This window comes from Mytilus trossulus, chromosome 13, assembly GCF_036588685.1.
Source record: "Mytilus trossulus isolate FHL-02 chromosome 13, PNRI_Mtr1.1.1.hap1, whole genome shotgun sequence".
Lineage (NCBI taxonomy): Eukaryota > Metazoa > Mollusca > Bivalvia > Mytilida > Mytilidae > Mytilus > Mytilus trossulus.
The window spans coordinates 3,885,588-3,957,676 of NC_086385.1; the positions used below are offsets into that span (position 1 = coordinate 3,885,588).

General features: G+C 33.0%; 1 protein-coding gene across 1 annotated transcript; it reads left to right on the forward strand.

Annotated features, from left to right (window-relative positions):
* Positions 1 to 27,906: 27,906 nt before the first annotated feature.
* On the forward strand, positions 27,907 to 34,806 carry LOC134695345 (ankyrin repeat domain-containing protein 50-like). Its single transcript, XM_063556568.1, has 3 exons — positions 27,907 to 27,928; positions 28,279 to 28,338; positions 31,748 to 34,806. The coding sequence occupies exons 1-3, from the start codon at positions 27,907 to 27,909 to the stop codon at positions 34,804 to 34,806; spliced, it is 3,141 nt and encodes a 1,046-aa protein (XP_063412638.1).
* Positions 34,807 to 72,089: the final 37,283 nt, after the last annotated feature.

Here is a 72,089-nt window from a genome sequence, read left to right on the forward strand (position 1 = left end):
CTGGTAGATTAACTAAAATATTTGCTTCGTTTTTTTATTAATCAATCGATAAATTGAAGATCTGAATGGAATAAAAACATAAATAAAGAAATTATTTGTTTAACGCCATTATCTTTGACTATCCTACAGGTATACTAGCCAGGAGACTGTACAATGGCGGATCCAGGTTTTGTTCTGTAGATAAGAACTCCCGTTTGTTTGACGAAATTATTTTTCGATTGGGACACATGGTTTGAATCCCCAGTGACCAGTGGTTGTCGTTTTTGTATATATGTTTCTATAAGTGCTGTACATCAATCAGGCCGATAGTTTTCTTGTTTGGATTGTTTGAATTCATATTTGTAATTTTGGGAAATGATATAAACGTTTATGCGGTTAGGTTTTTGCTCGTTGTCGAAGGCTGTACGGTGATCTAATTCATTGGCAAGTACACCACATCTTCTTACATTTATTCGTTAAATCATGTCGATCTTCATCAAGCCTAAATAAATAAATGATTTTGAAAATGTACTTATTGTAACTATACAACTTTTAATTCCAAATAATTATGTTTATCTAACATAGAATTATTATCAGCGGAGACATATATACACCAATTCTAAATTGGTTTAAAAAACAGACACATTATTATTGTCACATGAATATGTAATAGTGTGTTTTTATGTAAAAAAAATCTGTGAATATCTACCACCACTGTTACGGCCTTAAGAGATCAGCTGTTCTCGCGAGCTTTGAATAAACAAATCCAAACCAAAACAAGTACATAAAATGCATATTTTTAATCACAATCTTAATATAGAAACACTTAAATTGTGATACACATTTTTATGAATAATTCAATTTTATTAGATCTTTGTCAATCAGGCATGTACAGCAGCATCAAGGGATTGTAAATATACAATTCCTAATATACAATTCCTTGGCAGTATGACTTTGTATTCTTCTATATGGTGACCTTATTTGAACTAAAAGAAAAAGAAGAAGAAGAAGTTTGGAATTATCGCTATCTGTTCGACGGTCTAAAGATTACAGTGTGTTATCCATCTAGGTGTTCTCGTTGAGGTCTGCGTTCTAAATCTAAAGCATTTCATTGGTCAGTAGATATGCAATCTTTCAATCCAAGATGTTCTCAATGTAGTCCGCGTTCATGTTTCAATAGGATAAACTAAATTGTAAGTTTTCGATCCGAGTTAACAAAGTAGATTTTTTTTATCCGAAAAAGACGGATTTTCTACATGTTCTACAATAAATTTGTACAACGATTGAATATTGCTAAATGCATCAAATTGTCCAGGTCTAGATCGAACTTGCTTTGCTTCGTCGAAAGTACGAATATAGAAAAATCACAGATTTATATTAAAACTAGAACGTTCAAGAACAGTTAAAGAAATCATCACAATTTGTTTATTGTTAGTTATTTTGTACAAATATAACTATAATGCGAACCCGAAGTTGTAATACAATTAACAGTACCAATTTTCTTGCACCAGATGTGCATTTCGACAAAACATGTCTCTTCAAAATAGCACGTGAAATCGCAACTAAGCGTGAATTCTTTGGAAAAGCGACGGAATAAACTATTGTCAATTTCAAGTTCTGTTTCGACATCATTGTAATATATGTCACTGGACGTTAAAATTCAATCCTTAATTTCGTCTTCGTCAAATAGTGCTGTTGGTTTCTTTTTATTATCATTACATACTAGTATACATGAATGCACCCCAAGTTATTCCCATGTAAAGTCATTTACTAGATATTTAGTTCAAAGTAAATTTTAAAGAGAAATTTAAGTCGTATTAGTTCGATAATGCTTCAAAATAAATATAAACTGAGGATACATGTATAACTGCCATATTCCGAATTCCCGACATTCATTTATGTAAATGAAGAAAAGATAACTATGATCGGTATCTGTGTTAATCTACGGCTCAATCAAGCTTCATACAGAATATGAATTTTCTTGAATATGATTGCCAATGGAATAAACCATGCAGGAGATTAAACTAGCCCAATTGATTTGTGTGTGAACTATAACAACTGAAATCGTAATTATGCTGTAGTGTACGCTGGTGGTTTCTGTAATATGAAGGCGTATGGCAACCATTCTACCATACTTAGTTCAAAATTTTAAAGTACACCACAACCCTTTTCTTTGTCCATAATACGCTCAGAAGCATACATCTTACTATTGTGCATGGATTGGTAGTAAATGCAACTTTTTAACTGTAGTCCATTTGATATCAAAGTATCATACTACTACTGAGGCTATCGTGCAATACCCCCACTCCGCATTCATAATAGTTTAAACATACATAGTTAAAATTTTAGATCCTTCCTTTATGGTTTAGTTCAACCTGCAACACATTTTATTTGATGTTATCAATGGTAAACATGTAAAATGAAACAATAACTTACTGTAATTCTAATATATAAATATGTTGTATGGTCATACAAACCGAAATCACTACTAGACTAAGTGTTGACACGCTCAAATTAACAAAATTGTGTTTCAAAAAACCAATGCACAAAATTGATATCATAGGATTTAGTTAAACATTTAAACCAGTTCAAGGAATGTATTACTTGACAAGAACAATTAAAATGTAGGACAAATTCGGCTTACAACACGAACTTTGTTCAAATAATAGTACCAAACATGTGACAAAATGACGGGTATATAACAGAAGTATCGCAATCACTGATGGATTGGTGGATAGCTACTGTTTGTTCAACGTTCAGTGACAAGTATCTCATGTGCATATTACAATACCAAATTAAACTAACTTGAGCAGACGACAAAAGCGAAATTGTGACAAATTTTATTTCCTAGTGTTATTTAGGAAGTCAAACATGTGTATGGAAAGTAAATTTTACTATTTTTTATTGAACAAGATAAGAAGATTACTATTATTTATTGAACAAAACAAGAAGTTCAAAACCGGTAAAAGAAATTAAACCCGGTGAATGACACTCCTTATTGCTGAATTTGGGTTTGGCTGACCTTTATTTCTATTACGTTTTAAAACAATTATTCAAATCAAATATGCAATTATTTTACTACTTTTTTTTTTGGGGGGGGGGGAAGTCATTGACCCCAAAAAAAAATAACAACAATACAGGCCTATAGTATTTTGAAGCAATTTTTGAAGTATTCAAATAAAATGAAACGTCTTATATTTTTTACAAATACAAGGAAAAAGCAAGTCTGTCCAAAAAGGATTGATATTTCAGAAAAATGTATAGTGTGCTCTTTGTAAACGTAAACCAGAATGCATATAGTTGTCTATTATAACAGTTACAAACCATGTCTAGAAATAAAAATCAGCAGTTTACCATCCATGCAATAATATTTTGTCGACAGTGATCGAGATAACTTTATCAGATAATTCAAATTATCGGACACTTAATTTTTTCAGAACATTTTATTGTTAATATCCGAGCCATAAAATACATACATTATATCTGGCATAGTCTCAGATTATATTCTCTGGTAATATGCATCCTTCATTTAAAGTCTTGTTTTTCTTAAACACTTTACATCGTATATCAGGGGCACTGCCGAAAATAATCTTTCAAAAAGCAAATTCAAGTTGTAACCTTTAGAACTTGTATGTCTGATAATTTGCTCACATGGCAAGAAATTTTACAATAAACATTGGTCACGCACGATAGATTTTGATGTAAGACATGTGCCGTTACAATAGCCAGTTTGCACGCATCAGCGCACACATGTTTGTCGAATAGGCCAGTTGATTGGAGGAAAGTTACCGAAAACCACGCCTACCTTTAACTAATATCCAATCAAACGCCTTTAACATAAACATAAATAATACATGGGTAAAATTACAGAGATTTTGTTGCGTATTCAATATTTGAAAAAAAATAAACTCTTTATAATTCAAACTTAAAATTATAGAATATGCTCGTAATGCATTTTCGCAATTTACAATACATTTGATGTTATACATAATTTCACCTACCTAGTGAGGAAAAATTACAAATAAAAATTGCAAATTACAACCAGGTTCAATGTTCAGTGTTAAGTATTTCATATATGCGCAGGTCCTGAGGCAGAAAATCGAATTATTCATTCACTTATATGATCTTCAAAAATAACGATTGCGGGATGATGGACAGGAAGACTTCAAACGTAGGAGTGTGAACTATAGCTGTCAGTAACTTTAAAAGTACTCTTAGCTAGTGTTTTTTTGTTGTTCTGGTAAGGGACGACATCGAAAGTTCAATGAAGAATACAAAACTGAATTCACATAGGTTTTTTACTGACCTCCACACACCCCCCTCTTAACTTAATTTGGTAAAAATTGATTGACCAATAGGGATATATGTAAAATCGATTTTAGATTAACAAAACTTGCAGCAAAGTTGATCCCCCCCCCAAACTATTTGATTTAAGTTTTTTTTATCCTACATCGATCTTTTGATGTCATCCCTAAACAAGTGAATCTTTCATTGTTGAAGACCCTTTAGGGAATATAAAGATGAACAGGAATAAAAACGCTGACCATTAATTATTTGTATTTTTGTTAAGCATCGACTTTGTGTGCGATTACTGGTTCCGTATACGTTTACTCCATATTTCTTTATTTTCTATAAAAGCGTCTGTCTTGACAGTAAGTTGACATTACGCCACGAGTTATCGTTCCTGACGTTATCGAATAACGTTCACACATACAAGCCAATGCAGCAGGTTCTGCAATCACAAAGTGATTAAATAATCTGATAAAAAAAAATTACTACATGTAACCAAACTTATTTAATGCCAGCTACAAGTAAACAGACGGATTTGAACAGAAATTATTTTTTTTGTGCGTATGCTATAATGGTTCATTTTCAAAATTTATTATCATTATGAAGAACACGTTTGAGCAATATATTTCTGGACAAATACGACTTCAATACGATAAACAAATTTTGCAACCAATATAAAAAATGATGTGGTAGGATTGGTGGGAGATATCCGTTTGCGCCAAAAATGCGTCCTTTTGCGCCACAACTTTTTTTCTCAAATGTTACGTTTGCGCCACATGTTTTAAAATAAGATGGTATGATTTGCGCCAAAAATAAAACATACGATTGTGCCAGTTAAAAGAAAAATTACTTCCCTACCCCTTTATTCGGACTTGGGTCCGGCATTGTAGCATGTTTTTCTTACTGCTGCTGCTGCATGGGTACTTCCAAATTTAAAGTAATTAGTAGCTTTTAACTTCTATTCATTGTACAAAAACCGGGTTGGTGATGAGACAACTATTCACAAGTGACAAAATGACACAGAAATTAATAACTTTAAGTTACCCATACGGCCTTCAACAGTGAGTAATTTTTACAAAGCACTCTCTTTTTCTGTCAAAATTATATCTTTAACTTTAAATTGAAAAATGCAGGAAATTATTCGTAAATAATGTACTAAACACTGTAGAACATTCATTATAGAAAGTGGACAAATAAAAATCATGATTTATAGGGTGTTTTTTTTCGGAATTTACTCATGTTTTAGTGAAGCCATTTGTAACGCATCTTTGTTGGAATTAAAATAAAAACAAAAAAGTTATAAATATATATATTCATTTTGTCTTCATGTCTTTCACATAAACATTTTACCAAGCTGACCACACTCTTACTTATTAGTTAGGCGCACATCAACATTAAAACCTATGGCAAATAACTATGTCGGGAAATAAATGAAACAAAAGCAAAATTATTTGTCCTTTTAATCATTTTAACTTTTAAATAAGAACAACACATTTTATTAAAATAATCAAGTATTAATCTTTTCGATACAATTGTTAATTGCTTAGATTAAAGAATATATGATTGTTTAATCAGTTGTTATATTATTTGGCACGTGTCAATCGGTTCATTGATTTTCGGTATATCAAAGAAAAATGGGCACGTGCCTAGAAAATGTTGAATATCTTTTTTATTTATGATTATTTTTCTATAAAATTTGAAATTTACGCATTAAAAATCAATCTTTAACATAATATCTAAAAATAACACGTATAACAGTACTCTTTCTAGTCCTTAGTGGCATTGTATAGTCCTTAGTGCACCGTTAAGGAGTCCTTAGCAGTGTTTAGACGTACCGCCGTAAAACAACCATCAAAAACCGAGCAATTATAAAACTTTTTACTGAATCATATTTTTAAAGTACTCTATTTCTGCATGGATGAAGCAACGACACCACCATTGCCTTAAATGATGGAGTAAAAAACTCAGTAATTCAAATGAATCACACGTGAAATTTTTCATGTTCTTTTCACTTGAACTTTGCAAAAATATGAAGGTATTTTTAATGATTTCAATTAAATTTTAGAAAAAAGATATTATTTTAATAATGTAATTTTTAAAAATTACGTGCATTTTGCGTGTACCAAATTCCGGTGATTTATGCATGAACTATTATCAGAAGATTCACGTGGAACCAACCAGTATAAGCAAGTTTAAAGTATTTCAAATGACAATTAACACTTAGACTATAGCCATACAGTAGGACAGTAAATGAACAAAAGACAAGTAAATCAGAAACATGCATGGATCACGCAAAAACATGCAGGGGCGACACTGAAGTAATGGGAGTTTGCTTCTTGCAAGAAATTGGCCGTGAAAACAATTTGATATGAAGACAAGCCTTTGTTTCAACTTTGTTTTAAAATTTCCAACATAAGGCTGTTACGGCCCAAATCAATGTTCTTAAGCATCACATATTTTTCTTTCATCTTATTGTTAGCTTTCTTAAATAAATATTTACATATTATAAACTATATTTTTTATTACTTCTTTTTTGTTCAATTTCAGTTTAAAATTCTTTTTTTTTACCATATTGGACTTCTTATTGTGTATTGAATTGAAACACGAACGCGGACCTCGATGAGAACACCTGGATTGAAAGTTTGCAAATGTTCCAACCAATGAAATTCGTTTTACTATGTAACGCGAACTTCAACGAAAGCACCTAGATGAAATATTGTGTATTGAATTGAAAAATGAACGCGGACCTCGATGAGAACACCTAGATTGAAAGTTTGCAAACGTTCCGACCAATGACATTCATTTTGATATGTAACGCGAACTTCAACGAAAGCACCTCGATAAATTATTTTTTTGTACGACAATTAGTTTTTAACTTGGACATTACCGCTAAAATATAGTTAATAAAAATTATATCAGAGCAACAGTGCATAATTGTTTCTTTTCCATTCTTGTTTATTTTAATAATGTTTATGTTGATTTCAATTTGGTAGGTAGACTTATATTATATGCCCTAAACGAAAATAAAATGCATTAGACGTAAGAGAATGTCGACTTAGAGCAAGTCAAGGTCGTAAAACTTAAATCAACCAACCCATCGTTATCGCAGACTAAAATTTATCTCATATATACCGAATATATTTTTATTTATAGCAAGACTTTTTGTACGTCACGGTGAATGACAGCACAATAATCCCTTTACAGAATCGGAACCACAATTCACAATTACCGTAATGTGCTGCTTGTCCGCAATTAACGCCCGTTTCGCGTCAGTGACCGATATTACAATTTGACACAGTTTTAAATGTTTTTGGGGCTGTTCCTTTATTTGCAATGTTGTACAAGACTTAACTGTTTATTAAATTGAACAAATGTTAACATTATGTTCATTCATTTTATTATTTAACACAACATTGTTTTTATTACAAGCTATTTCATATATCAATATACAGCTAGGGAATATTTGTTGTTGACCGAAACTATAAGATACATCGATTTAAACTATGTGAAAAATAAATAATTTTTGTAAGATACTTTAATTTCCGTGTCTATATTTAATTAACGAGTACACTATAGTAAGACAGAAAAAGAGAAACGGAAATATACAGGAATACCTAAAGTTTGTAAGTCATTGCAATGGACCATACGTTACTTACATTCACAAGTTTTCATAGCACTCAGCAAGTTTTGAAACGAATATGTGAGATAAAGATCTACTGCATTCGGGCAAATTAAAAATATGTTAAACATCTAACTATTACATTTAAACAGATTCACAAGTTTTGAATTTTTTAAACCGTGCACCAATATTTTATTGTTTTTATTCAAATTCCTTATATGTTACGTGTATTGATCATTCATTTGTTTAAATTGTGAAGTATATTACTTTAATAAGAATACACGCATATATATATATAAGTCGATAAAGTTTGAAACAAATAAACGAAAGATACATCGATGTTGTTTTGCTTGAGTGATTTACCTGTTAAAAGCTCGGGTCGCAACACGGTTTAAAACGAATTGATACCAGTTTGAAATAGTTTAACGGGGGCGTGGCCTATTTGTTTGACGTAACTTACCGCCAACTTGAATTCAATTGAACGACCGCAAGCGAAGCTATTTGACTGGCATTAAAATGATTTGATATGCATTGAAATAAATTAAAAATGATTTTTTATTTTTGTCAATCTTTATCAAATGACGATTAATTTCATTTAAACAGCGTTAACACGTTTTTGTCCGATCAAGTTAAATTGGGGTTACTAGTGATCTGTTTTAGGCACAACTTTTAGAAATGTTTGTCCTCAATACTCTTCAACTTCGTACTCTCCTTGACCTTTTATTTTTAACTTTTTGGGATTCGAGTGTCTGTTGTAGACGAAATGCACGTGTGGCGTATACAAAACATGTAATCCGTTTATCTATGATGAGTTTATCTACAATCACTAGGTCGATGCTACTGCTGGTGGAGTTTGAATTCACCGAGGGTATCACCATCCTAGTAGTCAGCACTTCATTGATATGGTCATATTTATAAATTACTCTTAACAACACTTTGAATTTTTGAAATACTATGGCTTTTCTACACAATGAAAAGATTATATTATCTGTTTTAGGCACAACTTTTAGAAATTTTGTCCTCAATGCTCTTCAACTTCGTACTCTCCTTGACCTTTTTTTTTTTCATTTTTTGGGATTCGAGTGTCAAAAAAGAGTCTGTTGTAGACGAAGTGCACGTGTGGCGTATACACAACATGTAATCCTTTTATCTATGATGAGTTTATCTACAATCACTGGGTCGATGCTACTGCTGGTGGAGTTTGAATTCACCGAGGGTATTACCAGCCTAGTAGTCAGCACTTCATTGATATGGTCATATTTATAAATTACTCTTAACAACACTTTGAATTTTTGAAATACTATGGCTTTTCTACACAATGAAAAGATTATATTATCTGTTTTAGGCACAACTTTTAGAAATTTTTGTCCTCAATGCTCTTCAACTTCGTACTCTCCTTGACCTTTTATTTTTAACTTTTTGGGATTCGAGTGTCAAAAAAGTGTCTGTTTAAGACGAAACGCGCGTCTGGCGTACGTGTATATACAAAATTGTATCCTGTTATCTATTATGAATTTATTAACAACTACTTAGTCGATGCCACTGCTGGTGCATTTTTAATTTACCGAGGGTATCACCAGCCTATAAGTGAGCACTTATGTGCTGACATGAATTATCATTGATATGGTAATATTTATAATTGACTGTTAACAACATTTTGAATTTTTGAAATACTAAGGCTTTTCTACCTCAGGAATATATTACCTTAGCTGTACACAACTTTTGGGATTTTTTTAGATTCGATCGTCACCGAGGAGTCCTTTGTAGACAAAACGCGCATCTGGCGTATGTACAAAATTGAATCCTGTTATCTACGACGAATTAATTGACATGACACGACTCATTGCAATCCATTGATGCATTACATATTTGCTGTCATATTTAAACATATATATAACTAACAAATACAAGTTCAAAATCAGGATTAACCATAACCGTTGCTTGCATTTCCTATCATGATTTTCTTGATAGAGGGTTACTGCTCACAAGGAAGCTATTAAACCAAGAGTTCCAAATGGTGAAGTTGAAATCATCCCTTTGTAAATTTTACGGACGCCATCACGAGTTGGTTGACCGTTATGGAATAACCGTTTCACAAATGATATCGGATATGTTCCTTACGTCGTAACTACAATCCCCTTCCCTTTCATGAATTTGACCTACCGAATTAGACTATTTACCGGATTTGTAATCACATAAGCAACACGACGGGTGCCGCATGTGGAGCAGGATCTGCTTACCCTTCCGGAGCACCTGAGATCACCCCTAGTTTTTGGTGGGGTTCGTGTTGTTTATTCTTTAGTTTTCTATGTTGTGTCATGTGTACTATTGTTTTTCTGTTTGTCTTTTTTAATTTTTAGCCATGGCGTTGTCAGTTTGTTTTAGATTTACGAGTTTGACTGTCCCTTTGGTGTCTTTCGTCCCTCTTTTGCAATATCAACACATTAGCTATATGCAAAAATGACCCAAATATATCTGTGTACGTCTTTTTTATACTGCAAAAAATGTTAAAAATTTGTCCATACAAACCAAATGCTTGGGGAAAAAAAACAATTGAAAAAATTATACAGGGAAAAAATGCATACTTGACATTTTTCTATTATTATTAAGAAAATTCTGCCAATTTAATTGAAATTGATGTTATAAGTCCTGTACGATCGTATGATCTTGTCGTCCAAGATCTTAATAAGTAGTCAAAACCAGACTTTGTGGTTTACCAACTGCACAGAAACTATGACCAATGATAATTTTAAAATGACATTGATTACATTAGACTTTGGTGTTTTATATCTTAAATTTAAATAGATCTAAATACAACACAATTTTATTACGACATGAATGTTCAAGGTACAATATTATTTCGATTGATAGTCAATTAACAAGGTGCGTTAGGTGCTTTTTAAATTTCTCATTGGTTTCGTCTTTTGATGATTTATGATGAAAAAATTCACAACACAAGTTATAAATTTTAAATATTTTATATAAACTGATTTAAAAAATTTCTTCAGATACTGATGTATGCATTTCTGTACAGATTTGGTTCGACTCCTGTTTTTATATTTCATTCAAATTTTCTACTTCACTATTATAATTTAGAATTGATATCAATAAATACAAACATGCAATGGTACAACGTAGTAAATTTGTAACACTTTAACGCATTGACGTTCTACCTAAATCAAATTCGATCTAATAACAACCCTTATAAGTTTAAATGACCGAATGTCTTATTCTTTAAATTACTACTTTTCAATCTTTTGTTAATTCTATTCTAAGGAGGGTAACATAGTAGCTAACTGTTATTTATAATAAATAGAAATGTGAAACTTAACCTTAGCATTTCAATGCAAACAAAGCAAATCGGTTCAATGATTCGAACTGATTTACTGTTAGTAAAAGATCTATAATTATTAAAAAAAGTAAGATCGTCATTCCTTCGAGTTTAAATGGAATCCGTGTTTTTAAAAAAATCATGTTTTTTTTTCAATTGATATATAACTTATTTATAAAGCACTGCAGTACACATTTGGGTAGCAGCTATGTGGCATTGTTTGCCTTGCTCATTTGCACAGTCTGATATATGATACATTATAACATTAATTGAAATAGAGCGATTTTTTTTAAATCTCTTGATATTTTCAATGTGTATGATTATATGTGGTCTCTACAGCATATTGTGATCAAGGCCGAACTAAATAAAGTTTTTTTCTTGATTCATTATCTATTAAAACATAAAAAATGTATGTGTAAGTCATGCAATGTTTATTTTTGTTGTATGAACAAAATATATAGGAGTTTTTGTTGTGTTTTTCCATTCAAAAGTAGTTCAATTTTAGATTTAAACTTTACAAACAATGGTTTGTTTGGCAAAGCACAATCACTTTTCCTTCTTATTATAAGCAGGGACTCCATCACTATTAAAATAAACGTTGGGCGTCGGCAACGATCGAATGATTTCATTGTTAATTTCTTTTCAAAATCAGTCCAAATATATGTGTTGTTCATTATTTGTACAGAAACAGGAACACTATGTCTATCAAATGACTGAATGTCTTATTCTTCAAAATACTGAATGTTTTATTCTTCAAATTACTGAATGTCTTATTCTTTAAATGACTGAATGCCTTATTCTTCAAATTACTGAATGTTTTATTCTTCAGATGACTGAATGTCTTATTTTCAAATGACTGAATGTCTTATTCTTCAAATTACTTCTTCTGTGTATTCTATTTAATGACAGATAACATACCGACCTTCTGATGTTCATGATACGTATACGTTTGATACTCGACCTATATCGGTTCAAAGATGTCAATGATATATTGATACTAATAGATCTTTATTCTTAATATTTTAAAAGAGTTTAAATGTATTTCGTTTTTTTTTCATTGAACGATATATCATATGTACTCGTTCAGTGTTTATTTACTTGTTTTGTTAATATGTCTTTTGATTAAGGCATTGCTCATAATTTAGTGTGTCTTTCTCTAATGAAAAAACAAAGGAGATGGGGTATCCATCCATGACACAAAATATGTTCATGCACAGAAATAAAACTATCAAAACGCAAAGAAATAGCTTTCTATGTTGTGATGTTACACTATTTTTTTGGGTAAGGGGAAGGATTTTACCTTTTAAAAAACGTTTGCACAAACTGCGTTTATTTATTCAGGAACCTGATGTTAAGTGGTTACTGTTTGTTGATGTCGTTCATGAGTGTTTCTCGTTTTGTATATATATTAAACCGTTAGTTTTCCCATTTGTATGGTTTTACACTAGTCATGTTTGGGTTCCATTATAGGTTGCCTCTCGTTGTGAGTCAAGGCCCTATGTTGAAGGCTGTAATTTGACCTATAATGGTTTTTTTTACAAACTGTGACTTAGATGGAGAGTTTCAATGGCACTCATACGACAATTTAATATATCTATTAATTGATTAAGAGAAGAAAATGTTATTGGTGAGCTGAAATCCATCCATCAGTAAAAAGATGGGCGAAAAATAATAGAAGTACTGAAAAATATATAGAGATGGTATTTTGTTTTTAAAGAAAAAGTTGATCACTTTTAATTGTTTGTAATCAGACCATGAGGTACCAACATAACTGATCTAAAATGCCACGTCATAATATTCAAGAAAATAAGTGCATATTGGCACTTCATCATATTAACACCTTCAATATGTTCTGACAATAAATCTTGAAATTTTGAATGGGCTCTATTTGATGTAAAAAAAATCTTAGGTATGAAAAAACTCAATTGGTATGCCAGAACGTACATCTATAAAAACAAATTGATGTCTTTATTGTTGTCGACAGAAGTTAATGTAACATTGTGTTTGTGAAATCCATGTTTGCACGAAATTCCGAAGACGCTGTAGTAAATTAAAAAAATATTTAAACATGAATTTCTGGAGACATTTACTTCCATAACCATCATTTCGTGACCAGATTCAAATCAGAATTTTAATTCCAGCTGATTCGGTGCCTTGCTATATGAATAATTCAAACGACTCATTTCATACTTTCTATATTCTGCTTCTGATTCAGAAACGGAGGACAGTTAGATAGTGAGGATTTGCCCATTTTCTTATTCTTTATTGATACAATGTCTATTATTGTGCTTTTACCATATCTATACAAATGCGTATGATTAAACACAGAATATTCATATTCTTAACTCAGTTAAGAAATTTCCAACGTGATTACACTTGGTTTTGAAGATAGCTTAACCTCCCATTTGGCTTAAAGTTGTTCATATTTTTTATTAGAATTGGAGAAGCTACAGACATACTATGCATTCTTAATTGGGAAAACATATATTTACATCCTTTGTCATGTGTTTAAAATCTAACACAATTAAGAAAGTTAACAAGCAGTGACAAACAAAAAAGTGGTACAATAGATATGTAACCCAATAGTATGATGAAGATCCGACAGCCACCAAACTTCCCATTGAATGATTTAGAATTAAAAGGCGTTAAATAATTATATAAGCTATATTTCAAATTATTTGTTTTCAGGTAATTTTAGATTTATGAATATTGAACAACATGGTGTCAAAAGAGGAGGACAACTTTCTTCGTATTGTGTATCTACACTACCGAGTGGCCACTGGAGCACTTACAAATTTCTTTGATAAGTTACATCCAAGTTTATCCGCTGATTTAAATATACCAGGAAACAAGGCTATATTGCAAGATCTGTATATTCCCCCTCCTAGGAAGAAACGAGTTCTCTATCGAGGTCAATGGGATACACTGTATCCTCCTCCAGGTTAGTTTCTAGGAGAAAACGAGTTCTCTATCGAGGTCAATGGGATACTCTGTATCCTCCTCCAGGTAAGTTTATAGGAAGACACGAGTTCTCTATCGAGGTCAATGGGATACTCTGTATCCTCCACCAGGTTAGTTTCTAGGAAGACACGAGTTCTCTATCGAGGTCAATGGAATACTCTGTATCCTCCACCAGGTAAGTTTCTAGGAGAAAACGAGTTCGCTATCGAGGTCAATGGGATACTCTGTATCCTCCTCCAGGTAAGTTTCTAGGAAGACACGAGTTCTCTATCGAGGACAATGGGATACTCTGTATCATCCACCAGGTTAGTTTCTAGGAGAAAACGAGTTCTCTATCGAGGTCAATGGGATACTCTGTATCCTCTACCAGGTGAGTTTCTAGGAAGACACGAGTTCTCTATCAAGGTCAATGGGATACTCTGTATCCTCCTCCAGGTAAGTTTCTAGGAAGACACGAGTTCTCTATCGAGGACAATGGAATACACTGTATCCTCCACAGGTTAGTTTCTAGGAAGAAACGAGTTCTCTATCGAGGTCAATGGGATACTCTGTATTCTTCTCCAGGTAAGTTCCTAGGAAGAAACCAGTTCTCTATCGAGGACAATGGAATACTCTGTATCCTCCACCAGGTAAGTTTCTAGGAAGACACGAGTTCTCTATCAAGGTCAATGGAATACTCTGTATCCTCCACCAGGTTATTTTCTAGGAAGAAAACGAGTTCTCTACCGAGGTCAATGGAATACTCTGTATCCTCCACCAGGTTAGTTTCTAGGAAGACACGAGTTCTCTACCGAGGACAATGGAATACTCTGTATTCTCCACCAGGTAAGTTTCTAGGAAGAAACGAGTTCTCTATCAAGGTCAATGGAATACTCTGTATCCTCCACCAGGTTAGTTCCTAGGAAGAAACGAGTTCTCTATCAAGGTCAATGGAATACTCTGTATCCTCCTCCAGGTTAGTTTCTATGTGAAAACGGGTTATATCTTAATGTCTATGGAATGTTATGTGCAGTATCCTACACCAGGCCAATTTCTAAGAGATAACGAATTCATTAATCAAGGACAATAACATATTTTGTTTCCTCCACCATGCCAGACAAGTTTCAATCAATAGGTTTCAAGCAGGGAATGCATATTTCTTTTTCGGTGTTTTGGTATGTAATAGTTTACAAGACAAGTAAATAATTGGAGTGACGAGTCTTCCAAAGAACAAACACCTTGCAAGAGACAGCAAATGTAAAGTGCGAATCTTCAAGCTTTTGATTTTAATACAAAGCACAAACTAGTTCTCGCACTAATAACAAAACATACGGTTTAGCATTTAAACTTGACTTAACAGACAAAAACAGTTAACAAACATGAACAAATGTTTATTATATTTCTGTTACAATCAATTATATATTGCTTATTAAAAAATATCTAAGCGCACTACTACTATCGGTATTATCAGATTTGAAGTATCAATAAGCTAATATTAACAGTGTAATAGTTCTATTTGATATTGGATGACATTTCGTTAGTTTGTATGGTCACTACAAGAAGTGTCTTGTACGTTTTAAGGACGTCGCTGATATGCATGTAAAAGATACAAAGAAACTATCTCTAACAATAGAATATGAGGTCTTAGTATTTTTTTAATTAACAGTGTTTGAACTCAGACAGGTTTACCAGGTGCAATAGCCAAAACGTTACGATTTCTATCGAGATCACTTGTTCATCAGTCAACAGCAAATATATGTATAAAAAAATAAACCTTAAAGAAAAGGCTTCAGAATGATGCAATTACGGTACCATCAACTGTTGATGAATGACTAGAAGTATTCAATGTTGTGATTGCACCGTAAAACAGGCTGAAGATACTCAAGAAACATTCAAACTTTTATGTCATAAAACAAACTGGCAACGCCATGTAAAAAGCGAAAAGACAAACAACAATTACAAAACACTTACATATCTGTCCATAGTCATTTACATATATGTGTTATTACAGTCTCACTGACGGTTAAAGCAGCACATTTAGACTCGACTAGGGTGCCAGTTCCTGAATATTGCTCATGCATAAATGAAATATAGCTACTGTTTAAATGTTATACATTTCTTTCACAGGGACAACAACAGTTACCTCAGCAGATTTAGACTTGACATTAATCGTTTGTCTTCTACGTAGCATACCTCCATTGTTGACAGCACCTCCAACTGGATTTGACAATTTACCTCCTCATCATGACCAAAGCGACGGAGCAAACATTGCACGCTTGAAATATTATAAAAACTTTCTTGTGTCACATTCAAAGGATGGTAAATTACCTACTGCAGACTTTGAGAGAATCTGGAGTGAATTAGAACAGGTATTACTATTTAACTCCTGTGAAAAAATAAGCTGAGAGCATCTGTTGCACGCGAGAAACAGGATTATTTTTTATATACATATGCACATGCATGGCTTTACAATCTGTCGATAACTGTATATTGGCATTGCACAAGGTCGTGTTTTTGATCGATGTATTTGTGCTTTGTATCCTTCTGATAAGTTAAGACCCTTTCCAACTGTCATATTCCTGACCTGGTACAATCATTTCATTATGCAAAAAGCCCCAAAAATAATTAGATAAACAGGAAAACCAACGATCTAATTCATAAAAAAAACCGAGAAACGAGAATGACCTATGCAGCACACAAAATACAACCACAGAACATCAGGCTTCTGACTTAGGACAAGTGCATCAAAATGCAGCGGGTTTAAACGTCTTCACAGTTACCAGCTTTCAAACTTGATGTTTAGTTTCAATATACTGACGTTGTTTGTCATATTAGTTATGTAATATAGCGTTCTTTTATTTGTGTTTCTAAATTATTGATGTTTACTGCTTGGTCTATTTGTGGTAACATCATTTAGGAGTTGCTCAGCACTTTTACAACCCGTCATTGTGTTTTTTTGCTTTGATGACATATTTGTTTGTTTTTATAGTGATTGAGATTATAGCACAATGCTCTATCCCTTTTTGACATTTTTACCTATTGTGTTAGTTTGTAGTGTTCACACATTAATGTATTATTTTTAATAATTTTATGCGACCGTCAAAATAGTGAGAGGTTAAGCTATTTTTAAAAACAGGTTTATTCCACCATTTTCTACATAAAGAAATACCTGTACCAAGTCAGGAATATGACAGTTGTTTTCTATTTGTTTGATGTGTTTGAGATTTGGATTTTGCCTGTGTAAATGGCTTTTAGGTTAGAATTTTCCTTATAATTTTTTTTTATACTTTTTTCTGAAAGAAATGTATTATACGATGATGACTGATGTACCTATATTTTAACTATTTTATTAATTGTGACTGTTTATTTAACGCATCATGTAAATGTAGCGGAATTTGACGAGACTGTTATTAAAGTGAGAGGGTTAGCGCTATAGAACCAGGTTTAATCCACCATTTTCTACATTTGAAAATGCCTGTACCAAGTCAGGAATATGACAGTTCTTGTCCATTCGTTTTTGATGCGTTTTTTTTTTTGATTTGGCCATGTGATTATGGACTTTCCAAATTGATTTTCCTCTGAGTTCAGTATTTTTGTGATTTTACTTTTTACTTGAATTGTTATGAAAAACGTAATGTGTTATGTCCCATTAGATCATAAAGTAAGTCGGTCTGAATGTTAACTCTGCGTCTGAATTTTCCACAATGTCATGAAAGCAAGACCGGAACATCAGATGCAGAATGAATACCGAAAAAAACACAAAAATAGCAGGTAACATTTCAATTTCCGACATTATTGTGCCAACTACACTTATACAAGGTTTTTAATCCTTTGCGCAACATTAACAAACGCTAACCTTAAGGTCATTTGATCTACTGTCATCATTTGGCGTCCATCGTCGTTGTAAACTTTAAAATTATCTCCTTTTCTAACTTAAATAAAGATCGTTTGACGTATTGTTATATGTTTGACAAATTGAACTCAATGCAATATCGAGACATGTATATATCATGATAAAATTCAGTTGTAGATCATTTTTCTTTCAGGCCATTACGGGTCTTGATAATTCACAAGCTACTGCTGCAAGTTTGAAAGATGCAGAAACAAAGATGTTGGATAACTCGATGGTGCAAATGTTGTCAACACAACTACAACTCGTCACAAAAGTTTCTAATTTTGAAAAGGAGTTGAAACAGATTTCTATGCATATTGACAAAGATGTACAAGAAAAGAAGCAACTAAAACAGATAACAGAAACTCTTGATGAAAGAATGAACATTAAAGAAGTTAGTTTTGAGAGGGAATTTAAAGAATGTAAAGAAAACGTAGATATATTATCCGAACGACTGGATACTAGTGAAGTACAAATGTATGAAAGAGTTCAAAGTATTGAAAAATATTTAGAGAAATTACAGAAATTACAACAATCTCTTGATTTAAAATTCACTCGAATGAAAACCATTGTCATAGAAAGTAAAAAGGAAAAAGAAGACTTTGAAAAGGATGTGCAGTCATTGTGCAGTCATATTCAAGTTGATATCTCCAAACATGAAGAAAGAATAGCAGCACTTGAGAACAAACCTGGAGCTCTTCAGGAAATACAGAGAGACGTTGACAGCATGAAAAGGAAATTAGGTATCTGTTTATAAATTCAACGAAAAAAAATTCGTATACATGCGCACTTTTGAATAAAACAGCAACAATGAGCTAAAACACTAAAACTTACTAACAGTCAAACTTGAAGCATAATGCAGGAGTGGCTTTTGTCTTCACGTATCCTGTTATATTTTGTGTTTATTAATCATCAAGTACTGAAGTGTTTCTAATATTTGATTTCTAGTACGACCGAAGAAGAACAAAATTTTAAAAGGCCCATTTTGTGCAACAATTTTACATTAATTTCATGTAACGTTTTAGTATATAGATCGTATTATCATTTGATAAATATTTGTAAATATATGTACGAAATTTCTAAAATAGAAACATCCGCAAATTAATATTAAGACCCATTTAAGGTGCCCTATATCATGTATATGTCCATCTGTCTGTCCTACCAAAAAAATGTGTTCCCAAATCGATGCGACCAAAAAAGAAATTCTGCGGAGTTAGATTATGAATCATATATCGGCAGCGGTCATCACATAAAGCTAACCGAGCATTATTCTTGTCTTATGCAACCCGACTTCACTCAAAAGAAGTGTCAAGAAAAAGTTATGTCACCCTCGATTTTCCAGAAAAGACCCTTAACCAAAAGCACATATTTATGGTATTTGACGAAATGAACACGTTGCCCTCAAATTTAGTCATAACTTGTCTGTGATATTTTATTCCTAATAATTTGGCATGAAGGGTGCAAATAACTTCTGCCATGTTTGCTATATAAACTGTAGAGGACATACTTTATTTCTTTTCAAAGCTTAAATAATTCACCTTATCCGTAAAAATATACATTCAATGTGAATTTAAATGCTAGTTGTTATGTTTCTATCATTAGAGTTCAACGAAAATTGAGTTTAAGGTAAAACTTGCCATTCTAAATTGATCCCCTGTGTCAAAATGAAGTTAAACACTTTCTTTCTGTTAGAATAATTATATAATTTAAGAAATATTTCTGTGTATTAATATTTTAAGGAAACTTGATAATGAAGGTATATTTTGAAATTCCTAATTTATTCTGAGTTTCAAAGGAGTAAGTTCGGTAAGGGTAATATTCGGCCATGGATATTCAGTCCATTGTCTGAAGATAAAAAAAAACGTTTCAGGTTGACGAAAAGACACAAACGTAAGTGAAATGGTTTCTATTTGTGTGCAACTTTTCTCATAAAGCGTTAACATCACAACCCAAATAGGTAAAAAGTACAAGATCACCTGGATATCTTTCAAATGTTGTCCTGGGAAAAACAGAGCGCAAGTTATGACAAACTAAATATTCAAACATTATATAAAAAATATGTCTTGTCGAAACATGCGATCTTTGTTTCAAGCCCGAAAAATCAATGAAAATAAGCGTGTTTCGAACAATATTAGTTATGAACCGACCTTAATATTACAATATGGCGGCTTTTTACAAGATGGCCGCCATAAAATATAAAACTCAACAAATATCCCTTAAATGTTTTTACGTAGCTTCTGTAAAACAAAGGGCCATATCATACCAAGTATATGCCTCATGAAACGCGCGTCTGGCGTACTAAATTATAATCCTGGTACCTTTGATAACTAATTATATAATAAATCCAAATATCAAAAGATTTGTTATAAGATTATATAAAAAGTAACTACGGGATCGTCCCTGTAAGACAGCAGTCTACAACCAGGGATAACATTTATACACTGGCGTCATTCCAACATTTAAGCTAGTATACTTGACTAGAATGTAAACTACACTTAAGCAGAGATGAAACGATATATTTTGCGGGTTTCTGTGTAGTGTATGTAACCAAACGATATTGGAGACCTTCAAATATCAAGACGTGACCTTAAGCTGAGCTGTGCAGGTGACATGATAATAACTAATTGACTCTCTGTGGTGCGTGCAGATTGTAGTGGCATGTCGACCGGTACGAAAACAAAACGCTATGCTACTACTTGGACTTTGTTTGTTATCCTGGAAATGGGCGTATTGCTGACTGTTTTATTTATTTTTGAATTAATTTCGTAATGCGATATGTAAATATCAACAATATTCAGACATTTAAAAAAAAGAATCAAGTGATTGTTTGTCATATGTCTCCCATTTACACCATTTTTTTTTTACAAAGGAAAAAAAGCATCCTAAATAACCTGACGATACTTTTACCAATTTATTTTCTACGATGGATGAAGTTTGATTTTTTTTTTCACAAGGATTTCAACCACAGTGTCTTGCGGGACGTTGTTGGAAAAAGGGATCAAATCTAGACTTCGATGTTTCACAGTCCCGTGTCCAACATGTCCAAGGAACATTACTATGTAGCTGACGTATAATTATAAATTTATCTTCTGCTTGATTTTGTTATGCAAATTAAAAGTTATAGTCATTAAAAATAGTAGACAAATTAATTCCTCTTTTAATGTATTCTATTTCTAGAAAATATTTTTTTATGATCTTGAGGTGGAACAATTAGAGGGGACTGTCCGTTGTGACAAACATTTATTATAATACGTGTACACTCACAATTTTGACTGAAAATCGATATAGAAGCACACTCATTAGGAAAATAATGTAATGTAATTATTGACATTTGTCCCAGTTTGAATACTGATACAGCTGAAGGACGCCTCCGGGTGCTGGAATTTCTCGCTACATTGAAGACCTGTTGGTGACCTTCTGCTGTTGTTTTTTCTGTGGTCGGGTTGTTGTCTCTTTGACACATTCCCAATTTCCATTCTCAATTTTAATTAATGTCTGCCATTGTTTTGAAATTGAGAAAAAATATAATCCAGTGTAAAATAAGAACGATCATGTTTATTTCGTTGATTGCGGTTAATGCGATTGCCATTAGACATATTCTTTTGTTGTTTTTGTATCAACAATAGTCCTGATATTAATTGAAGGTTTAAAGTAGTTGTAATTTTAACATGTTCTCTTCCTGATTATGAATTTAATTTGAAAACAGCCATCATCATCATCTGAATGAATTCCTGATGTCAAAATGTATAAAAAATTTATACACCGTGACATGACTTGCTTTGTGTGCATCAGTATTAACAACTTGATACAAAAGAGGGGCGAAAGATACCAGAGGGACAGTCAAACTCATATAGTGAAAATAAACTGACAACGCCATGGCTAAAAAATAAAAAGACAAACAGACAAATAATAGTACACAAGACACAACATAGAAAACTAAAGACTAGGCAACACGAACCCCGCCAAAAACTGGTGGTGATCTCAGGTGCTCTGGGAGAGTAAATAGATCCTGCTCCACATGTGGCACCCGTCGTGTTACTTATGTTATTACAAATCCGGTAAATAGTCTCATTCGGTACAACATATATTGTTGTCGTTGTCTGTCATTCGATATTTGTTTGCAACAAAAAAAATTACGATAAAACTGTCCGACAACTTTTTATAGGAGTACTTGCACTTACATGAAAAATTGTAATATGTTAGTTCATGTTTTCAAATAACTCGAAAACTACAATAGAAAGAATTTATTTTCAGCAATAATGATCAGTAAGACAATTGAATTGTCAAAAACTCCTTATTTAAGTTATGATTCTTTTATGACGGTTTTTACTAATTTTTTCCGTTTTTGTCTTTTATCTTTAAAATAAAAATAGGTAGACAGACAATTGGAAAAGCCAAAATGATCAATTTGAATATTTATTTAGTGTCAGAATGTCAATATACTTCTCTTAAATGGCTGATGAGCCCGAAACGTTTCCAATGTGGTTGCTATGAACAACTTTGATTTCTGTTAGGATACATGAAGCAAAATTCACGAACCTTTTCAGAAGTATTCTTCTATGAAACTACTTTGCATATTAATGTCATTTATCATGTTTATGTTGATATATACACAATGGAACATTGAAAAAACCCTTAAACATGTTAAAAAATATATATAAAAAAGAAGATGTGGTATGATTGCCAATTCGACAACTGTCCACAAGAGACCAAAATGACACAGACGTTAACAACTATAGGTCACCGTCCGGCCTTCAACAATGAGCAAACCCATACCGCATAGTCAGCTATAAAAGGCGAAAAACAAATATGTAACACAAAAACAAACGACAACCACTGAATTACAGGCTCCTGACTTGGGATAGGCACATACATAAATAATGTGTGTCTATTTATTGTACAAGTTATTGTAAAGTAGTATAAATATTGAACATTCATCTGAAATAAAGGCAACAGTAGTATACCGTAGTGGGGCGGCTTAATACCGAAATTTGACAAAATCATGCAAATTGTGATACAAGCAAGGGATTTGGCATAGACGTTCATTAAGAAGTACTCTATCATCTTAGAGGGGTAGCCAACATTTTTTCGATTTTTTTTCACGGCGGCCATCTTGAATACAAAATTGACATAATTTTGCTCAATCTTTGAGATTGAAAAACTGTCCTAACCATTTTCAACGCTATATTTGTCAAAAAACAACACAATGATATGAAAATATGTCAAACAGACAACAATTGTATAAAAAAATCACCACTTCCGGTTAAGGTCGAAAAATTCGTACACTCGAGTGAAATAATAGTGGTATAAATATACGATAAAATGTCTGTTTGATATATCGGTAATTATGTTAGACATGCTGAAGGATTGATCAGTGTAATAATCTACAATATTTTCCGCTGTATTCCGTTTTAACAGCTACATGAACACAATGGTGTACAGGTCAAGCCAGCTTTGCAACAGAACAAGTGTTTTTGCAGTCACATTTGTGTAACTCCTGGCAAGATGCAGTAATTGCTGCTAATTGTGTTCAATGAGGAATCCACATTCCATCTGCGTTCTCCTTAACCCATCCCCAATCACCAGGACTATGTAGATGTTTATTATGTATGATTGCCTGTCCCCATACATGGCAACCTTGGTATGTAGCTCGTTTGGTATGCCCAAGTGTGCAGCTCTATTTGGTGAAATGGTGTAATAACGTCTTTGTTTGCGTGCAAACAGTTCAAGTCAGAATTCGTTGATGTCAAATGTTGTTGTAGTTCTGTCGTACATAACCACAACACATGCCTCTATCAACTCCGTATCAACTTCACTGATCAATACAAGTTTCTAACTTAATCACTCAAAAAACCTCGGTTACATCATCAAATATTTCCCACGTCTGCCATGCCGATTACCTACCCTTTACATGAAAAGCTGAGACCGTGTCACATCCAGCAAAAGCATAAACAAATGGCAAAAGTATGATTAATTTCGTGCATCGGAAACCATCTCAGGTCTTTGCCCTTTCCAAAGGCAACCCAAAGTTTTTCTCCCTGAAGTGTATTGAAAACAGACACCGCCAAAACCACTACATCAGTGTCTGAGCTCATTATCAGTGAAAACTTACACCCTTTTTCAACTTTCCTCCTGGATCCATCACCCCGCGCTTTGCGTGTTTGTATTTTTATACTGTTTTTTATGTAAATATCATAGATAACATCTACTCTGGTATGTTTTGGAGTAAGGTGGATAATGTACGGCAAAATCACATCTTTTGCGTATTCATCGAAAGTGTATGTTCTATGTGGTGGTCCTAAACTCACCATAGCTGCACCATCAACAACTAACATGTCTGTCTGGGGTTCTTTTCTTGGTTAATCTCCCGTAGCTTCAAGGATTTTCATTAGCTGTGATTTGACGCCAATATTGATTTTTCCACTTTGAGATAAAGATGGAGAAAATGTCTGATTTTCCTGGCTGAAAAACTCTTCCAAGTCGCATTGTCTGCTTTGACAGGATATAAAAAGCTTTGAAAACAAACTGCAATCTTCTCGGGCGAGGTCAAGCTTGCTTTTTGTTTCACCTGAACTTTCCTTTTGTTCGGCGACTGAACAACAGAAAATTATTTTTCTTGAAAGACTCAAAGATGCTTGCCTTGTTCTGCATTCTGTTTCTGAAGTCAGCATACTGATTGCATCCAATTTGTTTAATTTGTGACAGTGTTCCTGTGCCTGCTTGTACATGTTGTACAATATCTTTACTATCTATTTTTGAAATATCTGCAGAATCCTCAAGAAATTGATTTCCATAATCATTCATGACAGACTTAAGACCTCTCACTTTGTCAATGAAATCTTTTTGCATAGACATAGAAATGTCATGACGACTATCATCTGTGTTCTTTCTTTCAGACGAATATTCCTTGAACTGGCTTATCAGTCTACTGATTTCTTGCCCGGCTACCATCCACCGTCGCAGAGCGGCGGGATCCTCGGTCAGCTCTACAGCACTACCATCACCTTTAACAATAGCGCTATTCTGTTCATGAGCCTGGTCTATCGCCATGTTTGAGAAAACACGATTTGATTTTTTTAACAGTGAAATGCCCTTCAATAAATTATCTGTAAATATCTGTTTTTTTTGTTTCTAAATAATGAAGCCATATCGCGAAGATGAATAGGAAGCCATCTAGCATAGTGAATACGATCTAGTCCAAAAAGGTATGGGATCAAGGAAGACAACGTTTGTTTATTTAGCTCAAAATCCGCTTCTCGTAATGATCGAATATATGAAAAAAAACAGCAGCTGAATTTTAAGCACTGAATACTAAAACTCAAAATGAGTTTCTTCTTTTCTTTCTTCACACCATTGTTTAAAATTGTTAAATTCTATTGATTCGTTATTAGAATATTCATAAGCAGACATCAGTAAATCTAACAATACACATGCGGTTACTTGATGAGCTAATCTAGTTTTATGAGTATTAGAACTTGACAAGAACGATTCTGCAGTCCCAGAGGATGCAACATCTGCTTCTGATTAATCCTCTATCCAACCACTATCCCGCAATAGATTACCCAAAACCTTAAAACATGCCATCCCAATATGCAATCCACCGAACATAACAACAAATTTGTTTTCACCGTATTCATTTGGCCATTCCCATTGAATTTGCTTTGCCAAAACAAATAGCGGTTGGTCTGCTGTAATCACTAGAGTTTGACCAGGATTCAAAAACGACACAACATCCCTGACCTTAGCTTATCCATCGAATGTTTTATGGTAGCAATTGAAATAATGACATTAAGAAGCTTAGACTCACTTCAACAGTTGGTCCACGTCTCTCTGAAGAATGAAATGATGACCATGACATATTTTCGGACGTAATATCTTCACTTGTTAACCTCACTGTATTTAACCACTCATACTCATTTTGCAAACTCATGAATAGATAATCGTGGTCAAGTATATTAGTAATATCGTCAGGCAGAATGAGAGGTTCAAGTTTTGTTTTAAGATATGCAGGTTTCATATTCGTATAAGCAGCAAGGAGTTCAGGTACCTTGTTAGATTTTGGTTTATGTGCAGGTTATAGTAACTCATCCCTTCGATATTATCTTTCATTGGATGTTGAAAAATAGAGATTCCGGTCCCATGAAAAGATGATTTTGATGTTGCGGAGCTTGGGTTGGGGTAAACACTTTCCCCTATAAAAAGGCGAGCATAGCACACCTTCATTTAAATAAAGTTCAACAACAGCTTCAACTAGTTGAGTTGGTATTTCCAGTACCCGATCGTAAGAGATACATAACCCATGTTGAAATAATGTCAATTCCTGTTTTTTGCAAAGGGGAATAGTCCAAGATACACACACAATAGTGTCTCACGATTAGCTGGATGTCTTTGTTGTACTGTTACCTGTTGGCTGTTTGGGTGATAATTAAATATTAAAAGTTGGGCCAGACTTTGTAGAAACGTTGTCTTTCTGTGATTTGGTATCAGGTCCATGTTCTATCATTTTCACCAACTGCAACAATGGAGGGGGTATAATAACATCGATAATTTGAGATACCAAGGATCCAGAAAATGTTGTTAGTAATAGTGATAGAATTCCTTCAAATCAATATCCGATCAGAATTGTAAATAAAACTTTGTAACTAAAAATATGAACGGTGGATAGACAAGTACCGAGCCACGTCTTATAACAACGAGAACACACACACATTCAAAAAGGTTAACTAGAATTAAATTGCGCGCTCTATTGGCATATTACCTATCGAACCTAATGTAGCAATCAAAGATTAGTCGAAGATTTGTGGAATATAACGACTGACATTATTCGGGTTATAAAACAGTCATATTCGAAATATTAAAAAAACAGGAGTGGGTTATCGACCGATATTTGACCGAAAGTGATGCTTTATCTTATATAACAATGATTTACTCCATTTTGTAACATTTTGGATACAATACAAGCAAAACCGGCCATAAAAATTATGTTTTTCCCTGTGAAGACGTCATTTCGAAAATCAAAGATGGCCGCCATGATCGGGGGATTTATTTTCATGGCTACCCCCCTAATATGATTGCATACACCTAAAGGCATGTTCTTACAAAGTTTCATGCTTGTATCACCATTTGCATGATTTGTGTGGTAAGCTGCTTAACTAACCGGTGTTTAAAAGTCATCAATCGATTGTGGGAAAACAAATCCGAGTTACAAACTAAAACTGAGGGAAACACATCAACTATAAGAGGGGAAAAAAGGAACAACAAGAACACTGACATGCAACAAAAATAAACGCCAACATACATAGAAACGAATTCTTTGATAACAACTGCCATATTCCTGACTTGTTGCTTGACACTTTAAGAAAAAATGGTGGATTGAACCTGGTTTAATGGCTAGTAAAACCTTCCTCTTTATGAAAATGTTAACAAATATAAAAAAATGACAATACTAAGTGACAGAGATACAGCATATATACACGCAGGAACATTCATCAGAGAAAAACGCACAAACAAATAATATAATCATCGACACAACAGTCAAACTGCAGAACTACAACGAACATATTCCATCAACGACACACACAACAGTAAATCAAAAACAATGACTCGCTTACGTAACGACCATGCAATCCCGAACAATTATTTTTTATTTACTCGTCTAAACAATTTTCATGACAATAATGATTTTGAAAGGCAATTTTGTAATTATTTGGACTACAAACGATAAAACATAACACATTATCCAACCGAAACCATCCAACATCAAAATAAATATATGAATGCTGGATGTACAAAATACCGAGACACGTCGTATAGCAATTCAAATTCACACTCGGTAAAACAGTCATACTCTGGAATATGACAATGATGGTTTTGAAAGGCAATTTTATAATTATTTGGAGAGAAAAAAAACGATAAGACGCATATGCATACATTAGAAAACAATGTATGTGTATAGACAAATATTATAATCCAATCAAACAAATACAAAAAGTTTAGTCTAACCAATTGCAACTTGATATACTCACATCATAACGTTTTCTGTCATATGTACTTTACTTAGAAAAAAACCCTTAATGTTTTAACCTGAACAGTGAAAGAATAGAATAATAAGTACATATGGCACAATTGCCGAATAAGGATAAACCCAGGACCAGTAGATATTAGTATAGAAAATATTTTAGATCACGTTGCCTGTGTAGCATTATTTATTTACTTTTTAAATTTCAGAACTCATAGAGGCAGAAATGAAAAAACAAGACGAAGACCATATCCCAAAGCATATCAGAGGTATTATTATTTTAAAATCACATAATCTTAATTGTCACGAAACTTCATCGATTACAACATGTAACTAATAGGTCTTATGCTGTCAAGAATAATCTCAAGGCCATGGAAAAATGAAAGTTGGTTTCTCTTAACATGTTAAAATTATAATGAGGCAGAAACAATCAGTTTCACTGTACCGTACATGTTGATGTTTTACTTTTTATATTATAGTATTAGCCATGTAAATCTGAAAGAATGATAATTGAATAATGTTGCCACACTTTTAAGAGATTATCAGACACTTTTGATAAACACCATTGAAAACTATCAAAAGAAACCATGTCAACACTTTTGTTTTATATCTGAAAATAAAATGAATGAAATAATTGCCCCGAAGGTTAAAAACAGACACGGAAGGTTAAGAGTAAACACACAATATGTATGCATGTCCCAACTGGATTAACTTCGTTAGTTTTGATGAAATATAATTATCCTTTTTATCATTTTTATTATATATATCATATTTAATTTCTACAGACTGGTAAATATGTCTGCATTTTATTAAAATAAAAAGAAGCAATAAAAAAGCTTTTTTGATTGTTTATGCCCGTCTTCGAAAGTAGGAGACTTTACAGATATTGACTTGATATTAAGCAGTACCCTAGATCTTGATTAAATAGGATGATACACCTACGTGGTATATGTGACTAATACACATCTTACAGTTCACTTTATTTTAAATTGATTCTGAACTGTAATTGTTTTAATATCGACTTTCAGTCACTTCTTTTTATGCTCATTCTCAATCAAAATACTTCATATTTGAGTTTCAGCTCGTAATTTATAATTTGTTTTTTACATATATTTTCTTACTCTATAATAGTGAATATTTAATACATTCTTTTGCTTTTTTTCCAATTTTCATAAAGAGCGATTTTATTTTTCATAAACAGCACAATTTATTACCAAAAAGTAATTTTGCAAAAAAAAAAAACAACAACACTTCTTTTCGGTCCGTTGATGTTATGCAATCAAAATTTATATATTTTGTTTTGATATTATTATATATTGATTGACAGTTGAATTGTTCCAAGTGGTTAAGGCTTTTACGCAATATTGGTTCTGCACCGAAAATATCATTGTTTGTGCATTAGTTACTGTATATGTATTCCCCTTGCATATATCCTCTTCCTAAATAACGCTTCATCAATGAGCAGCTACGCGACCTATCATAAATCAGATGAAAATAAAAAATCTGAGATTTTTATTTTCATTTCCTATTATTTCCCCCTACGGGTAGATGACGACATAACGTAATGTTCTTTGGTTTGTGGATTTTTTTTAATTTCATATATAGTTCAAGTTTTAGGTTAACAATGGTTATGCTAATTCACCATGAAGTTGTGGTTAGATCAAATTAAAATTTAGTACACATGTTCATTATGATTTGATTGTTATGAAGTTTATAAATATATGAAGATGTCATGTGGTTAACAATGAGACCACAGTATTTGGATATAAGCACCTAGTTTCATGTACATGTATATAAAGGTAATTGTGCAAGCTTCAACAACTAGTAATACCCATACCTTTTTATAAGCTATGAAAGGCTCGGACATGACTAAGTGCAAAACAATTAAAGTAAGAAAACCAACAGCCTGTACATTTTAAGGCAAACTAAATATAACAGACAACAGCCTGTGATAACCATCTAATTACAGGGTTATCAAGTTGGAATGGGAATATTCAATTTCAGTTTTTCGTTGATGCAATTCTCCTGGATATATCATTTTTTCATTGTATAACATATTCATTTTAGACCTCTTTTAGAAGTGTTTGAAATCTCTTGGGATCATTGCAAATATATTATTGTGATAAATTCTAGTTTAAATTACCACATTATAATGGATTTAATTCTGCCACTACCAATTATGGTGATTTTCCCTTAAGAATACAACATAGGAAATTATTTATCAAAAAAGGTTTAAGTAGCATGTAAAATTCCAAATGAAACTTTTGGAGTGTAGCTTTTTGTATTTATTTTTGAAATTTATTAGGATGTTTGTGAATACATATACTGTTGTCTCTCAAAAGAACTATGTTAAAATAAGATAGTAAAAAAATAAAAATGGATTGATTGAAGGAGCAATTTGTTCACCCAACATGTGATAACGAAAATACAAAATAACATTAATAATACAAAGATGTAGCACCTCTTTAAATGGAATATGCATAGTGGAAAATGAAATAAAAAGTGAGTTTATTTATAGAGTATTTGACCTTTTCAATAAAAAAGTTGACGAGTAATATGCGTCAAACTCTGTCCGTTGGTATATTTATTGCGAATAACAGTTGCGAAATCTACTTTTATCAGAATTTTGACTTAAGGAATTAAATTTCCGTATATAATGTTATCATATGAATTTAAAAAATATGAAGATTATCATAATATGTCAACATTTAGAATAACAGACACACAATTTGGTATACATAACGATTTACTTTTTGAGTTTTTGCCTGACATTTCTCAAAATTTTAGGTATTAAGTAAATATTGAACATAACAACATTTAAATAATTCAAACAGCAATTTGTTTAGTCGTATTTAGTGGAACTAATGAAAGAAGAGGGATGTAATGAATGATTAAACTTTACACAACTCATCCATGTATTTGCTTTCTCAGTTGCTTTGCTTTCAAATGGGATTCTACATCGTCATCTGTCTTCTTGCATGCACCATTATGGCAGCAATCAAAAACTAAAAGTCTGATTACAAACTTTTAAAGTATGCAAAGCTGATATACATATATGTACATACATATTTTCTTTGTGCATTGGGGTCTATAAAGAGATGCTTGAAAGACCGAAATAAGATGTACTCTATTTAATGCAATGGAATGATCTCTCAAAATAATTTATTTAAACTTTATTTCAAAATTAAAAAAAGAAACCATCATCAAAGAACACACTATCAAAACATATCATACTATTTATTTTACACCATTTCTCTTAAATTGGTCATTAGACTCTGAACATAATATTCTGTTTTAAACAGTAAGCCAAGGAAAGAGGCTTGGGATCCCGCTAGCCTGTTTTACCCAACTACATTATGTATGTTTGTGCCTGTCCCAAGTCAGGAGATTTTAATTCAGTGGTTGTCGTTTGTTGATGTGTTACATTTTTGCTTTTCATTCATTTTTTGTACATGAATTTAGCCGTTAGTTTTCTCGTTTGAATTGTTTTGCATTTGTCTTTTCGGAGCCTTTTATAGCTGACTGTACGGTATGGGCTTTGTTTATTGTTGAAGGCCGTATGGTAACCTATAGTTGTTAATTTCTATGTCATTTGGTCTATTGTGGAGAGATGTGTCACTGTCAATCATACCACATTTTCCTTTTTATATCTATGTCTATGTTGATTTTTCTTTGTAGCTTTTCATCGACAAGAAATAGAAGAATGGGAGCAAGACCAAACTACTTTCGTAAAAACCAGAGCAACACGTCACATTCTCGGATATTTATTCTCAAATAACTCTATTGTTGTCACTGGGAGCTCAGGTTGTGGTAAATCTTCAAACATACATCATGCTGCCTTACACTTACGTGACAGTTTTAGATATGAGATAATACCTGTTTTAACAGGACCAACAGACATAATAAATTACTATAATGAAAATAAAAAACAAGTGTTTATTGTTGATGACATCTGTGGAAAGGAAACAATCAACATGCAGACATTACAAATGTGGCTCGATTATTCAGAAGAAATGGAGAAAATTTTTAGAATTGCAGGAAAAAGTATTGAGAATAAAACTGATGACAATGTTTCAATGATATCAGGTCCAAAATTAATGGTTTCCTGTAAACTACACGTATATAAAGAATCACAATTGCAATTTTTAACATTACTATCAAGAAATGAATGCAATATATTATCGAAAGATTTGTGTCTACTACAAGATGAAAGAATACTTATGGCACGTATGTACATTACAGATGACATGACTAGTAAATTGAATGTTATAAAAGTCATGGAGGAAGTCGATTTCTTTCCGTTGCTTTGTAAGTTGGCAAAAAACAAATCATCTGAAGAAGTAATCAAACTATTTACAGCTCCAGTGGATTGCATTACACAGAATATTAATCACATTGTTCTAAAAAATAAGGAACAATTTTGTGCCCTTGTTCTTTGTATCTTATTCGACAATGGATTCGACACAGATTGGCTGAAATTAAAATCCGCCCAAATGAATGATAAAAAACTTTTAGAAATTGTTAAAGCCTTTAACAAAGACTTAAGCAATGAAATGTCAAGAAATGCTCTAGAAATAGGTTTCAATACATTAAGTGGTACATATTTAAAACAAAGAGGTACAGAGTATAGAATGATACATGACAAAGTTCATGATATGGCAGCTGTAGTATGTGGACAGCACCTTATAGAATGTTTCATCAAATATTCTCCTTCTGTTTTTATAAGAGATCATTTCATCTTAGAATCCCTTACGGGAGTTGTAAGAAATACAAATTTAATTGTAATATTAAAAGACCAAGAAGAAAATTATTTTGACAGACTGTTATGTGACTTAAAATGTAATGTCGTTACAAGTACATTCCATAATAAACAGCTAGAATATCAGTTATTTATGGATAAGTTACTAAGCTTTTTTGGAAGGAGTGATGATGCAAAAACTGTACTTAAGGATCTTGATACAAAAGGTTGCATTACACAAAATGATGTTGATCAACTCGAATATCCGTCTTACTCACACCTTGAAACAACACCTTTAATAGAATCAGCAACAAGGGGTTACATTGATATTGTTCACTTTCTGGTTAATACTGTTAGGTGTAATGTGAATAAAACAGATGGATTAGGCCAGTCCCCTTTATATAGGTCATCTAAAAGAGGACATTCAGATATGGTTAAACTGTTAATAGAAATCAATGCTGATGTCATTCAGTTTAATGATCATAAAGAGTCCCCGTTGGATGCTGCCTGTAAAGGAGGATATACAGATGTAGTTAAACTGTTAATGCAGAACAATACTAATGTGTCTTGGTGTAATGATTATCAAGAGTCTCCATTGTATATTGCTTGTGAAAGAGGACATACAGATATAGTAGAACTGTTACTTCAGAACAATGCTTGTGTCTCTAAGTGTAATTTTGAAGAAGAGTCTCCATTGTTTGTGGCCTGTGAAGGGGGACATATAGATACAGTGGCACTGTTACTTAAGAACAATGCTGATGTCTCTCAGTGTAATTTTCAAGAGGAATCTCCATTGTTTGTGGCCTGTAATGGAGGACATAAATCAATAGTGGCACTGTTACTGCAGAACTATTCTTGTGTCTCTCAGTGTAATTGTGCAGATGAGTCTCCATTGTTTGTGGCCTGTAAAGGGGGACATACAGATATAGTGGCACTGTTACTTAAGAGTAATGCTGATGTCTCTCAGTGCAATCGGTTTGAAGAGTCTCCATTGTACGTGGCATGTGCTGCTGGACATACAGATACAGTAGACGTTTTACTACACAACAATGCGGATGTCTCTCAGTGTAATAATTTTGATAAGTCTCCACTGTTTGTGGCCTGTGAGGAGGGACATACAGATACAGTGGCATTGTTACTTACGAGTAATGCTGATGTATCTAAGTGCGATCGGATGGCAGAGTCTCCATTGTACGTGGCCTGTGCCGCTGGACATACAGATACAGTAGATATTTTACTACACAATAATGCCGATGTCTCTCAGTGTAATAAGATTGGTAAGTCTCCAATGTTTGTGGCCTGTAAAGGAGGACATACAAATACAGTAAAGGTGTTACTTCAGAATAATGCTGAGGTCAATCAGTGTGATAATCGTGTTGAGTCTTCATTGTTTGTTGCGTGTGCAGGAGGACATACAGAAACAGTTGAACTGTTACTTCAGAACAATGCTGACCTCTCTCAGTGTGATTATATAGGTAATTCTCCATTGTATGTTGCCTGTGCAAACGGGCATAAAGATATGGTAGAACTGTTTCTTAAGAAAAATGCTGATGTCTCCAAGTGTAACAAGGTGGGAGAGTCTCCTTTATATGTGGCATGTAAATTTAGATGTAAAGATACAGTAAAACTGTTACTGCAGAATAATGCTGATGTCTCTCAGTGTGAACAACAAGATGGAAAGTCACCTTTACATGTGGCTTGTGAATGTTGTTTACCTGACACACGTATGCCACTATACAGATTTTGGGATCCAAATGTGATTTGGTCCTGGCGATATATCAGACATGATGATCATAAACTCGAAGATACATATCATGGTTACTATGACATTGTGAAACTATTACTTGCATGGAATGCAGATGTAAGATTATGTGATAAGAAAGGTCAGACACCACTTGAGTATGCCCGTAAATCACAGACTATGGATATCGTAAAACTTCTCGAAAACAAAATCATCGAATACAAGCATCAAATTTCAAGTAAACATTTTATCAATTAGAAATTTCAACTGAAAATAATACTTGAAATATAAGACTCTTTACAGAAAATCTATGACAAAATCTAGATTATGAACTATGTGAAAAAAATAAACAAAATAAGTGTGAAATGGAAACAACGTTTTAAACAATTAAGGCCGTTTGATCGTTGAAATTTGATAAATCCCATCGAGAAGACGGAAATGTGAATGCATTTAATACACTTATGGTATTTATTAAATGACAACTTCGTGTCTGTCATTAAGGAAATTTTTGACAAACAGTCATATTTAATAAACAAACATCTATTCCCACTCTGCCCTATATAGTAACATACTCAAACATGTCTTTATTGTTATGTATGTATGTTGTGTAAGTTTGTTTAATTTATAATTTGTAAATGGGGTTTTTAATTAAGTTATACGTTTTTTTGACACGTACGTTTTCGCACCAGGTGATAAACGTGTATCTTCTAAACTCATCAGCTTAATGACTTATATTGAAATTTATTTACTGGAACCTAATATTAAGTGCTTTTCACCTGGTCCTAAAAACGGAAAATAAGGACACCTAAATGGTTTAAATTATTTTTCATTGTTTTTTTCTTATACCAAAATCATAGCCATAACAAGTCTTTTTTAATTTGTCAAAATTCTCAGTATTAGAATGTAAAATGTAGCCATGAAAATATGACAAAAATACGCAAAGCTAAATACTGTTTACTTGATAATCTATTTGTGCTCAGGGATTCATAAAATATTGATAACATGTACAACAATTCTGTGCAAAATAAAATATGTACAACATTACATTGATTTTTCTACTAAGATGCATGTACTATTTGCAATTTATTTACACTACTAACTGATAGACACGATTCACACTGCATGAATTGAAACACTATTTCATATTTATAGTTCGACTTATTTAAGATTTTGTATTTCTTAAGATCAGTTGGATATTTTGTTCGAATATCTTGACTAGAAAATCTCGCCAGTATTAGATAGATAAAACATTTCTATGTCCCGCCTACGATAGCAGATTGACATTATATTTCTGGTTTTGTTTGTCCTTCAATACAACTGTTTGTCTGTCACGTATTATGTTACTGTAGATACCATGAAGTTGTGGTCACATAAAGTTGAGAATTAGTACCCATCTCCACTATGAGGCCATATTCTGTTGCAAATAATAATATCATGGTTCACTGAACATTGACAATTGATACGGTTGCCTATTTCATATGACTTTTATGAATAGTTGTATCATTGGTAATCATGTACAAATGATATTACGAGTAAGGACACATTTTTTTTTAAAGTGATAATGAAAGCATTGGTTTTTAAATATTCCGTTTTGTAGAATAATTAGATTTTCAAAATTCAGTGTGCGATTCCGAATAAAACTGTTTTACTTCACTAGTGTAATGACTACCTCATAATGTTTTTTTAATACAAGCGTACTGTTTTATAATGGCATACACTGTAAAATACATTCTTGTATGATTTGTCAGAAACACTCATTTATTATGGCAAACACTGTTATCTGTAAAATGCATTCTTGTATGCTTAACTGTTTATTATGGCATACACTGTTGTATATGTATGTAAAATACATTCTTGTATGCTTTTTTAAAAACAGTCATTTGTTATCTAACTACATGTTATAGGGTTCTTTTATGTCTTTGTTAAGAAAGTAAAATTGTACTGCTTAGTTCGTTTTTGGTTATATTATTGTAGGGTGGCTCGGTACTTCTGCATCAAGCCATTTTGTTGTTGTGTGGTTTTCATTTTTGTATTATTGTCTTTATTTTTTTTTATAGCGAAAAAGATACAACTAAACGTTGACTGCCGTACCCCTTTTTGACATTTTACCCTATCATGTCTGGTTTTTCCCCCCACATTGTGTTATAATGGAAATGTATGTGAATCTCATACAAGTGATATATTTAGCTAGTTATAACACCAGATTTTATTCCACCATTTTCTATATTAGGAAATTCCTTCACTCAATTAGAAATATGACAGTTGTCCATTCGTTTGGTATGGCCTAGCATTTTTTTCTTTTTTTTGACGTTTGATAAGTGACTTTCCAATTTGAATGTTTCACTGAGTTGGGTATTTTTGCTATTTTACTTTTCATATTTTTGTATTGTAATACACAGTAGTATTACATTGGTTACAGTAAAATACTATAATTTTGCAATCAGGCAAAACCGCTTATTATATATATGTTAGCCACCATGTAAAATCACAATTAGTCTGCAAATTTAAAAAGGTTTACGATTATGGTTGAACAGATGCTACTGTAATTGAATTCTACAACTTGTCAAACATTATAAAATTACTTTTGAATTCAATTTCATGTATAAGTGTATATAAAAATTAAAGCAATTGATTTTTTATTAAAACATTAGTACCTATTATTCTTTGTACATCCTTGCTTGTCCAGGAATTTGTATATATTCAATTCACAGTTAAATATATATGCTTTGTATATGCTTTGTATGTGCTTTAATGATATATCTTGTTTACTTAGTAAGTATGTAAAAATCATGTTTATAGACCATGGTACTGTTAATAAAAGCTTGATTCCGATTTATAAAAGTATCTAATCAATATTTATGTCAATTACAATACTTGAATTTAGTTGATTTCCTGTTGAATTGTGTTTTTATCAAAAGTGGAAAAATGGAAAAGTGGGATATAGTTCTATGAGATAAAGTTCTTTTATTAACAAACGTTACAAAAAATAGAATAATATAGAGTTATCCTTCTTTTTATAAATTTAGAGTAAACGCATTTTGGGTTAGTTTCAATCTCCTTTTCGAATATACCTCTCTGAATTCAGCCATAGAACATGTAGAACACGTGTTTAGTTCAATCAGAACAAAATTATAATAATAAAAGTCCCCACAGAGTAAGTTTATTACCCTGCCTGATAATTTGTGAATTATGCATATAGAAGTATGCACACAGAGTGCAAGGTATGTTTTTTGGTGCTTTCAACCCGTAAATAAGGCTTATATTTTTTGGTTAATGCAAACTAAATTCATCACTTGTTCCAGGTAATACACACTTTGAAAACCTATATATATATCATCTGTTGTAGGGTTGTCACTGACTCAGACGTACTTATGAATATAATTATTTTCTGTGACTGTATCTTACATTAATTTGTAGGATCCTTTACTATAGATAATTTAGCTGATCTGTAACAATAACATCTTCATGCCTAATATATCATGTACTGTAGTACGCCGCTAGATTAAAACTGACGTGGAAAGGTAACATATGGCCACCGAAAGCTCTTTTTTGAGAGCCCAGGTGGTCGTGTGGTCTAGCGGGACGGCTGCAGTGCAGGCGATTTGGTGTCACGATATCACAGTAGCATGGGTTCGAATCCCGGCGAGGGAAGAACCAAACATTTGCGAAAGCAAATTTACAGATCTAACATTGTTGGGTTGATGTTTAGACGAGTTGTATATATATATATATATATATACGAGTCTAAATTGAAAACTACGTTCAAACCTACGATTGCGTTGGATAAAAACCGCAATTTTATATACGTGTGCATGTCAAACAAATTTCGTTGTAGAAGGGTCTAAAACAGCACAAACAACATTTTCCAAAAGACCAAAAAAGTGAAAAGTATATTTTAACAAAACGCATTTGACTAACAGGTCGAACAACTGATGTTCTTTAACCCTGCTGACTGCCATTGACGATTGCCAAATAAAATTGATCACAAGATGTAACAAAATGGATCTGAATATAAATTTGATACGTCACAGAGAAAAAAAAACTGTTAACTTGTGGCTACGATGTTGTGCCACAAACATTCGGTGTCAATATTTCTTTAGTACACCAGATCTAGATTTCGACAGCATATGTCTCTTCAGTGATGTTAGGGATCGAAACGGTATTTGGAAGGCCATATAATTTACTCTCAATTTAAGATTGACTCTTGAATTTTAAGAGACAATATAGGATGAACGGATCATATAAACCGGAGGGAAAATATGATACATGCCCAAACAAAAATATAAACGAGTCTAAATTGAAAACTACGTTCAAACCTATGATTGCGTTGGATAAAAACCGCAATTTTTATACGTGTGCATGTTAAACAAATTTCGTTGTAGAATTAAGGGTCTAAAAACAGCACAAACAACATTTTCCAAAAGACCAAAAAAGTGAAAAAGTATATTTTAACAAAACGCATTTGACTAACAGGTTGAACAACTGATGTTCTTTAACCCTGCTGACTGCCATTGACAATTGACAAATAAAATTGATCACAAGATGTAACAAAATGGATCTGAATATAAATTTAATACGTCACAGAGAAAAAAAAACTGTTAACTTGTGGCTACGATGTTGTGCCACAAACATTCGGTGTCAATATTTCTTTAGTACACCAGATCTAGATTTCGACAATATATGTCTCTTCAGTGATGTTAGGGTTCGAAACATAATAGATACTTACCTTCGACGACATTATCTTTGATAACATGTTATATTAGGCACACTAGGAAATGTTGGTTATGTATTTTTACATATGAGGAATGCTTATGCTAGTTTGTATTCAGGGTTTAGGCATGCATATATAGGTATGCAACATATTTATAAGCAGGGGGTTTATTGGACACTATGCAAGTGTTCAACTAGGATTTAGATGTGTTAGCTTTTGATTTATTGATTGATTTAGGTCTGTGTTTTCATAAACATATATTTGAACTCTAAAGTAGATATAAAGTCTTGTGAAAATGGGAAATAAGAACATTCTCAAATATTCGTTTTCTGATTATAAAGTTCACTATAAATGTGTGGTCCAATCAATTCAAAACCTCTAATATTTTTTTACGAACCATAGAGAAGTCACGTTTTAAGCGGACTCACATGCACATGTAGCCTCTGGCAAACATCTTTAAATAAATAAAGAATTAAAGTTGAGTGTCTTGATATAATTTTTGGTTAAGAAAGTTGACCACGAGAATGAGGTCCCATTTACTTAAGACATTTTGAATTTTTATTATTTAATTGTGTGATTAATACTTTTTCTGACTCAAATTTTACGGGTCAGTGAACATGGGAACATGTTAGTGCGAGGGGGAATGTTTTCCTAGGATAAAATAATCTTAACCTCAGTGTAAGATTCTATACTTTAATCTTTGTTTTTTTTTCAATTAACAATCAACCAGTGTAAAATAATACGCCAATATCGTTTCAATATGTCAGTGTACATTTTCAAAACGCTCAGATTGCTCTAACTTCACATTCATATTGTTTGATTGTTTTTAAGTGTCTTTGTTTTAAACTCAGTTATTTGAAAGGTACAGTCACATCAGTACACCTGTTTCGTATTGACATTCAATGTTGTTATGCAAAAATGATAATGTTCTCAGTATTGGATCAAACTGGTGGATATGTACTCAAATGGACTTCCCGATGTAATTCATGTAGATGCATTTTTCGTTAATAAATATTGGAACTAACTGTTATTGAAAATGTTCTTCTTCTTCTTAAATGTGTAAATACATCACAGCAATAGATTCTTACAATCAGTCGCGTTAACATATACTTACACAGATTATGAAAGACAGATACTTAATAACTTCATAAGTACTATGTAACTAACTTTATAACAAAGAAGAGGTTGTATGATAATCAATAAAACAACTCTCTAGAAGAGACCAAATGACACAAGTAATGTAAGTATACAATGACAAGTTTATATGGAAACATTAAAAAGACGTGCAAACAGCCAAGCAGTAGACAAACACAATGTTTTATAATATATTTTCTAAAGACAGTTTGTCTGCTTCATCTGTAGGCTGTTCAGTGTAAATTTGGTGATTTTCCTCCAGGTAGAGACACCAACTGCGCCGCAAGGTCTTGAAAAAGAATATAAAGGTCATACCACAGTTGTGTTAGCCAATAAATATTAAACTGTAGCATGTGTAGTAGAACCTACTAACATGGATATACCTGTCCTAAGTCAGGAACTTGATGTGCAATAGTTGTCATGTGTTTATATGGTTCATAATTGTTGCTCGGTTATCTTTTTTTTTAAGATCCGTCATAGCGTGCTGTTCGGTGTAAACAAAGGCTACGTGTTGAAGACCTTACGGTGACCTTTTATTAATTGTCTTTTAAAAATTGTGACTTGACTGGAGGGTTGTGTCATTGGCACGCATACCACATCGTCTTATATTTAGCATAACTACCTTTATTTATGATAAAAACAAATGAAAAAAAGTTGTCAACCCGTTTTGGAGTTATATTTTTTTTTATATATATTTATGTGTAATGTCGTGTCATTGTTTTAAATACTAGGTGATCTACGTTAAAAGTGTGATAGCAGAATTAATTACAAGATGTATTTACCCTGAATATTGTATATATATAAAAATTGAAAACATCACGTTAGTTATTGTGTACATAATGTTTATCTCTGAGTAATTGACCTTGATCGTTTTGCCAATCTTACGCATTTATTGGCTGACAACATGAACATTAAAGTATTATAGTATTAGGAAGATGTGGTATGATTGCCAATGAGCTAAATCTCCATCAAAGACCGAATAACGTAGAAGTAAACGAAATATAGATCCCCATACGGCATGCAACCATTGGACACGTTTCAGTAGGCCGGAGGGTCCATAATTATTGACATAATCACTATTTTTCGATCTCATTGCTGTCCATCTTTATTTTTTTAATTTTCTGTTATTGACAGCTGGGACATTGTTTTTCTAAACATCAGAGGGTACAAGTTACCAGTATTTGGAGGTACGTCATATCAGATAAATATGCAATATATGGCATCCTTTTTATATATCATTCCTACAATTTTGTGATTTTCGTGCTAATTATGACGGACAATTTACTTTAAATAAACATGGAGCTATATTCCATATCCATGTACAATTATCTATCTCGATTAACCAGGTTTCTACCTTCGATGAGTTTTAGTCTGAACTTAAGTTTCACTTTGTATTTTCACACTTCCTTTACATCTCTTTAGTTTATCATAAAAGTCCTTCGAAGTGAATTGGTCGAGTTTATACACCAATTAATTCCTTTAAAAAGTTGTTTAATCCTTTAATATCTTTTCTTAAATAAGAAAATGTGTTTGTAAAAAAATTACTTGAAATTGTTAATGGTGAAACAAAGAATACAATGATTAGCTGTAAAGTATTTCAAACATTTGAAATATATACCAATGTGAAATTATTTGCAAGCACAGTAGCACTTTTATGATCTGTTGATCACACCGTGCTTTTATCTTGAGAACTATAGCATTGGCAATACTTTTAAAAGTCCCAATCAAGGAGCCTGTTATTCAGTGGGGGCCGTTTGTTGCTTTATATCATATTTGCATTTCTTGCATTATTTTGCACAAATACAGGCCCTTAGTTTTCTCGTTTGAGTTGCTTAAAATGTCGTTTTAGAGCCTTTGGAACCTAAGTATAAATTGTGGGTTTAACTCATTGTTGAAGGACATACAGCGATCTTTAGCTGTGAGTTTCTTTTGCAGCTTATCCTTTGTGGAAAGTTGTCTCATTGGAAACCGTACTACATCTTGTTCTTTCAATATAATGTTTTCCTGTCTCTATTGTAAATCATTTGTTGGACAATCTTCGTATATCTTTGACCCTTCTCAGATTAAGGTTTTGGTTGAATGAAGTTTACCATAAAGTTGTAAAATCAATTTTAAACGTAGAATGCATGTTCATTATTTAGTATAAGGTGACCTTTTAAAATTTATCGGATTGATCCAATACCAATGGTTGCATTACAATTTACTAATAGATGAGGCAGATACATCAACTACACATAATGCCTGCAACGTCACAAGTGTAACAAATGACATATCTGTAATTGAACAACTACAGCTCAAGCATTACCTGTCATCAAACAAGTACAATCAATATCTTTCCTGAAATGTTGAAATATGAAATCAGCACAAGATTGGTGTAATTCATTATATCATATGTACACCAAGCACCGTCATTAACTTTCCAGGAATTCAAACCATAAGAAGACTAATCTGGATTGAAAACAAGTACATACATGTATGTCTAGCCAGTTACTTCTATGATTAGAAACCAGTACTACCATTGATTTACCTGTAACAAAACCAGTACATACATGCATGTCTAGCCAGTGAGTTCTATGATAAGAAACCAGTACAACCATTGATTTACCTGTAACAAAACCAGTATATACATTTATGTCTAGTTAGTGAGTTCTATGATTAGAAACCAGTACTACTATTTATTTACCTGTAACAAAACCAGTACATACATGTATGTCTAGCCAGTGAGTTCTATGATTAGAAACCAGTACTACCATTTATTTACCTGTAACAAAACCAGTACATTCATGTATGTCTAGCCAGTGAGTTCTATGATTAGAAACCAGTAATACCATTGATTTACCTGTAACAAAACCAGTACAGACATGTATGTCTAGTCCGTGAGTTCTATGATTAGAAACCAGTACTATCATCGATTTACCTGTAACAAAACCAGTACATACATGGATGTCTAGTCAGTGAGTTCTATGATTTAAAACTAGTACTACCATTTATTTACCTGTAACAAAACCAGTACATACATGTATGTCTAGCCAGTGTATTCTATGATTTGAAACCAGTACAACCACTGATTTACTTGTAACAAAACCAGTACATACATGCATGTCTAGCCAGTGAGTTCTATGATTAGAAACCAGTTCTACCATTGATTTACCTGTAACAAAACCAGTACAGACATGTATGTCTAGCCAGTGAGTTCTATGATTTGAAACCAGTACAACCATTGATTTACCTGTAACAAAACCAGTACATACATGCATGTCTAGCCAGTGCGTTCTATGATAAGAAACCAGTACTATGATTGATTTACCTGTAACAAAACCAGTTTATACATGCATGTCTAGCCAGTGAATTCTATGATTTGAAACCAGTACTACCATTGATTTACCTGTAACAAAACCAGTATATACATGTATGTCTAGCCAGTTAATTCTATGATTTGAAACCAGTACTACCATTGATTTAACTGTAACAAAACCAGTACATACATGGATGTCTAGTCAGTGAGTTCTATGATTTAAAACTAGTACTACCATTTATTTACCTGTAACAAAACCAGTACATACATGTATGTCTAGCCAGTGTATTCTATGATTTGAAACCAGTACAACCACTGATTTACTTGTAACAAAACCAGTACATACATGCATGTCTAGCCAGTGAGTTCTATGATTAGAAACCAGTTCTACCATTGATTTACCTGTAACAAAACCAGTACAGACATGTATGTCTAGCCAGTGAGTTCTATGATTTGAAACCAGTACAACCATTGATTTACCTGTAACAAAACCAGTACATACATGCATGTCTAGCCAGTGCGTTCTATGATAAGAAACCAGTACTATGATTGATTTACCTGTAACAAAACCAGTTTATACATGCATGTCTAGCCAGTGAATTCTATGATTTGAAACCAGTACTACCATTGATTTACCTGTAACAAAACCAGTATATACATGTATGTCTAGCCAGTTAATTCTATGATTTGAAACCAGTACTACCATTGATTTAACTGTAACAAAACCAGTACATACATGGATGTCTAGTCAGTGAGTTCTATGATTTAAAACTAGTACTACCATTTATTTACCTGTAACAAAACCAGTACATACATGTATGTCTAGCCAGTGTATTCTATGATTTGAAACCAGTACAACCACTGATTTACTTGTAACAAAACCAGTACATACATGCATGTCTAGCCAGTGAGTTCTATGATTAGAAACCAGTTCTACCATTGATTTACCTGTAACAAAACCAGTACAGACATGTATGTCTAGCCAGTGAGTTCTATGATTTGAAACCAGTACAACCATTGATTTACCTGTAACAAAACCAGTACATACATGCATGTCTAGCCAGTGCGTTCTATGATAAGAAACCAGTACTATGATTGATTTACCTGTAACAAAACCAGTTTATACATGCATGTCTAGCCAGTGAATTCTATGATTTGAAACCAGTACTACCATTGATTTACCTGTAACAAAACCAGTATATACATGTATGTCTAGCCAGTTAATTCTATGATTTGAAACCAGTACTACCATTGATTTAACTGTAACAAAACCAGTACATATACATGTATATCTAGCCAGTGAGTTCTATGATTATAAACCAGTACAACCAATGACGTAATTTGATTAGCAACTGGTCAAACCATTGGCTTAGAAACAAAAACAATCAGTGACTTAGCTGGATTAAAAAAGCAGTAAAACTATTGACTTAACTGGATAAGAAAGCAGTACAACTAATTCGGAGGGCAAATATTCACTAGTATGTGTTAGCATCTTGTAGTATCACATGCTCGTAGAAAATTTGTGGTAAACAAGTGCCCTTCAATATATGGTTGTTCTAAAACTCTATAGTTCTTTTACAATGTTTAGTATGCATAATGTATTCTATTAATCGGCAATATGGATAGGTGCTTTCATAACATATGAAATGAATCATGTACAAAAAGTAAAATGACGATTACACTGTACAACAAGCAGCCTTAACAAAAATATAGGAAAGTTATCGTTCAACTAACACTTTGATTCCTTACAGACATTGCCGACAAATTCCTAGTAACTGTATAACAAAACAACTATTATCTGGCTTCAAAATCTGAAAATCGATATAACTGCACAACTCATCATTTTAAATTCCCGTATCAAAAGTGAATAACTGAAATTTATGAATCGACATTTATAAATAGAACTAGATGTATTATTTTTCAAGTAATGTTTTTTTATTTATTTTCTCTGTTCTCACATTACTTTGGTCATTTATTTCTTTCAGTTCATTCTTTCGAAAGCCAGTCTCAAATTTGGACCAATTTATACTGTCTTCAGACGGTTGCTAATTTATCTTATAAAGAATATTATAATGTTACGAAAAAGATGTGTTTGCGCGATGAAGGAACAAACAAATTACATCGTTTTCGAGATCACTGAATAAAAGAAGGATTAATATTTTTTTTATACAATTTTATCAAGGGGAACTGATTTAACCAAAATTTTATCGTAAAAAAGATATTTCACCAAGCTTGAAAGAGATATTTCAAAGTGTACATATCACAACAAACTATCGTTTAAAATTATGAAATTGAACTGTGTCGAGCGGAGGGATATCTTATATCATCATTTATCGATTCATTATTTGTAAATACAACACATATAATTTTCCACCAGGTTTAAAGACTGAGCAAATTAGATTTACTGAATTGTGTTATTGTGTGTGAATAGTTCCTTGTAGACACATTACATTTAATAGCGTCACGAGGAAGAATAGTTGATTTTTTCTAAAAGAATGTCTTGGTTATATTTCTGAAGAAAAAAAAGATAATCGCAGACATCTGTAAGTTATTCTAACATTAAACTGCTTTAATTTACTTCAACGTATTTATTTGTACTTCATCGTATATATCCTATTTATCGCTATTTTGTGCATTATTCCTTTGATCTTTTTTTGTGATAATTTTCATATCATGCTACTCGCTTGAGATGGAAAAATTATCGCTAGAAACTAAGGACGCCACGTGCGTTGTTAACGAAATTGACATTGAAATTGACAACGTCGTCATAGGTAAAATAGCGATAAACAGATTATCATTGGTCATCTCAACTCGATTGCTTTTCTCACTTTCGCTGTTCCAGCTCAAGCGAGAAAATCATTCTCGTTGAGATAATCAACGATAATCTATAAATCTATATATGTATCACTTTCATGTATAGTCTTTATCTGTATGAATCACTATCATATATATCATATATCTGTATGAATCACTATCATATATATCCTATATCTGTATGAATCACTATCATATATATCCTATATCTGTATGAATCACTATCGTGTATATCCTATATCTATGTATGAATGACTATCGTGTATATCCTTTATATATGTATGAATCACTATCATGTATATCCTATATCTGTATGAATCACTATCGTGTATATCCTATGTCTATGTATGAATGACTATCGTGTATATCCTTTATCTATGTATGAATCACTATCATGTATATCCTATATCTATGTATGAATGACTATCATGTATATCCTATATCTATGTATGAATGATTATCGTGTATATCCTTTATATGTATGAATCACTATCATGTATATCCTATATCTATGTATGAATCACTATCATGTATATCCTATATATATGTATGAATGATTATCGTGTATATCCTTTATATGTATGAATCACTATCATGTATATCCTATATCTATGTATGAATCACTACCGTGAATATCCTATATCTGTGTATGAATCACTATCGTGTATATCCTATATCTGTATGAATCACTATCATGTATATCCTATATCTATATGAATCACTATCGTGTATATCCTATTTCTATGTATGTATCACTATCGCATTTTACCGTTTCTAAGCCTCATACAAATAAATTTCATATTTCAAGACACTATACGTATATTGTCTTTATACTGAAATCGAAAAAAAAAATGAAAAATGAAAAAAACATGTAACAAAAATTGTTAAAAAAAGTGTTTGGAATTTCCCTCTTAGGGTACCATTTTGGGGTATTTCCCTATGAGCGTAGTCCAGGTGGTAATACATTGGCGTATTAAGGAATTAGAAAGGGAAAATGAACTTAATTAATAGCATTTGATAAACATGATATATAAATAACCAATTTGAAGAATTAAAAATTTAAATTCAAAAAAGTTTGACCATTGCTACTTTACGTTGTCATGGTCGTGACGTGATGTTGTTGATGAAATACAATAAGGAGGCGGGGCTTATAGGTCAATTGGGGTCATTGACGTATAAAGCTAACGTTTATACGTATAGCTTTATCTGTACAGTAAAATAGCTGATTGCAGTATAAATCCTATATCTATGTATGAATCATTATCATGTATATCCTATATCTGTGTATGAATCACTATCGTGTATATCATATATCTATGTATGAATCACTATCGTGTATATCCTATGTCTATGTATGAATCATTATCATGTATATCCTATATCTATGTATGAATCACTATCGTGTATATCCTATATCTGTATGAATCACTATCGCGTATATCCAATATATAAGTATGAATGACTATCATGTATATCCTATATCTGTATGAATCACTATCGTGTATATCCTATATCTATGTATGAATCACTATCATGTATATCCTATATATGTATGAATCACTATCGTGAATATCCTATATATGTGTATGAATCACTATCGTGTATATCATATATCTATGTATGAATCACTATCGTGTATATCCTATATATGTATGAATCACTATCGTGAATATCCTATATATGTGTATGAATCACTATCGTGTATATCCTATATCTATGTATGAATCATTATCATGTATATCATATATATGTGTATGAATCACTATCGTGTATATCATATATCTATGTATGAATCACTATCGTGTATATCCTATATCTATGTATGAATCACTATCATGTATATCCTATATATGTATGAATCACTATCGTGAATATCCTATATATGTGTATGAATCACTATCGTGTATATCATATATCTATGTATGAATCACTATCGTGTATATCATATATATGTGTATGAATCACTATCGTGTATATCCTATATCTGTGTATGAATCACTATCGTGTATATCCTATATCTATGTATGAATCATTATCATGTATATCCTATATCTGTGTATGAATCACTATCGTGTATATCATATATCTATGTATGAATCATTATCATGTATATCATATATCTATGTATGAATCACTATCGTGTATATCATATATCTATGTATGAATCACTATCGTGTATATCATATATCTATGTATGAATCACTATCATGTATATCCTATATCTATGTATGAATCATTATCATGTATATCCTATATCTGTGTATGAATCACTATCGTGTATATCCTATATCTGTGTATGAATCACTATCGTGTAAATCCTATACATGACAATGAAATGCACATTAACCTTTTAAAACCCACACTCGATGATGAACGAAATCGTTTGAGTACGGTCTTTAATATCAACCATTAGCATTAAACATAATGATTTATAGGTTGCAAACAACAAATATTAATAAATGAAATATGTTTTTCCAATAATTAGAAAAGAAACAAGGATAAGTCGTTCCACACATCGTTGTATGCATTGGAAACAAGAACAGGTTGAAGAGGTCGTATGAATAATTAAATGTTAATTTCAGCAACTTATATTCAGAAGGAACAGTGATGACGGGTCAGTGACTGTATATGACATAGAAATATACAGTCAACGCATTTTGACTGCTCAAATAGAACGAGTGCAGTAAAAGGAACAATAGATAGCTGGGTCTTCAAAATGTTTAAACATCTTTTTAAAATACTGACTACCATTCTTTCTACAGTTTAAGATGGGCTTCAAAAATATTGTGATGAGATATGTTCTACCAATGGTGTTAACCAGATGTGGATTCTCAAAAATTCGAACGATCTACTGCTTAATCTCGACCACAATCTTTGCAATTTTGCAGCAACATAAAAACTTTAGATTTTTCTACGCTATATACTACAATTCCCCATGCTCAGTTGAAAGATCGACTTCACCATCTCATAAAACAGAGCTTTTTCTATAAAAATGGGAATCGTAGATACATATTTATTGTTGTGGGTTACAATGATTCATACTTTGTGAAGAATCACACTGAATCTCCAAGAAAATATAATAAAAATGATACTAATAAAATGCTGAACTTTTTGGTCGACAATTTATTTGTTAAGTTTGGAGGATTTATATTTCAACAGACAGTCAGTATTCCAATGGGTACTAATTGTGCTTCCCTGCTGGACTCGTATGAAGCAGAATTCATTCAGAACCTTCTAAAAGACAAAAAGAAAAAGCACCTTGCGAAATTCTTAAATTTTACTTTCCGGTATATTGATGATTTTCTATCTATCATTACCTATATTTTAGCCAATACTTACATCTCATATACCCCATGGAACTTGAAATTAAGAATACTACTGATACTAGAAGGACTGCTTCAATCCTTGATCTTTTCCTCAAAATTGACGCAGATCGACGACTTCACACGAAAATCTATGATAAACGGGACGATTCCAACTTCCCAATTATCAATTTCTTATGCTGCCCTTTCGTATGGTGTTTATCACAACTGATACTTTATTCTCGTGCGTGTTCACACTATGCGGACTTCATATACAGGAGTGTGCTTCTTACGCAGAAACTGTTGCAACAAAGTTATGATGAGGACAGATTAAAATTGAAACTCCGTAAATTTTATGGACACCATCACGAATTGATGGATCTATACGATGTGTCTTTGACCAAACTAGCTAAGGACATTTTTACCACATGGTAGATTGTGGTTTGTCATTACGTCGTCTAATCTCTTAATTACCGAACGTGACTTATTCCCGATTTGGACTGTTTTGCTGAATGTGAATTCGCATTACTATAAGACGTGTTACCGTATTGATCTATCCCAAATTCATGTATTAAGTTTAAATGTTTAATGTTATATGTGTAATTCTCATCGGATTCTGTCAAATGTTTTGAAATCTTTCTATTATACATGTATTCATGTGTTATGGTAAAGAAAATTAATCACCGCCTTAATTTATTAGATTTCATTTTGTTCAACGCAGTCTGTACGATGTTTTACGTTTGGAGTTGGATTCAAAAGAAACCCGACATAGCTATATACTATAGTTAATTGCTACCTTAGTTTGATATTGATAAGTATTGAAATGTGCATTGTTATTAAATGTAATATCAGTCAGTATTTAGTTCAAATATAATTAAATCAATCCTAATTCTATCTTTGTCTTTCAAATGTGACGTCATTTTTCATTTTCTGATGATCTATTTTACAAATTCAAATGTGACGTAATTTTTTTGTCATTTTTTACAATTTCAAATATGACGTCACTTGGCGTTGAAACTTTAACTTATTCGGATGTGTCTATTTTTTGTGATGTATTTTGTAGGGTTATGTAATGTATTTAGGTTGTTTCCTGTAATTAGTTAATACTTCAGTTTGAGCATATATCTTTTGTATAGTCATTTTATAAAATTTACTGTTTGCAAAAGTATAAATTACTCTAAAGAATAGGGTAGTTCTGGTACCTTACAGAAAACCCTGGCCGTTTTTGAACTTTTGGTCCTCGTTGCTGTTCAATTTTGTACTTGTTTCGGCTTTCAAACTTTTGTATCTTGGCGTCACTATAAAGTCTTTTGTGGACAAAATTGGCGTATTAAAATTTTAAACCTGTTGTCCTTTGTTAGCTATCATTCGTGTGTTTCTTTGTCCATTGTGTCCTCCATTTATTTATATTGTAGTCCTGTAATGTTGTGTTGTCATTTTAATGTTATAATTCACAGGGCCATAAAAGAGGAGGTTTGGCATGCCACATAGCCATCGTTCACTACACCATTTTTTCCCTTTAATATGTCATGTACCAAGTCAAGAATATGGCCTTTGTTATATTATAGTTCGTTTCTGTGTATGTTACATTTTAACGTTCTGCTTCCATTGTGTCGTTTGTTTTCTCTTATTTTTTATTGTGAATTCACATAACTATAAGACGTGTCACGGAACTTATCTATCCCAAATTTATGTATTTGGTTTTGATGTTATATTTGTTATTCTCATATGATTTTGTCTAATGCTAATCCGTTTCTGTGTGTGTTACATTTCAATGTTGTGTCGTTGTTCTCCTCTTATATTTCATGCGATTCCCTCAGTTTTAGTTTAGTTTTATATAATACTGTTGTCTTTATATGTCATTTTGGTGTTCTGTGAAGAGCTGATTCAATGGCAATTGTACTACATCTTCTTCCTTTAAGATACATACGTTTCTGGACAAACAGAAAATACACTGAAAGATAACTTAGTCATCAACAGTCTAACAATGAATAGTATTGCACAATTACTTTTCGCCGGTGCCAAAATTACGGGATTTTCTTCCCTTCCAGAACATCTGAGATCATCCCAGGTTTTGTTGGGTTACATGTTGAAAAATTTTTGTTTTCTATATTATCTTGACTGCTGTTTGTCTTCTCGTCGGTTATCGTTTCGGTGTGTTGTGTTAGTGTCACTCACACGTAAACTAAACACAGTGACGTTCCCATTGATAAAACTCAATGTTTACATGTAGTTTAAATCGAGTTTTGTCTACATGCAGTCGATAGTCAATGTAGGCCTTTTGTAGGTTAAGTGTACAGAAAACTAGTCATTTAGAACTATAGTTTTACCAAGCATATTTAACAACATTAACGGTACCAATTTTCCTGCACCAGATGCGCATTCCAACAATAAATGTCTCTTCAGTGATGCTTGTGGCTAAAATATTTGAAATCTAAAGTTGATATAAAATATAAAGAGCTATAATCCAAAAGGTCAAAAAAGTATTACCAAATCCGGGAAAGGAATCAGAGCTTTACATGAGGGAGATTCATTCAGTAATTTATAATAATTCCTAACAGCAAATTTTAAGAACACAAAAAATCCGTATTTTCATGCAAGTACCCAAGCAAGGAAGGCACGATTTTTGAATAAAATTGATATCTTAAACAATTATTAATAAAATTCTTTACAGAAATATCTGTCTAAACTTGATATATTGATATGTTATAAAATAGACTTTAGGTACTTTATTAATCCCTTATCAAGACTCAAAGTATCATTATCGCCTAACACCTAATTTATTTGAAAAGGTCTTCCCGAATCGACTGGATGTACAATGAAATGTTTGCCACTGGTCTTTACTCAAACAGCGATTTAGGAGATAACTGTATTGTATTTTAAGCTCCGACGGCATCAATTGGGGATTTGATGGTCGCAAATTAAGTTTACTGGTGACGCGCGCGTAAGCGGAGACAGTAAACGGGTTTTTGCGACCATCAAATCCCCAATTGATGCCGTCAGAGCTTAAAATACAATAATGTTATCTCCATTCTAATGAAACTGACAGAAAACAACGTTAAAACATGTATTTAAAATCTATCATATGCCGTCTGCGCTTGTGCGTACGTCCCATAGCATCAATTGTCAATTGATGCCATGTAAATAAGTGACGTTATCCAATCAAAATGAACGTTACAAACGTTGTTGCATTAGAATAACTCATAAATGCAATTACTAAATAAAGTATGAAGTAAATTGTATTGTGTGTCTATTATCATTATTATCCCAGATCCGTTAAAATACACTTATAAAAAATAACACAAAAAAAAAACATAAACATCTCTCTTTGCGAAATACTCCTTGGAGTAGAAATACCATTTGAAAATAACAGAAATGATAAAAATGTAGAGATCCTTGACACCTTATTTTTCGTCTGTAAGCACTCTGCTGCAGCCTGCGTTTTTTAATGCGTAATCGAGACTTTTTGAGTATTTTTAAACTACTGAAAAACGTCAAAATGGTTTCATTCTGGAGCAATTATCACTTAACTTAAAAAAAAAGGGGGTCAATCATTTATTCAGAATGTTTTTCGCGCAAGCGTTTTTATTCCGTTTTTTCTATGTTAGCAATGCAAAATCTTCTTTTTTCCCCAATATTTAACACTATAATGAATGGGAAAACTCTGGATTCAGAATTTTAATCTCTTTGACCAGGATATATTATTTTTCATCAAATTGGGGATCAGAATATGTTTAAAGAAAAAATCATCCCCCTTTTTTGAAGTCAAATGGTCGTTCCCTAACTGATAGAAAAGTTGTCCTAAAATTTTGCATTCGGTTCTACGTAATGAAAATTTAAATAATATATAGTTTACGAGTCTGAACAAATCTTATGTACAGGTAATTAAACAAGGCTTACAGATGTGAACAAATTTAATGTGAAACTAGTGTACATTACATTAAACTAAATGTTAAAAAGTTTTCTGTACTTGGCATTTGGTGTGAACGCGGCCTTATTTTTTAGTTCTGTCACTTTTTATTTGTGGGGCCGTACCTTTGTGCTTTTGGACCATTGAACCTTATACCCTCACCTATCATTTAAACCTAGTGGGAAAATAGATTTGCAGAAGATATAAAATATTGAAGACTTTTTATTAAAAAAAGGGGTAAGCATGTTAGATCCTTTATATCGAACTTCGGAAGGGATTTTGCTTCATATTCATATGAACAGATAAGCTTTTCAATCAGTTTTAATTGAGGTCAGGAGCTGGCATGACAGTAACGACCAGAAACTGCAGTCCTTTGTTATAGTAGTTCAAATGACAAAATTGGAAATTCAGGGTGGTGTAATGCATTTTACTCAAGGACGATATTTTTGTGATTTGAACTCATTTTTATAATATTTTATATTCTACGTATAAGGATAGGTGGAATATGTATTATAGGTTTGTTATCAGCTGTTTTTGTATCATGGAACGTTTAAGAGTAATAATCGTAGTGACAGATTTGATACGTTTTTTTCCGGCTTAGGGATTGCTGATGATTTTTTTCCTGTATGGGTAATTTTTTTTTTTTTTTTTTTTATTATTTTGGGTTTCTTATGATCATGATAATAGGAGACACATTAATACTAAACGTAGATATTTTTAGCAACCTCGCATAATATGTTAGTCAGTGAGAGACACTACCAGTCTAGCCCTGTGGAGTTTTTACAGTTGTCCTTTGTCGGAACTGCGGTTTTTCCGCTTGAAAATTGAGGGGGTGTAGTGATATTGCCCTGCATATCCTCTTTGGAGTTTTACCAACCTATAACCTTCTACTTGTAACATTATGATACTGGTAGAGTCCCGAAAGATCCCAAACATAGAGGTCATAGTTGACCATGCTCAGCCTCTTTCTGATTTACGACTGACCGAATTAGCTTCATTGAAAACCCTTAAAAATTGGTCGAGACAACCGCAGATAATGGTAGATAAATGTCCATACATTTACTCCCATACATAGTTCAAACTTATGGTAGTACAAGGGACACATCGAGACAGATCAAATAATCATTGAATGTCTAACCTATATAGTTCTATATCACAAGTTTATTATAGAAATCAGTTTGGTATATCATTTATTGTTTCTTCCAAAATCTTAATGTTTTGTCTGTTTGATTATCATAACACAGAAACTCATATCATATATTGAGTGGGATTCTGATTATGGATTTATACCAAGAGGCTTGTAAATTGTTTTATCGTATACTTAGTACAAAATACAGCAATTTTGTAAATCTAATAAAGGTTCTTTTTTTTCCAGTCTGTATCACATACCCTGTATCGCAAACCCCGTATCGCATGACTAGACCCGTATCGCATACCCCTATCGCATGGCAAAACCCGTATCGCATGTCTGGCGTGACGTAAATAATGTGAATGACGACAACTTTTGACCTATGACGTCCAGTTGAAGTATTTCCTGGCATGAAAGGGAAAAAAAATAGTTCAAACTAACAAAATTTTTAAAATAAAATTGATATTTTCCAAAACATTAGTACCTAGTAACTTTACGCGTGATTTTTATCTTTATAATAAAAGACACAATAAAATGGAAATATCTGAAATTTTATTGTTTATTTGGTCTTATTTTTTGTGAAGTCTGTTTTCATTGCCTAATGGGTAAAACTGAAATGGAAATTTTTACGAATTTAATTTGATTAGAAAAGACAGCAAACTTTTCAATAAATATTTTTCTAGGTGTTCACCTCCTCAGGAGTTAAAATGAACCAGATTATGAATAATTTCATCGCCAAATTAACTAGAAAACTCTAAACATTTCTACATCGTACCAAATTTATTTTTTAAATATTATATTTTGTTGAAATTATAGGACAGTATCTTTTGTGGGTGCATTTTAATACATTGTCTTAAACTTATAATGAGAATAAAATAAGGTTATAGGGGATATTACGATGTGGATATTAAGCAAATAAGGAAGTCTATAAAAAAAAGGTCAGCTGGAAAAATAGAGCACAATCATAATATTCTTTTCTTTCTTATAATTTCGGACGATTTAACAAAAATATGGATATACCATGAATCTGATTCTATTGAAATATATGTTAAACAGCTTAATACATGGCGAAATCTATAGCACATGCCACATCACCCTAGACCAATATCATCACTTGCGCCTAAAGGCCCTCGGGCTGATATTGATATCTCGGGATAATACGGCATATGATACGGATTTTGCCATGTATTATTCTCTATATATTGAATATTATATAAGCAATTTCGAACTCGCACGAGCGTTCACATCTATTTCTTTCATAGTAATCTTAAGACAGATTAGATAAGTGCACATATTATGATTACAAATCCCAACTCATGAATAACAACATGGTTCGTAAAGTTATTTTGAAAATTTTCTAGGCGCCTACAACGAGACAGATTACAAATTGTTTGATAAAAGAGGAACGAAAAATACCATTGGGCCGTCAAATTCATATATTGAAAATAAACTGACAACACCTTGGCATGGATAATGTTCTGTTCGGACAACAATATTTGATGACGTACAGCATATAATGATGACCATATCATCATGTGTGTGTGTATCTATGCAAACAATCATTGTACTGTTTATAACATGCCGTTTACCTCAACATTTAAATAATCTCGCATAAAAAATTTATTAAGTAATTTTCCTTTCAATGCGTTGATTATACAATTTTTTTGAATGATAGAAACCACTGTAAAATACAACGATTAAGGAACATTGTTTTTGAAAACATTTATTGACAACAACAATGATCAGATATCTAATTTATCAACTAATTTGATATATTTTTTTCAAAATTGTAAAAGTGCAAATCCATGTATTATATATCATTTAACAGTGCATTGCAACTGTTAAAGTTGATTAAACTTTAAAATAAATATAATCAATGTCTAAATATAAATGGCTATGTATAAGCAACAGATTGAAACAAAATATGTACATATAGTATATAACGTGGATATGTGTACTTTTACAAAATTTTGAACTTACCGAATGATTTTTTTTATCCCAGGCATAACTTTTTTGGATTTTTTTTATCATCAATGCTTTTCAACTTTTTAATTGTTTCACTTTATTAATATGTTTACCAAGTATATTTAATCAAATTAACGGTACCAATTTTCCTGCACCAGATGCTCATTTCGACAATACATGTTTCTTTAGTGATGCTCATGGCCAAAATATTTGAAATCCAAAGCTTATATAAAAGATGAAGAGCTATAATCCCAAAGGTCCAAAAAGTATAGCCAAATTCGTGAAAAGGAACCAGAGCTTTGCATGAGGGAGATACATTCCTTAATTTATAATATTTTTTAACATTTTGTAACAGCAATTTTTAATAACACAACAAAAATCCGGATAAAAAATCATGGCAGTACCGAAGTACTGGCTACTGGGCTGGTGATACCCTTGGGGACTAACAGTCCACCAGCAAAGGCATCGACCCAGTGGTATTAAGGTTGCTAGTGTTTATGATTATGCATTCTTTTAAATTGATCTTTGAGTACACATTTCTAGAGAAATCGTTTTGTTGATACAATTTAAAACTACAGTTAATAATAAAACATTTACGCTGAACTTATAAAAAGAAGATACGGTATGATTGCCAATAAGACAACTGTCCACAAGAGACCAACACGACACAGAAATCAACAACTTTAGGTCACCGTACGGCCTTCAACAATAAGCAAAGACCATACCGCATAGTAAGCTATGAATTACATCCTCAAAATTATTTTGTGAGTTGGTATGGTTCGTGACTCCATTTTGATTTTTTTTGTCAACCACAACAAAAATGAACAAAGCAGCTTTTAAATAAGTCGATTAAGTCGAATGTGGAGACATCAAAAATTGTCGACGAAGAGCACGATGATGATGATGTATATGGCAGATACAAGAATATCCATTTCGTATTCGCAAAATCATCGTTTTGTTGATTACAAAAGTTAAAAATATGCTTGCGTTAAAAAAATATTTGTTCTATCCAAGGGGTTGATAAGACATTTTTTAACCGATCGAAACGACTGTACATGTACAATAAAAGTTCGTTGATTTAGGAAGCTTGCTGCACAGTATTTGTATTAACGAGAATATATCCACTGTTGTTAAAGTACAAATGCATGTCTAATCATTAAACTTGATTAAACTTTACAAACGTTAAACGATGTATGAATACAAATTTATGTATAATTTGTCCTGTTTCTATGCAACAGATTGATACAACGACTCTAAATATAAAATTGTACTTGTAAGACACGACAATCACACGATCAATATTATATGAGACAATATCTGAAAAAGTCGATTTTCCATGTCCTCAACTTCACCAGCAATTATTTTTTTATTCAACCATCTTTTTTGAAAATTTCAAGTTTCAGTATAAACTAAATTATATAATGCACCAACCCCTGACAATTAAACACTCATTCTTATATTTCTTCCAATAAAATATTGTAATTTAAATGTTCAACCCCCCCCCCCTAAAATCATATTGTCCCCTGTGTTTTTTGGAAAACTAAATCATTCAAAAAATATCCAAATTTATTAAACAGGCGTCCGATTCTCACATATATGATAAATTATATAATAAACTTGCCCCTAATTTGTCTTTTTATATTATAACTAGAGCATGTAATAAAATTTTGCAAATTTTAAGAGAAAAAAAAATTGTCCCCAGGGGTGATTTCCCTCCTGTTACCACTAGGTCTTTTTTACCCGTGGAAACGTTTACAAGACCAAGAGTTATTTTCCCATTACGTATTTTGAAGAGCATCATTTTCGGAATGCATTAGTACAAAGAAATAGATGGAAAGGCGGCCAGGTTTGAAAATTCAAGCCCATCCAAGGTACGAATTTATAGAAAAATACTTTATGGTGTTCTATCCTGTTATAGCCTCTTTTTTTTACACTTTCTGAGAATAATTTTAAGTGTGCACCACAACATTAGGTGTGTTTTTATGTCATCTTTTTAAATGTTATATGTTACAGGAAATACACTTACATTTAATTTGATAAAAAGACAAAAACTATCGCGTAATTCCTTTCTGTTACGTTCTGTCATGTTACCAGATAAAAAGTAACAGCATAACCATCATCAGTAACAGGAAGGCTGCTAATGACAATTTCACTAAAGAATCAAAAAGTTTATCTACTATATGCCAACCATTTCATTTAATTTATGTTATCACCACCTTATCAAATAAATTTCAAAATAATACACAGTATCTTGAATAAATAAATAGGGTTTTTCCCTTTGATAACAGCAGAGAACATTGTGCAATTCTAGTATAGTAGATAGTAACAGCAAGGAATTTATTTTAGAATTTTTCATTACCTAGGCAGATTTTTCATCTTGCAAATACAGTTTCAAAGGATAAATGACATTGTTTGCTGTTATCTTCCAATTGTGACCAATCTATAATGATGAATTTTTCTTAAACTTTAAAATAAAGCAGAAAAATTCTTTCTGTTACCAACTCTATCCTGTTACCGTTGTCCTGTTACGCAAGACTCTTTCATGTTACCGACATATTTGACTATATTTAAGTATATTTCTAAACCTTTTGTATTGCAAATGCTAAAATCAATAATTGGCATTTGATAAACTATTGCAGGATATACTAGTAAACCACAAATAATGTCTTAAACTTATTCCTTATTCCCATTAGAAACTTTTTAAAATTGGTTCACTTTGGTAACAGGAAAGATCTGGATTTTTTTTTACCATTTTTAAAATAGCCATTGTTTTCTTATTAAACAATTGTTTGAATTACAGACAACAGTTCCTAGATCTACAATGTGTGTTCTTCGATTCGTGCTATTAAAATACCGGGTCTAAAAATATTTTTGTTTGTTTTTTCTCATTGCCAAAAAATCGACTTTTTCAGATATTGTCTCATATACATCTATAATACTAAAATTACGAGGTCCAATTTGTCAGCCGTCATCACGTAAAAACGACGAATCAAAGAATTCAACTTTATATATAACTAATGTAGTACAAAGGTGTAGATTAAAAATTACACCACTCCAGGCCCTTTTGTTTTCCACGTTATTAATATTGCCAATAATTAAGAAGTTCCGGGTCGAGTCCGATATCGATACCATGCAAAAGTATATTCACCTGTTACCTATTACCTTATCTGTACGTTCTGCATCTGACAGGCGCACCAACAAACGGTGTATTCAGGATTAATATGCTATATACACGGGTCATAATCATAGGGTTGACGCTACTAAATTGTCAAATTGTTACCTATTGTAGTATTTTAATCAGTAAGATAACAATACGAATACTAAAAATCTGGACTAAAAATAGGGCGTATAGGTACAGTTTTCAATTTGTTAGCGGGCATGACGTTAAACAGCGAATCAAAGAATTCAACTTTATTTATAACTAATATAGGACAATGCTGTTGATTATAACATACTCCATTCCAGGACCTTTTGTTTTCCAAATAATTTTTATTACCAATAATTGGTAAGTTCCAGTTCGACGGGTTCAAACAGAAAGATTTGAAAGCAGAGAAAACTGTTTATCGACAATTCTTAATTTTCCCTTTGATCTTACTGCCTAATATTTTCGAGTATCAACGTACTGGCTGTATCACTGAAAATAAATACATTGTGTGACGTCATTATTACTGATAAACAGAATACTAGGTAGTTTCGTTTTTGATACTGACTATCATCTGGAATGTCTAAACTCGCCCTAACGGACCTGCGATATCACGGGTGTGTTCTAGTTATATATATAAAGTCATTATTACATTAATCATATATTGCATGTTCAGAGGCGAGCATAATTTCACCAAGATGAAATTTGTATGTGTCTTTTTCATTGTGTGTGCTGCAGCGGTGAGAACCCAGCAAGTTAAAAGTAAGACTTCTTTACAGTGCTTGAAAATATATCTTAATTTATTGTATACTCGGCATTTGTCTGTTGTCTTATTAAACATGAACTACGTATTGTATGTGGATTTAATACACAAAGTCACAGTACAATTATACCTGAACAATACAGTTTTATAGGGTTGTTGCATGAATATTGGGAAAAATTGTTCCGAATAAAATTTGATACTGCACGAGATTGCTAGTGTAATATATGTTATACGAGGGACAATACATGTATTCCCCAATATTCATGCAATAATCATGTTAAGGTATAGCAATATGATATTTAAAATTAAAAAATAATTTTATCTAAGATTTTGTCGTTGATGACGTCATGGATTTTAAAGATTTATCGCACTAGTACAATATTACAAGTTATTGCATGCTAACTTTTGGTTACGTTCTGTGGGAAATATTCTATTGAGTTTCATTTTTTGTAAAAACAGATGATAATAAGAAGTCAGACTTACTTGATTTTTACAATTCTTGATAGTAATTAGTAAAAATACGAAAACATTGTATATATCTTTTTCATACTTTCTAAACTCAATTTACTTCTTTTCTATTTTATGGCACAAATCAAAAGCTACAAAGCTAACCAATAAACCAATGAGAAAAGAGAAATCATTCATGAAATGTTAAAATGAAAAGTCTTAAACACATCAAAAGAATGTATTCCTAATAAAAAACAGTTAAACATGATAGATTAAATTTGGTTTTATAGCTAACTCAACATTTTACTTGCATTACAGTCACACTATCTTGATAACGATTAGTGAACAAAATTAGTAGACATATTAAGTAAACAGGTACAAAAAAACAGAGAACAGCAGTCACATTGTGTTATACCAACACTAAACCAGCAGGGGGTAGACACAGTGTAACAATTAGGAATAACACTGTTCTGTTTGTTTGTTTTTTTTACACTTAATCCGGTATTCTAAAAAAAAAAAGAAATAATATTTGTATCGACGTTTCTTATCTAGATACATGCCAATGCAGAGCTGATAATGGAATATGTAGACAAACGTGTTCTGTAGATAAAGACGACACAGGTTCATGTTGCCTTCATAGTTATAGATGTTGCCAAAAACCTACATGTGCAGATTTGTAAATCGAATACACATGTTACGATTTAAAATACGAATTGTATGTGGATTTAGACTCTGGCTTTTGTTAGTCTTGTATTTTTTTTATTTTAGTTTCTTGTGTACAATTTGGAAATTAGTATGGCGTTCAGTTATCACTGAACTAGTATATATATTTATTTAGGGGCCAGCTGAAGGACGCCTCCGAGTGCTAGAATTTCGTGCTACATTGAAGACCTGTTAGTGACCTTTTGCTGTTGTTTTTTCTATGGTCGGGTTGTTGTCTGTTTGACACATTCCCCATTTAGTCTTTTTAGAGAAATTTACTCATACACACAAGACAGATGCATTGTCGGAATTATGGGCTGTCGGAATAGTGGGCTGTCGGAGTAAGGGGCTGTCAGAATATTGGGCTGTCGGAGTAATGGGATGTCGAAATAATGGTTGTCGGACTAATGGGATGTCACCAGTCAGGTTCGTTTGACTTTATAATAATTTGATCTGAGCATCACTGTTGAGTCTTATTTAGACGAAAAGCGCGTCTTGCGTATCAATATAAAAAAGAAGATGTGGTATGATTGCCAATGAGACAACTATCCACAAAAGACCAAAATGACACAAACATTAACAACTATAGGTCACCGTACGGTCTTTAACAATGAGCAAAGCCCATACCGCATAGTCAGCTATAAAAGGCCTCGATAAGACATTGTAAAACAATCTAAACGAGAATTTATAAAACAGGTACCTCTGATAACTATATTCAACACAATGTATAGAGTATAACACAACGTTAGTGATGTACATGTATAACGGAACGTTGGACTTGTGTGACGATTAACACATGTTGTGCCTGTAGTGACGTATACCACAGTATGGCAGGTTGTGACGTATAACACAACTTTGGCATAGTGTGACGATTAACACATGTTTGCCTGGTGTTATGTATAACACATTATGGAAAGTGGTGACGTATAACTCAACTTTGGCCTAGTGTGACTTAGATTGTGTAACAATATTTTGGCCTACCAGTAATTAATCACGACACCTTCCCGGATGAACTTTGGTTCGAGAAATTATTAGGTAATACTAGTATACTGGTAACACTAATGATCAATGATCGATGTATTGTCAGAAAAAAAATCATATGCATGATTTAAGTACAGTTAAATTCAGAAAAAATAACATTGATAAATAATATTTGTCCAGCGTCAAAGTCAATGAATTTCGGTCCTTCAATACTAGTATATGACCATTTAGTTAGAAATATTATATAATGTATAAACCAAAAAGTAAATAAACGCCTCGTTTCAATGTTGAATGAAAACATATGATATTTTTAGTTTAACACTTAAGGCCAAACGAAATTCTATATTCACGCCTAAAATGCATAATTTATCCTAAACGTTTTAAAGACATCATTCACTCACTTTTCGGTAGTACATGTAAATCGTAGCAGAATTATAAGCAGTTTATACAATGAAATCAGAAAAGAGTAAAACAAATCCCTCTTAAATAATTTAGCTATTTTCATTCAAAGAAAAATCCGCAACACAACTAGTTAGTATGTCTGTCCTATTAAAAAGTAGATATACTTGCTTAATGACTTGAAATTTACCACATATAGTTATGATCACATTTTTGAGTCAAACCGTACATGCACAATCTTTATCGAAAAAGACTTTCTAAAGTACTATTTTTCAAATGGTTCAACATAAATATGCGTGACATATTTGCGACTGGACGTTTAGCAACAAACAATTTTAAAATAATCTTTAATTGGACACTACTCCACTAAATTTGCTGAAAAGAATAAAACAACGGAAATAAACGGTACAAAATGTGAAAACTTAGTTTCTGCTGTAGTACAGAAAAAAACACACCTGCAATACTGAAGAACAGATATATGAAATTTTTGTCCGATGCTATGTTCATTTGTTTTCTGCAAATGGTTTTGGGACAAAACAGGCGGTCCAAATACTGCCCGTTGTGTACTTTATCCTTTCAATTTAGCTTGCATAGTAGATCTGATACCCGTTGGTGGACTTCGGTTGTGATATGCTCTTTGGTCGGATTGTTGTCTCTTTGGCACATTCCCCATGTTGTCTGTTTGGCACATTACCCATCAATGTTGTCTCTTTGGCACATTCCCCATGTTGTCTGTTTGGCACATACCCATCAATGTTGTTTCTTTGGCACATTCCACATGTTGTCTGTTTGGCACATTACCCATCAATGTTGTTTCTTTGGCACATTCCACATGTTGTCTGTTTGTCACATTACCCATCAATGTTGTTTCTTTGGCACATTCCACATGTTGTCTGTTTGGCACATTACCCATCAATGTTGTTTCTTTGGCACATTCCACATGTTGTCTGTTTGGCACATTCCCAATGTTGTCTCTTTGGCACATTCCCCATCCATGCTGTCTCTTTGGCACATTCCCCATCCATGCTGTCTCTTTGGCACATTCACCATTTCTATTCTCAATTATAGATACCATGAACACGTTGTATGCACTTTATAAGTACCATGGCTGAGACCGTACTCACGACCGGTAAATAATCATCAAATTTAGGTTTGTCTTTTTAATCATTATTATTAGACGAAAAAAATATATGTGGCGGATATAAAGGGCGGGGGATTCGGGGAGGTAGAACCCTTCACCCTTTTTTGGGCGATCAATTCATTTCAATGTGGACATTGTTGCAACTCTCCTTTACCCTTGGTTGGGACTCACCCTTTAACAATGACTGAATCCGCCACTGAAATTCTTTACTTTTGTAAGCAGATCGATCAATTCAAGATAAAGATTGATGTTTATAGTAAAACTGAATAGATTTATACGAAAAGGGGTAGGCGCGCAAAGGGGGGGGGGGGGTATATTTCTATGTAATTTTCCTCCTGACTAGGGAGAGGGTTGATGGGGAGGATATTATTTCTTACTGGTTCATTTTTACTAGACTCAAAACAAATAAATTGACAGGGAATTTTATGATAGTTTTATAAGAAAAGGGGAAGGGGGCTATTCCTATTTGATTTAGTTTGCACCCTATCCTATACTTGTATTCGTATTTTCATGTTTTTAAGCATTGATAAAAAAAAACATTCTGAAAAAAGAAAAGAAAATAAACATGTACAAACAATAATCTTACCAGCACGGAGATATCATAATGTCCGAATTATTCTGTATCAAGATAATTTAACATTCTTTTGATTTAAGGATGTATATGTATCGTAATCACTTAGTTTCTCAGAGGCTCCCGCGGGTTAATTTGATAACGTCTTCTGGATGTAAGTAACGTTATCACTTAATTTCTCGGAGGCTCCCGCAGGTAAATCTGATAACGATGAGATAGAAGTAACTCATTCGTCTCAATTCGGCCAATTCCGTACCCTGATCGGAGAGAAGCGGATTATACCGAGGATTGCCGAATGAGCATTAGCTATCAAGATTGTATGAAGAGGATTTACGTAATACTTACATGTATAAGATAACCATTCACAACAGAAGGGTGAAGTGGATTTTTAAAAGGACTACTGTCATCTCTATGGATATTTTTTAAATCTTTTAGTTGATTTATAGATATAACTCGATAAACGTCAATTATAACTTGAAATTTTATCCTGTCATAAAAAAACGCTTGTTTGCACAGTTCAAATTCATTTAAAACGACATTGTAAACGTTTATGAACGTGTATATATGTAATTATATTGCACTGCATTTTATATTACATTCTTTCTTATTTCCTTGGATTGTTCTTTTTTGCATGATTTTACAAAAATATATGTCCCTCAAAATCCCCTCCTCCTCCTCCTCCCTCCTCCTCCTCCCTCCTCATTATCATCAAGAGTCATTTTGTAATGCCATGCACAATCTACTGACATTACTATTAATTATTTGAAAATGAAAGCTTTCATTATTGTTGCTATTTTTTGCAGGACTGTTTTTTTATATAAAAATAAGAAGTCTAGATATGATAGCAAATGAGACAATTAACAACCAAAGTTGAAATGAAGTGGATGTAAGTAATTATAGGCAATGTGGTAGATGTGGTATGAGTGCCAATGAGACAATAATGATTGATATTTTAACCATCATTGATTCAAGTGTCACCACGAATATGACCTACCGAATTATACTTTTTTATCGAGTGGAGTTTGTAATACCACTATAAATGCTTATCCTTGCGAAGCACCAAAGATTATAACAGATTTTTGTGAGGTTCGTATTATTCTATAGTTTTCTATGTTGTGTTTCAGTGTGAACACTTAGTTTGTCTGTTTGTCCTTTTAATTTTTAGTCATGGCGTTGTCAGTTTATTTTCTATTTATGAATTTGACTGTCCCTATGGTATCTTTCGCCCCTCTTTCAATTACCCCATCCCTAAACCGAAGGAATGTAAAAAAAAATTTGATTGAGTTAAGTCTGCCAATTGATATTTTATCATGTGTTTTTCTATGTTGTGATGTTATGCTATCATGGTTTCAGAAAAAGGGAGAAGGTTTGGATCCATTAAAACGTTTAATCCCGCTGCAAATGTTTGCACCTGTTTTTAGTCAGGAATCTGATGTACAGTAGTTGTCGTTTGTTTATGTAATATATACGTGTTTCTCGTTTCTCGTTTTTTTATATAGATTAGACCGTTGGTTTTCCCGTTTAAATGGTTTTACACTTGTAATTTTGGGGCCCTTCATAGCGTGTTGTTCGGTGTGAGCCAAGGCACTGTGTTGAAGGCCGTACTTTGACCTATAATGGTTTACTTTTTTAGAAATTGTTATTTGGATGGAGAGTTGTATCATTGACACTCACGCCACATCTTCCTATATCAATGTATAGATATGTTTTTGCGTTGTTTTCTAGATAACGTAAACCCTTACATCTTCTCTCTGGATATTTCATCTTAAGATACTTTCGTCTGAAATTCATTTGATGTTAAAAGTTAATTTGTAAATAGCAGCTCGGCCGTGGTAAGTTTTAGAGAGCAAGAAAAGTACGATAATGAATTATGATGATCTATAACCTTCAATAAGGGGGGGATAGGACCTTTATCGGGACTCCGGGATCGGGTGTTTTTAAGCTCGGGATTTCGGGATTTACCCTCTCGGGATCCAGGAATTCTATTTTCGAATTTCAGGACCTCGGGATTTTGTGTTTTTAAGCCCGGGATTTCGACAATTTCGTATTTTTAAGACCGGGATTTCGGGATCAGGACCCCTCCTACTCTCCCTCATCAATCAAACCTCTTGATTTTATTCAGATCTACAATCAATTTTCCATGGTATTTCTTGATACGTATTTTATTTTATCAAAGAATTCCAATCAAACTCCCATTTTCCCTTAACTAGTACACCATTTTATTTAAGGGCCAGGTGAGGAACACCTCCGAGTGCGGGATTTTCTTACTGCAATGAAGACCCATTGGTTGTCTTCGGCGGTTAATTTTTTTGTCAGCTTTTTGGTCGGATTGTTGTCTCTTTAACGTATACCCCATTTCTATTCTCAATTGTACTAAAAGTGACCGTCTTTCAGTGAGGTGAGAGTTAATTTAGCTCCGTGTTAAAGGCCTCACTTTGATTTAGATATGATGAACTGCAACAAAAGCGCTGTTCCTTTGTTTTTGTGAGTTATTTTGTTGTTGTTGTGCATGAATTAATTTTTTGTCATGTATAATATATACGCTATATTTTTTTTATTTTAGGAACTAATATAATTGTATTCCTTTAAGTAACCTCTACTATACATGTACTGTTATATATAAATAAGTTTACTTAGAAAAAAAATCAGGATGATTGGTACATGCAATTGAGTGCACTCAACAAAATTATATAAGCTGATATGAGAAATAAGTAACTCAAGGTCAAAGTGAACGTCTTATACTGATCTAAAGGTCCAGAAAAAAGCAATAATACAATCACATGTATCAACGACATTGTAGTCATGTTTGAACATCAATCGGTAATACTCGGGTGAATCCGCTACTAAATCGGCCGAGTTGTGACGAATGGTTTGATCATCAATCGGTAATACTCGGGTGAATCCGCTACTATATCGGCCGAGTTGTGACGAATGGTTGGAACACCAATCGGTAATACTCGGGTAAATCCGCTACTATATCGGCCGAGTTGTGACGAATGGTTGGAACACCAATCGGTAATACTCGGGTGAATCCGCTACTAAATCGGCCGAGTTGTGACGAATGGTTTGAACATCAATCGGTAATACTCGGGTGAATCCGCTACTATATCGGCCGAGTTGTGACGAATGGTTGGAACACCAATCGGTAATACTCGGGTAAATCCGCTACTAAATCGGCCGAGTCGTGACGAATGGTTGGAACATCAATCGGTAATACTCGGGTGAATCCGCTACTAAATCGGCCGAGTTGTGACGAATGGTTTGAACACCAATCGGTAATACTCGGGTGAATCCGCTACTAAATCGGCCGAGTTGTGACGAATGGTTTGAACATCAATCGGTAATACTCGGGTGAATCCGCTACTATATCGGCCGAGTTGTGACGAATGGTTGGAACACCAATCGGTAATACTCGGGTAAATCCGCTACTAAATCGGCCGAGTCGTGACGAATGGTTGGAACATCAATCGGTAATACTCGGGTGAATCCGCTACTAAATCGGCCGAGTTGTGACGAATGGTTTGAACACCAATCGGCAATCCTCGGATGGGTCAGCTACTAAATTGGCCGAGTTGATACGAATGGTTTAAACGTATCAGGCATTATATATATGCTCCCGAGGACGTAAGGACGAAATTTGACAAGGTATTAGAGGTGATGTAGCATCTTAATTATCAATAATTAAGAAGACATGTGACGTTATCATGGTTAAGTATCGTCCCCTTGACGTATATTATTTTTTAACTTCTATGTAACCTTTGTACTTGTATGATTTTATAAGAATGAAGTATATCTTTATCAAAGTATTATTATAACGTAAGTATTTAAAGCAGGCATTTTGTATTGCTATGAGTTACGATTCATGACAAAAATCAGCAAAGACCCATCGAAAAACCATCTCGTTAACAAATTAAATAAAAGTTTTTATTACTTTTAGATATTTGGATGATATTTTGGCTCTCAATAATGACGACTTCAGTATGTATACAAAGGAAATTTATCCTGTTGAACTTACTTTAAATAAAGCTAATACTAACAATGACCACTACCCTTTCCTCGATCTTGATATATATATATATATCACTAACGGAAAGCTTAATACTAAAATTTATGATAAAAGAGATGATTTTTCATTTCCTATTGTTAATTATCCATTTTTAGATTGTGACGTTCCCTTGTCATCATCTTACGGTGTTTATATATCTCAACTTGTACGATTCGCTCGTGTTTGCAACAATGTTTTAGATTTTAACGAGAGAAATTTATGTATTACTGAAAAATTATTACACCAGGGTTTTCGATATCAAAAACTAGTCAAAACATTTACTAAATTTTATCATCGGTATAAGGACATCATTCGTTAATATAGCTCAACATGCAGACTTCTTATACGTTCCGGTATTTCACTTCCAATTTTTTATGGAAATATTCTTTATAAAGCACACAAATGTCAGTATTCACCTCAGAAACTAACAAAATCTTTAAACAGACTTATCAAGAAGGGATAAAGTTACGATACTGTTGTCAGGTCATTAAAGATTGCTTATTTTGGTGTTAATATTGATTCACTTGTAGGGTCTTTGCATCGCAACTAAACACATTTATTCAAATAACAGTTGTTGGCATGACACGGGTTATGTACTTCTCATATATGTTATGATACTAAACCCCTAACAGGAAGGATTGTGCCTGATACTCATATGATGAAATCATAATCTTTCAATCAGTGTAACTGAAGTCTGGAGCTGGCATGTCAGTTAACTGCTAGTAGTCTGTTGTTATTAATGTATAAATGTCATTTTGTTTATTTTCTTTGGTTACATCTTCTGACATCAGACTCGGACTTCTCTTGAATTGAATTTTAAATGTGCGTATTGTTATGCATTTACTTTTCTATATTGGCTAGAAGTTTAGGGGGAGGGTTGAGATCTCATAAACATGTTTAACCCCGCCGCATTTTTGCGCCTGTCCCAAGTCAGGAGCCTCTGGCCTTTGTTAGTCTTGTGTTTTTTTTAATTTTAGTTTCTTGTGTACAATTTGGAAATTAGTATGGCGTTCATAATCACTGAACTAGTATATATTTGTTTAGGGGCCAGCTGAAGGAAGCCTCCGGGTGCGGGAATTTCTCGCTACATTGAAGACCTATAGGTGACCTTCTGCTGTTGTTTTTTATATGGTCGGGTTGTTGTCTCTTTGACACATTCCCCATTTCCATTCTCAATTTTATTTGGTTTTCCTGTTTGAATTGTAACGATTTTTGTCTTGAATGAGCCCACAGATTTTGTTTTGCTTATTGTTGAAGACCAATATTGAACTACATAGGCGGATCCAGGCAGGGGCCCGGGGGGGGGGCACTTCCCCCTCCTTTTCGTGGGAAAAATTTTGATTAAATATATAGGGAATCACTGAAGCATCACTGGAGCGGGCCCTCCCTTATGTCAGTTAGCGCCCCCCTCCCTCTTAAGAAAAGTGTCCTGAATCCGCCATTGAGTCGGTCGCTTGTGGATTGCAGTCTCAATAGTTATCATAAAATATATTCTATTCTTTATATATAGAAAGACCTACTCTCTCTGCTTATTAAGAGCAAATTACTACAATAAATCTTCGATGGGCCCTTAAGAAAGTGGCCTGTTGCATGAATTTATTTCTTGTCTATTTTCAATATAACCTCTTTGCAAGTGGCAGTCCAAATCACCGTTACCTGAACCCCCGACGGCATGCATATATTGCAAGACCTACCTTTTGTATTTGTAATTTTTTATTGTCATGTGTTTGTATAAGATAGTTGCCACTGGACGTTAAGAAAAACTGGTTTTCTTTATTTGATAGTAATAGATAAACATTTCTATTGAAGATATGCCATAGTCTGTTCTGTTCTGTTTTATTATAGAAACTCCCTCCTTCAAAGGAGCACTTTGCACAATGAGGAATTTATTAAATAATATACTATAGTGAAGCATACATATATTTATTATGTAAATATGGTTTGTGTACAAATAAACAAATATCATATTACATGTATTCATATACAAATGATTCTCCAATCCTAACACGCAATAAAGAATAATGCGGCTCCCACAGGGTACCCCCCTCAGGTTGCAAGGTCGCTTTTAAATTCGTCGCAAGGTCGCAAGTCGTTTTTTCAAACATAGAGGTCGGAAGTCGTATTTAAATCTAAAGGGTCCATTTAAGTCATTGATGTGCCCTTGGGCTGGGTTGTTCTTGTTTTGTTTGAAGCCATCAAGAGATAGCCGTCTGTAAATGGGAAGTTCCTGCTCTATTGAAGTTCGTGTTGTCAGATCTAGATTTATTTTTGTGTGTGGCATTTAATGATTAATATGTGATGTTTTCGTGCCATAAACCCATATCCGTTATGCTCCATATTGAGACCAAAAACAGGACTTGAACCTTTCGATTTTTCGGAACAGTAGTTTCAACCAAACATTCAGTATTTCACTAATCCAGACCGATACTCATATTGTGCAAGTTCCAAGAACTCTTATAAAATCACCGGGAATGTAGCGAGCTGGATTTACTTTGAACACGATCTATAGAGTAAGACTGATGGCATTAAGGAAATGTCTTGAAGACAGGTGTGTCTCGCTCGGCGCTTATGTCCATTTTCGATGGGACTCCCCAATTTTGACAAAGTTGTTAGTCCATATCATGATAAATACGGTGACACCCCATTACTCCGACAACCATTATTCCGACAGCGCATTACTCCGACATCCCATTATTCCGGCAGCCTATTACTCCGACAGCCCGCTATTCCGACAAACCATTACTCCGACAGCGCACCTGTCTTGTGTGTATGGGTAAATTTTCTTTAAAAAGACCAACTCTGTTCTCTTTAATATTTGAAGTTGTCTGTTATGATTCCAATTATTCTTCTATGCGGGATATTTGTCTCATTATATTGGTGTTGATACACATGCTAATTGCAACTGCTCAGTACTTACCCTTGTGCCTTTTTCGTTTTACGTGTCTGGGTATTTTATATTTCGTCGTATCCCCAAGGGTGACTGGGGTATAGAAATATGGTCACTTGGTCTTCTCCCGACCGGCAGTAAAACGCTTGCCGAAGTGGGGCGTCCGTTTGGCTGTGCGGGATGTATCAGTTCGCAGTCACGTC

Bases quoted from the DNA above. Each gene is read 5' to 3' on its own strand.
- LOC134695345 (XM_063556568.1), top strand. From the start codon at position 27,907: ATGACAATGATGGTTTTGAAAG. The intron at 27,929-28,278 runs GCAATTTTATAA...TTTAAATTTCAG, and splicing joins GACAATGATGGTTTTGAAAG to AACTCATAGAGGCAGAAATG. The intron at 28,339-31,747 runs GTATTATTATTT...TTTTCTTTGTAG, and splicing joins TATCCCAAAGCATATCAGAG to CTTTTCATCGACAAGAAATA.